General features: G+C 46.2%; 1 protein-coding gene across 1 annotated transcript; it reads right to left on the reverse strand.

Annotated features, from left to right (window-relative positions):
• Window positions 1-2,840: 2,840 nt before the first annotated feature.
• On the reverse strand, window positions 2,841-59,705 carry zc3h15 (zinc finger CCCH-type containing 15). Its single transcript, XM_038789215.1, has 10 exons — window positions 59,504-59,705; window positions 49,775-49,876; window positions 48,631-48,739; window positions 30,521-30,673; window positions 28,043-28,128; window positions 9,313-9,492; window positions 7,528-7,674; window positions 7,333-7,431; window positions 7,104-7,257; window positions 2,841-3,759 (listed from the first exon to the last, which is right to left on the reverse strand). Exons 1-10 carry the CDS (start codon window positions 59,573-59,575, stop codon window positions 3,584-3,586), a joined length of 1,278 nt encoding a protein of 425 aa, XP_038645143.1. The 5' UTR covers window positions 59,576-59,705; the 3' UTR covers window positions 2,841-3,583.
• Window positions 59,706-72,089: the final 12,384 nt, after the last annotated feature.

The following is a 72,089-nucleotide window of genomic DNA, read 5'->3' on the forward strand; positions in this document are numbered from 1 at the left end:
AATATTCAAGTATATTCAACATTTAGGCAGGATTGGCAAAGTATTAAAAAAAAATGAGGTAGTGATTATAATGAAGAATCAGATTAGTATTATCAGTGAGAGAGACCTTGGATTAGAAGATCAAAATGTAAAATCCGTTTCGATGGAGTGAAGAAACAGCAAACACTAGTTGTTTATACGTCACAACAATAATAGTGGAGTGCAGTATTAATTAGAAACTTAAGAGGTGTATGTAACAAGGGTCGTACACTAATCATGGCAGACTTGAATCTACATGTAGGCTGGGAAAACCTAATTAGCACTAATGCTGTGGAAGAATTCCTGGAACGTATACATCAGCAGCAGGAAAAATGCTTGTCTATTTATAAAGAATGTGATAATGGAACACTTGAGCAAAATAGATAAGGGAGCACTAATCAACGCAGTATTTGCAGAAGGCTGGTCCACACAAGAGGCTAGTAAGCACAATTGGGGCACATGGGATTGCAGGTAATATACTGACATGGATGGAGGACTGGTGAACGCACAGAAAGTAATAGAAATAAAGTAATTCGCAGGTTGGTGGTCTGTGACTAATAAGGTTCTGCAAGGGTAAGCACATGGGCCTCAACGTTTTGCAAACTACATCAAGGATTTGGGTGTGCTCCTGGCACAAAATCTGGTGGCAATGTGAGTTGCGAGGAGGATGCAAAGAAGCTTTGTAGCCATCTAAGATGGACACCAGTAACACAAAATGGAAGACTGCAAAGAATACAGGGAAAAACGGACATAGTAAAGAGCAAACAGCTTGCAGAAGCAGTCAGCATTGAGACACTTGCAAAAACCGGTTTCCCGACAGCTGCAGAGTTCAGGCAGCGCTGTAAATGGGAAAATAGTTTACATACTAATGAGGTGATACCGGGACAACCCCGGGCACAATAGATACACGCAAGTATCAATCGATACTTTCAAAAGCGAAGCAGACACGATGGAGCCAGCGAAACCAGGACAATGAGTCCTAAGAACCGCCCCAGCCACCAAAGAACGATCCTAGGATAGGGGGGTTCAAATCATATCGATTGGGAAAAGGCCCAATCGATCCCCAGCAGGTGAGGAAGCCCGCCCCCAAGGGGCACGGACCTCCTGGGACCTATAAAAGGTCCCGCACATGGTTCGGTCTCCTGTCTCCGGCCTCCGACTCCAGCCTACTGTCTTTTACACCAGCCGTCGATAAGTAAGTGCCAAACGACGATCGCTACCTTGACCCAGGCATTACTTATACCCGTGCCAACCAGTAGTAACAAGAAGTTGCAGACCAGAACGAAGGCCTTGCTTCCTGACCTTGCCTGTTCCTTCTTAGATAAGTATTAGTCGTTTAATGGTATAAGTAAGTTAGTCTTTAGCGTGTGCATGAGTATTTATTATAATTGTTATAATAAACTCTAACTGTTTGGACTTACTAATTGGTGTATAGCTTTATTGCTTTGAACTTGACCTTGATACTTGTGACGGTGTCTCTTACAGCACCTGGCGACTCCAGAGCATAGAAACGAGAAACAGAGCCAAGCGAGTGTTAAGCATACTTCCTCTGCTGGAGGAGTGTTAAACACACTTACTCAGAACGAGCAACAGCTTCGAGGGGATTTTGGCAGTGTAAGTGAATGGGCAGGAATATGGCATATGGAATAAAATATGGAAAATGTGAAATTATCCACTTTGGTAGGAAAAACAAATGTCGAGTATTTCTTAAATGGAGAGATTAGAGGTATTAATATCCAAAGGACCTGGTTGTCCTTGTTCACAAGTCACTGAAACGAACATGCAGGTGCAACAAGCAATTAGAAAGGCAAATGTTGCTTCAAGAGGATTTGAGTACAGGAGTAAAGAAGTGATGTTGCTGTTGTAGAGCCCGAATAAGACTGTACCTGCAGTAGTATGTGCAATTTTGATCTGCTTATCTAAGGAAGGATATACTTTCCAGAGGTTTACCAACAAAAGTTTACCAGATTGTCTTATGAGAAATTGAGGCTGGGGCCTGTATTCTCTAGATTTTAGAAGAATGAGGGGAGATTTAATTGAGAGGACTCAACAGCGTTGATGCAGGAGTTATGTTTCCCCTGGGTGGTTTAGAATCAGAGGTAGGTCATTTAGGCATGGGATGAGGAGGGATTTTTTTTCACTCAGAGCTGGGAACATTTGGAATTCTCAGAGGGCTGTGGAGTTTCATGCATTTGATATGTTCAACAGAAAGAGGAATAGATTTCTAGTCATTGAAGACAAGAGTTTTGGGGATAGTGTGGGAAAATGACATTGAGTTCGAAGATCAGCCATGATCTAATTGAATAAAATTGAAGAAATTACTGTGGATGCTGGAATCTGAAACCAAAGAGAAAATGCTGGAAAATCTCAGCAGGTCTGGCAGCATCTGTTGGGAGAGAAAGGAGCCAACGTTTCGAGTCCAGCTTTGACAAAGGGTCATCTGACTTGAAACATTAGCTCTTTTCTTCCCTACAGATGCTGCCAGACCTGCTGAGATTTTCCAGCATTTTCTCTTTGGTTTCATGATCTAATTGAATATCGGAACATGGTGAAGGGGCCGAAACGCCCCTCCTGCTCCTATTTCCCAAGTAATGAACTACATTTTGTTGCCGAGTTTCACAAAAAATGTATTGTTTTTATTGATTAGTACCAGAAACCCTATACTTGGCGTATTGCTAATTAAACTATGATAATGAATTTAAAAAGTTGTGGAACACAACCATTTTCAAGAGTTAAATATTCGTACTTCTAAACGTTTCTACTGTGTAAAATAAAAAGCATTATGAAGCAAAGCAAACGATTTGTACAAAACAAGCTACTAGTTTTTTTTCAAATACACTTTATTTACAACCGGCACAGACATAAATGGTAATGAAAATTTCAAATATTGAATAATTGCATCATTCATTTCGAGCAGTTCAATACGTAACACTGCCAATTCGTACTCTTCATCTTGATGAGCTCAAACTAGGGATTCAGCAGTGGTGCTTGATGTACTGCTTAATGTGGCATTAGGCATTGCAATACCTATATCAACACTGTAGAAATGTTCTGTATAGAAATGATCTTCAGAATAATTAGGTTAGAATGGTTAACATTGTTTCACTCTCCTTTAAGTATGCAATTTCATATCCTATGTTCTGGTGGCTCTACATCTTTCTTGTCCAAAATAGAGTTCAAGCGTTATTTCTTAAAACGAACATTGCTACTGTCTTTCAAAATAAAAATTTACATTTGAGCCATTTTAAATATTTGCAACCCCACAGAATAAATAAGTGTTTTTAACATTGGATTCCACTGCTAGAATTGGCAATGCTCGCGAATACTTGTTCACTCACATTTGAACTATTTTGAAAGGTGGATCTCAACTATTGGTGGTTCACAAGGCAACAAGTGACCATGGCAAGGGTCAATGTATGCCATATTTCTGCATATTTTAAAAACAGCACAGGAAAGGTTGATGGGGTCAAACATTAAATAAATCAGTCAGATATTTATTTAATTTGAAGTCTTTTGAATTTGAATTTCCAAGTTTCCATTAAACATGCTTTCCTTTCCAGGTCCCTTAATCCTCCAGATCCAAGTCATCTAACTCTTCATCTAGCTCATCCAGATCTTCTCCAGTGAAGAGATTTACGTCTACAGGGATACCATCGACATGACCATCTTCTAATTCTCCATCCAGTTTACCATCTTCACTGTCATTAGCAATTCCTCCAGAAGCCTCATCCAATTTATTTTCTGTAACAAAACAACAACCTGTCACACGATCTACATGTACGGCAGCGGTTCACCATCACCTTCTCAAAAGCAATTAGGGATGGGAATAAAAGCTAGCCTAACCAGCAATACCAATATTCCAAAAAAATTCTATTTGTATATTTTCTACTAATGCTGGTTAAATTTAATAATCCTTTGCGATTTGCAGAAATGAACCATATCTAATATGATTTCAGACATTTCCAGTTTTGTGGCTTACTTCTCAATAAAACAAAATTGTTTGACTGTTGAGACTTGCTTCCATAACAGATTAAAATGTATCAAGGAAACAAAAAATTAAGTTAATTCAATCCAATTAGCCCACATTTTCTTTTACAGCAAGGGGATACAAATTCGCCATTCATTTTCTTCCTGCTCCTCAGTTTGAAAATGAGCATTGCTGCAATCATAGTAAGAATTGCAAAACTGTTTCAGGTGACAAAAGGAGGTGGGGAAGGATGGTTTTTAAAACCATGGGTTAAATTAGTGTCCTCTTTAATTCAGGACCCAACTATGTTCTCAATATAAACAGATTTCAGTGCTCCTTAAAGCCGGCTCAAAGGCAGAAATGAGTTTCCGCAGACACTCCAATTTCAAGTTGGCACACCATCAAATTGTCCACAAATCAGCTCAAATTTGGCAGTTTTTTTTCAATAGCGGACTACAATTTATTTAGTTTATGCTGCCAGTCTTTTAAATTAAGACATATTCATTATACTGTAAAACCACAAAACTTTATCAGCTGAGTTTACAAAATATCTGAGGTGCTGATGTGGCAAGAGAAAACTTTGCTCAGATAACTAGGATCAGCAAGAAAAGGCAACGTTAAGTTCGCTTCTAGCCATTTTTATACAACTTCTATTTTGTTACAATTTCACTAGACTTGCAATGGTGGTCAAGACCAAAACAAATACACTACTGAACTACCTGCAGTGCTTGGTGCAGTTGACTACTGCAGTTCCTCTCTATCTACAACTGCATTTCCCCTCCAGCAGCCATCATTTCTGTGCATCTATCATGTTGTGTTTCCCCTTCCTCACCACTATTTGCATTACTGTTATAGCCTTTTTGACCATACACACAAACTTAGTTTAATATTCTCCCTACTTTTATAAACCTTTTAAACTTCTTATTCAGTTAACTCTCCCCCCCCCCCCCATGGTACAATCAAACTGCTTATTGTGCACTGGTTTGTGTGACGGCAATTTGTTTGCTCTGTGAGGAGGCGAGTAACCAGAAGGCTGAGAATCTGGCGATGACGGGCAACACAGCAAGCGACTGTGCTATTGTCATATTCTTCACCAATTCAAATTTGTTTGAAATAATCCACGAAGCACACTTGGTGGTTCCGTTCTATCTGTTCTCATACACATTTAATCAGAATCGAATATACAGAGCACACCCTGGCTAATGACTCACTCTGATTTTGTTACTAAAGTTTTCATGGAGTTTGCTGATTTAGCATCTGCTAATTCCTTTATAGGGAGTTCAATTGTCATCTTAACCCATTGGTGGACAAACCCCTTGTGACCAGAAACCACCCTCCACCCAACAGGCAAGGGCACGAGCATCAATTTGAGAGGTGGTGGTGTACTGGACGTTTGGAGAACATTACATGCCAGGATAAAGAATTCACTCTTTTTTCTACTTCTAAAATGTCATAATAGTCGATTATTTCCTCATGCCAAGAGCAATGCTGCTTGGTGGCCTCCTGCTCTACAGGCAGTACAGTGATCTCCGACTATCTGTTTCTCTAGAGTTTTCCTTAAGATGAAATTTGATCTCTTCTACTCAGTCAATCCCCTCGCTGATGTCAGACCCTCTATCCTGTGGGAAACCTGTAAAGCTAATGGTAGTCATTCCATACAAGGCAAAAGGCATAACATGCTGAGCGTCAGTGCTGGTTGGAAGTAAAATTGGCCAAAGCAGAGAAGGAATTTGGCAGGAGTCCTAACCACTCGTTGAAAGGAATTAATGCAACTCGTGCAGCGCTGGACTCCTTGCTGACTCAGCAGACTGAGGAGTTTAAAGTTTACGAAACAAAAGTTACATGAATTTAGAAACAAACACGAGTAGACACCTAGCCTATTTTATAAGGAAGGCTGCCGGCTCTAGGGTTATTCCCTCTGTGCAAACAGAGGATACTAACAAAACATTTTAGGGGGTTTAACACTGATTTATACAAAACAGACCAGGCTCGGATGCTTTGACATTTATGGAGTACTTCTCTTCTTTTAAGCTTCCAACAATCTCAGAGGACCAAAGGTTGGTCCTGAATGCTCCTATTTCTAAAAGGGAAGTGCTCTTGCTTTGAAGGAGTTTCAATTTAGTAAGGTCCCAGGGCCTGATGGTTTTGTGCGTGAATTTTACAAAGAATTTAAAGACCTGCTAATGGATTCGCTGATTAGCATGGATAATTACTCATCTGAAGCAGGTCCGCTGCCCCAGATGCTCCAAGAAGCAAACATTTCCTCAGCTCCAAAGGCAGGCAAGAATTCCTAAGAGTGTGCTTCCTATAGGCCAATTTTGCTGCTGAATGTAGACTTGAATTTGCTGTCTAAGTGTTAGCACGGTTCCTTGAAGGAATTCGCTTTTTGATCATCCAGGGCGATCAGACTGGGTTCATAAAAAGCCGAATGTTATTCAAAAGACTGCTTTTGACCGGATGTATGGAATTATTCATTTTAAAAGTTGCAGATGTTTGTGTTGGGGAGTATGCTAAGCGGATACAGGTACTTTATAAAAGCTCTCTGGTGGCAGTGCTTACGGGCAGTTATTGGTCCGAGAACTTTTGTCTGCAAGGGACTTGACCGATGCCCATTATTGTTTGCAATCTGCTATACAAAAGCAAGTCTTAATTATGGGCAATGCAATTTGTGGTCCAACGTGAAATACTCAACTTGATATTCAATAACCAGCATGAGAAAACCAAAGTTTAAGCCACTTGGACACCGACAGTCATGCAATTTGATTCAAATTCTTACCTCATTTCAGAAGTTAGGCTAGTGCACCTTATGGACAGCACGGCTCCGGTTTCCTCCCACAGTCACAAAGATGTGCAGGTTAGGTGGATTGGCCATGATAAATTGCCCTTAGTGTCCAAAATTTTCCTTAGTGTTGGGTGGGGCTACAGGGTTATGGGGATAGGGTGGAGGTGTTGACCTTGGGTAGGGTGCTCTTTACAAGAGCCGGTGCAGACTCGATGGGCCGAATGGCCTCCTTCTGCACTGTAAATTCTATGAAATTCTATGACTAGATATTCTCCTCATTTTGGATTCTGTTGTGATTCAAAATATGCTAATAAAGTACTACTGAACGCCACTCACCATCTGCATCATTGGACATTTCTTTGGGTAAACTTGCAGAATGTGTTGCGCCCAACCGTTCAATTCCAGTAGAAACTGTAATGCCAGTACTATTTATCTCTATTGGTACAAACCGGGAAACATCAATGTCATTGATCTGTGCTGCTTCGTCAACCTAGAACAAAGAGACTCAGTCAAAAGATTATAATTACAGCAAGCAGCAGCAGCCATTTTATGCAGTTGGAGTTACCTCTTCGCCTTGTTCTTGAAGATACTGTATTTCATCTGCTTCTTCATCATCAGCATTAATCAACTCAGGTCTAAATTCAAAGACTTCACGACCACTCACCTAGATATGAAAATTAATTTCATAATCAAACACTTTTGAACAAAATATTAAAAAAGCACCATTTCAGTCAATGGTAGAAGGAACAAGTTTACATACACCAAAAGCTTTGCCAGCATCGAAATCTGCTTTCCTCTTTTCTAGTTCTTGCAGAGCCTTCTCTATTTTCTCATGTCTCGTCCTTTTCTTCCATTCCAAGAAGGTTTCTAGGGTGATTCTGGTTACATCTGGTCCTAGGGCTGCTCTCTTAAAAAATTATATACATCATTATAATGAATCCTTTTGTGAGTAACGAGTAACAAATGCAGTCTGGCTAAGATGTCTAAGAATTTAAGGTAATTCAAATCACTTAACTGTACAAGACTTTACATTACAAGGCTGAAGAAACGGCACTGGGTACATCCAGTAGATTTTTAAATATCTAGTGTCACCACGTGGTTAGAATGTGCATTGCAATATTGATTTGAACAGAAGTTAATTTAAAGATCAACTGGACAAAAAAATGTTTGATTTGTATTTTGTCTTAATATTTTACATTGCAACTAGTATTGAATTTAATTAAACCAAGAGAAACTTAGTCAGTTTGATTCAATTTAACTTCCACCATAATAAATACACGCCATTATAAATTGAAATCTTAGCACAAAGGCATTTTTGTTCATGGAATATTTATTACCCATCCTAGTTGCTTTGAGAATGTGATGTTGGGCTACTGCAATCTTTGCGCTGATGGTGCTCCTGGGATGGCCTCGGGCAGAAAATTTCAGAAATGTAATCTGGTGACAATGAACGAATGGCACCATATGTTCAAATCAGAATACTGTGTGACTGGAGGAGAACTTGAAGCTGTTTGTGCCCTATGATATTGCTGTTCCTAGTCCCAGTATTTCAGGTGAAAGTTGAGGGAGATGCTGTCAAAGTAACCCTGGATTGCTGCAGTGCATCCTGCAGGTGGCATATGTGCAGACCCAATGCTCCTGCAGGGATGCATAGAGTCTTCTGCTGGTGGCATCAAACTGTCCTGGATAGTGTCAGGCTTATTTAAAAATCAGGCTTGATGAGGGTTGTTCTGGCTGCACCAACACATGCAAGTGCCATCATACTCCTAACTTGATTTTGTAGATGGTGGGAAGCTCTGAGGGACCAGGTGAGCCACCCACTCATACCTCAGTAGACAGACTCTGTCCTATTTATGCAGACACTTGAGTAGTTAATGGAGACCCCCAAGAAGTGGAATACTCAACAATGATGGCATCACAGATAGTTCAGCAGTCTTTGGACTGTTTAAATTATGAGTTAGCCAATGTCAACCATTTGCTGTTGGCATGTATTGTTGCTGCACGGTAGCATGGTGGTTAGCATAAATGCTTCACAGCTCCAGGGTCCCAGGTTCGATTCCCAGCTTGGGTCACTATCAGTGCGGAGTCTGCATGTTCTCCCAGTGTCTGCGTGAGTTTCCTCCGGGTGCTCCGGTTTCCTCCCACAGTCCAAAGATGTGCAGTTTAGGTGGACTGGCCATGCCAAATTGCCCTTAGTGTCCAAAAAGGTTGGATTGGGTTAGGGGGATAGGGCATGGGGTGGGCTTAGGTAGGGTTCTCTTTCCAGGGGCCTGTGCAGACTCGATGGGCTGAATGGCCTTCTGTACTGTAAATTCTATGATTGTAAATTCTTGGTTCAAAATTTATATTTTTTTAAAAATCACAATATAAGCACTTAAAAAGGCCTTGATAAGTGAAGTAAAAGCGCCATTTTGATCAAATCACTCTCCAACAAAAGTTAAAAGCATCTTAACAAACAAGTGAAGTTTTCACAAACTAATTTTGGCCATTTATCTTAAGGAAAGTAATGATGAGAGAAGTAACAGAATTTTTTTTTTTTTCTTACCTCGTTTTCTATCAAATCTTCTAATGAAATTTCATCTTTTACTTCTTTCTTCTGGCTTTTCTTCAATACAAAGCCTGGTGGCAAAGCATGACGATACATACAACAGTCTCCTCCTCCAGGACAGACCCAAAACCAGCCATATTTGTTATTCTCTATGGCTTCAAGGAAATGTCTACATACCTAACAAGGGAATAAGGCAAAGATCATCCAATCGTACTGTTCCATACAAATTAACTCGTAGACTGGGTTCATTAAAAAAAAACACTATAACAAATAGACTATCTTTTTCTTTTTAAAATAATTTTTATTCAAATTTTCACGAAAAAGAAAACAGTAACAGAAAATTCAAAGAACAAAAAGAACAAACCCCCCCCCCCCCCCCATATATACAAAAGAGAAACAATAAATAAACGCCCGTCGTTAGTGAAGATTCAACCCAAAACAAAAACAAAGAGACCCCCCCCCCCCCCCCCCCCGCCCCGGGTTGCTGCCGCTGCTGACCTTTTGATTTTACCGTTCTGCCAGGAGATCTAGGAATGGTTGCCATCTCCTGAAAAGCCTCTGCACTGACCCCCTTAGGGCAAATTTCACCGTCTCCAATTTAATAAACCCCGCCATATCGTTGACCCAGGCCTCCACGCTTGGGGGCCTCGCATCCTTCCACTGAAAAAGAATCCTCCGCCGGGCTACTAGGGACGCAGAGGCCAGAACACCGGCCTCTTTCGCTTCCAGCACTCCCGGCTCCACTGCAACCCCAAATATTGCGAGTCCGCGACAGCGCTGGCCCCGCACCTGCGGGAGATGTTCACAGACTCGCTAGCTAGGGGCACACTGCCACCCACGTTAGCACAGGCCTCAATCTCGCTGATACCTAAGAAAGACAAAGACCCAACGGAATGTGGGTCATACAGACCCATATCTCTGCTGAACGCAGACGCCAAAATACTGGCCAAAATTCTAGCCAAAAGGCTAGAAGACTGTGTACCTGAGGTGGTCACAGAGGACCAGACGGGCTTCGTCAAAGGTAGACAGCTCACCTCGAACATCAGGCGCCTGCTGAACGTGATAATGACCCCCTCCGGGGAGAGAACACAAGAGGTGATCGTCTCCCTGGACGCAGAAAAGGCCTTCGACAGAGTCGAATGGAAATACCTCATAGAGGTACTGGAGCGGTTCGGGCTTGGAACAGGGTTCACCACTTGGGTAAAGCTCCTATACAACGCTCCCATGGCGAGTGTACGGACAAACAATACCAACTCCCAATACTTCCAGCTGCACAGGGGCACCAGACAAGGATGCCCACTGTCCCCGCTGCTGTTCGCACTAGCAATCGAACCGCTAGCAATCGCGCTCAGGGCAGCAAAAAACTGGAGGGGGATCCGAAGGGGAGGCAGAGAGCACAGAGTCTCACTCTATGCAGATGATCTGCTCCTCTACATCTCGGACCCACAAAGCAGCATGGACGGAATCATCGCGCTCCTGAAAGAGTTTGGAGCCTTCTCGGGCTACAAACTCAACATGAGCAAAAGCGAGATCTTCCCAGTACACCCGCAAGGGGGGGGGGGGGGGGGGGGGGGGGTTCCTCTTCCTGTTTAGATCCATTCCGATCTACATCCCCAAGGCCTTTTTCAAAGTGCTGGACAAACTTATCATGGCGTTCGTATGGGGGGGGGTAAAAATGCTAGGATCCCAAAGAAGGTCCTACAAAAAACAAAATCCAGGGGGGGGGGCTAGCCCTCCCGAATCTACAATTCTACCACTGGGCGGCAACAGCCGAGCGAGTAAGGGGATGGATCCAGGAGCTGAGTGGGTGCGTGTGGAGGAGGCCTCCTGCATGGGGACCTCCCTCCGGGCCCTCGCCACGGCAGCACTCCCATCCCCACCCAAAAAACACTCCAGCAGCCCAGTGGCGACAGCCACCCTCCAATCCTGGAACCAACTGCGGCAGCAATTTGGCCTGTACAAAATGTCGGACAAGGCTCCCATCTGCAACAACCATAGGTTCACACCAGCACTGACTGACGCCACCTTCAAAAGGTGGAGGCAGGACGGGGGGACACTGACAGTCAGGGACCTATACATGGACGACAGGATCGCAACACTGGACGAACTGACAAGAGAAATTTCAGCTAGCTGGGGGGAACGAGCTACGGTACCTGCAGCTCAAAAGCTTCCTACAAAAGGAGACAAGGACGTACCCACAACCGCCACGACAGACATTATTGGAAGACTTACTGGACGCAAGTATCCTAGAGAAAGGGAACTGTAGCGACATGTATGACCGACTGGTAAAAAAGGGACGACACCGTACTAGACGCAACAAGAATGAAATGGGAGGACGACCTGGGGATTGAGATAGGGTGGGGACTCTGGAGTGAAGCACTGCATAGGGTCAACTCCACCTCCACGTGCGCAAGGCTCAGCCTGACGCAACTAAAAGTGGTACATAGAGCCCACTTAACAAGAAACCGTATGAGTAGGTTCTTCCCGGAGGTGGAGGACAGATGTGAACGGTGCCAAAGAGGCCCGGCCAACCACGCCCACATGTTCTGGTCTTGCCCCAGACTTGTGGAGTACTGGACAGCCTTCTTTGAGGCCATGTCCAAAGTGCTGGGGGTGAGGGTGGAGTCATGCCCGATAGTGGCGGTCTTCAGGGTTTCAGACCAGCCAGATCTATTCCTGGGGAGGAGGGCGGACGCCCTTGCCTTTGCCTCCCTGATCACCCGCCGTAGAATCCTATTTGGCTGGCCGTCAGCAGCACCGCCCAGAGCTGCAGACTGGCTGTCCGACCTCTCGGAATCTCTCCAAATGGAGAAAATCAAATTCGCCATCCGAGGGTCGGACGACGGCTTCCACAGAACGTGGGAGCCATTCATGCAATTGTTCCGGGACCTGTTTGTGGCCAACGTACAAGAGGAAGAATAGTCGGGTGGCCAAGAATCAGGGGGAAATGGACGGGAATCGGGGGAAGGTAGCCAAGGGGGGGGGGGGGGGGGGGGGGGGGGGGGGGGAAAGAGGGCTACGGGTTCGTTATGGGGGTTTGATGGCAAGCTAAGGCCCAAAACCAAACTGTAAATAAATGCCTATAAACATGTGCCTCGGCCATATTGGGGAATGTAAAATATGTATGCCGGCTAAAGGGGGCGGCCACAGTTGTTATTACGAAGATGCATACCTGTAAATATACATGTTAATTTTTTTTTTCTTCTCTCTAATAATTTGTTATTTGTTCAATATAAAATATGAAAACTCAATAAAAAACAGTAAAAAAAAAAATATTGCGAGTCCCCAGCCTGGATTGACCCTGGATCCTACCACCCTCGATACCGTCCTTGCTACACCCTTCCAAAACTCCGCCAGCGCTGGGCATGCCCAGAACATATGGACATGGTTTGCTGGGCCCCCAGAGCACCTAACACACCTGTCCTCACTCCCAAAAAACCGACTCATCCTTGTCCCGGTCATATGAGCCCTATGCAGCGCCTTAAACTGTATGAGGCTACGCCTCGCACAAGAAGAGGAGGAGTTCACCCTTTCCAGGGTATCTGCCCACGTCCCCTCCTCAATCTCCTCACCCAGCTCCTCCTCCCATTTACCTTTCAGCTCCTCCACCGAGGCCTCGTCTACCTCCTGCATCACCTGGTACGCTTCCGAGATCCTCCCCTCTCCAACCCACACCCCCGAGACCACCCTGTCCTGAACCCCACGCGGCGGCAGCAGAGGGAACCCCGCAACCTGCCGCCTGACAAACACGCTTACTTGCATGTACCTTCTCCGGGGGGAGCCCAAACTTCCCTTCCAGCTCACCCAGGCTCGCGAACTTCCCATCTATGAACAGGACCCCCAGCCTCTTGACACCTGCCCTGTGCCAACTCAGGAACCCACCATCAATTCTCCCCGGAACAAACCGGTGGTTTCCCCGTATCGGGGACCCCATCGAGGCCACCACCTCCATTGCCCCCAAATCTTGAGGGTAGCTGCCACCACCGGGCTTGTGGTATACCTCGTTGGAGAGAGCGGCAGCGGCGCCGTTACCAGCGCTCCCAGGCTCGTGCCCACACAGGATGCCATCTCCATCCTCTTCCATGCTGCCCCCTCCCCGTCCATTACCCACTTACGCACCATCGCTGCATTGGCAGCCCAATAATACCCACAGAGGTTGGGCAGCGCCAGCCCCCCCCCATCCCTGCCCCGCTCCAGAAACACCCTTCTCACCCTCGGGGTCCCATACGCCCACACAAATTCCGTAATGCGCCTGTTAACCCGCCTGAAAAAGGCCTTCGGGATAGGATGGCGGGGGGGCACTGGAACAGGAACAGAAACCTCGGGAGCATCGTCATCTTGACTGACTGCACCCTACCCGCCAGACAGCGGCAGCATGTCCCACCTCTTAAACTCCTCCTCCATTTGCTCCACCAGCCTTGTGAGGTTAAGCTTATGCAAGGCCCCCCAGCTCCTGGCCACCTGAAACCCCAAGTACCTGAAGCTCCTCTCCGCCTTTTTCAGTGGGAACCTCCCAATCCCCCCCCCTCCTGGTCCCCCGAGTGTATCAGAAACAGCTCGCTTTTCCCAAAGTTAAGCTTATATCCTGAGAAATCCCCAAATTCCCGGAGAATCCCCATCACCACCAGCATTCCCCCCACCTACAACAAGAGGTCGTCCGCGTAGAGCGACACTCGCTGCTCCTCACCACGCCGGACCAGCCCCCTCCAATCCCCCGACTGCCTCAGCGCCATAGCCAGGGGTTCAATTGCCAGCGCAAAAAGTAGGGGGGACAGGGGACACCCCTGCCTTGTCTCTCGATATAATCGAAAATACTCCGACCTCCTCTTATTCGTGGCTACACTCGCCATCGGGGCCTCATACAACAGCCTCACCCAACTGACAAACCCCTCCCCAAACCCGAACCTTTCCAGCACCTCCCACAAGTACCCCCACTCGACCCTATCAAAGGTCTTCTCTGCATCTAGCGCCACCACTATCTCCGCCTCCCCTTCCACTGCCAGAATCATTATAACATTCAAGAGCCTTCGTATATTAGTGTTCAGCTGCCTCCCCTTCACAAACCCCGTTTGATCCTCGTGTATAACCTGCGGCACACAGTCCTCAATCCTCGTGGCTAAGATTTTTGCCAACAACTTGGCGTCCACATTCAAGAGTGAAATCGGCCTGTATGACCCACACTGCAGGGGATCCCTGTCTCGCTTAAGAATCAAGGAGATCAGCGCCCGAGACATCATCGAGGGCAAAGCCCCCGCCTCCCTTGCCTCGTTAAAGGTCCTAACCAACAGGGGGCCCAGCAGGTCTGCATACACCTTGTAAAATTTAACCGGGAACCCATCCGGCCCCGGTGCCTTCCCCAACTGCATGCTCCCTATCCCTTTGACCAGCTCCTCAAGCTCAACTGGCACCCCCAGACCCTCCACCCCCGTCCCTCCTCCACCCTCGGAAATCTCAGCCGGTCTAAAAAGCACCCCATCCCCCCCTCCTCCGCCGGAGGTTCGGACCGATATAGTCTCTCATAAAGACTATCTTTTTCAATTAATTTTGAATTGCACATCAAACCTGTAAACACTTAGAACATAGAACAGTACAGCACAGAACAGGCCCTTCGGCCCTCGATGTTGTGCCGAGCCATGATCACCCTACTCAAACCCACGTATCCACCCTATACCCGTAACCCAACAACCCCCCCCCCCACCCTTAACCTTACTTTTTAGGACACTACGGGCAATTTAGCATGGCCAATCCACCTAACCCGCACATCTTTGGACTGTGGGAGGAAACCGGAGCACCCGGAGGAAACCCACGCACACACGGGGAGGACGTGCAGACTCCGCACAGACAGTGATCCAGCCGGGAATCGAACCTGGGACCCTGGAGCTGTGAAGCATTTATGCTAACCACCATGCTACCGTGCTGCACTTGAAATACATGTTAAAATACTAAAGTACAGATAACTATCTCCTTTAGAATCAACCTAACTCAACTTGAAGAGGTACTGGAGGGGGCAGGTTGAGAAAAACAAAATAATTCATGTTTGGTTGCAACACTCAAAGGAAGACAGTTTTCCCACTCCACAAGAGACCAATCAGTCCAAAGCTAAAGTGCGAATTAGTGCCTATGAAAGCTTTTGAGTGCCACAACTGAACTTGTACCTGAAACTGACCAGATAAGCCAGGTCTGTGTATTTCTATTTCCAAAGGGAGGGCCATTGTTTCTCACCGTAAGATGGAATATGGAGCCAACTATAACAATACCTACTACTGTCAGACAGATCAACCAACATCGATCAAGACTGAGAACTTGTGACAGTTTCTCCACTGCATGATCCACTACTCAACTGAAAATTAAGAAAACCCCAATCCAGATTTTAATAAACATTCACTACTTAGCTCCTGTTTTCTGACTGGAGTTTGATTTCTGGTGTGATAGTCTCTGTCCTGCCATGACATGGGTGCTCTGTCCTAAGGCAGGTCCTTTGTCTGCTAATGCTTCATCATGAGCCGTTTTCTTGGCAATTTTTGCCAGTAGAAAAACCTGGAATTGTTCTCAAAACTTTTCCACAAACTTTAATGTAGATTAGGGCCTATAATGACCTGTGCTAACATAGACCTTGAAATGCTGGAGAGCTATCAAAATGCCTAACATCTCTTTGTTTGTTGAGATTTAAGGAAAAATAGCCAATTGGGCTTTCAGTTCAAGAGTAATCTTCCCCGAGTAGAACTGCTATATCACTTGAAGTTCGGGGTGGCTTGCACGGGTCCATTTGCCAGGGTTGCTTTTGTTTTCTCAAAAACCTTTTGGCACACCTGTCAAAACTAGCTTGCCAGTTTTCTTTAGTGAATTGTTAAGTGGGATTTCCAAGTGCTAAAGTTTGGACAAACTTGCATATCACCTGCACATACCCAGAATCCCAGGGTTTCTCACTTCATTTTGGGAATGGAAAAATTGACTATGGTGCGTATTTTCATTTCCTGGGGTTGCATTTGATCTTGTCCCACCACAAGTTAATTTTGCCTCAGCAAACTTGCTTTCAGCCAAGTTCACTATAGGGTTATTCCTCTATAGACCCTCAAATATTGCCATCAGGTGGAGTAAATTATCCTTCCAAAAGGCAGATTACATTAACAGGTTGTCCAGGTATACTGCACAGTTGGTTCACCCAACCACTACCTGGCTGGTTAACCTCTGAAACGTTGCTGGATATTGAAGGGTATGAGGATGACAATGGCCAAGATTTCTCTCATTCTGGGAATCATGGGATTTGCCAGTGTTGTTTCAAAAGGTCGATTTTACTGGAATAGGCAGTGACCCGTTTTAAGGTTACAGTCCATGATGCAAAGGATTGGGCATGATTTGGTTCATTGCTACTTCAAAAAAAAAAATCCCAATTAAGCAGCAATTTAGCGTGGCCAATCCACCTACCTTGCACACCCTTGCGTTGTGGGGGTGAGACCTAAGCAGACATGAGGGGAATGTGCAAACTCCACACAGACAGCGACCAGGGTCGGACCTGGGTCCTCAACCCCTTTAGGCAGCAGCTCTAACCACTGTGCCACCACGATGGATAGTTATTTTGATCCATCTGATTTTAGGGTTAATACAATGGAGAAATTCCAACTGATCTGGTTGTGCTCAATTATATCATTGTCTGCATGCATTTTATTTCTTATCTGACAATTTGTCAGGGTTCAGTCAGTAGGGATTTTCCATTACTAATACTACTAATAATAATCGCTTATCATCACAAGTAGGCTTCAATGACGTTAGTGAAAAGCCCCTGGTCGCCACATTCCGGCACCTGTTCTGGGAGGCCGGTACGGGAATTGAACCCATGCTGCTGGCATTGTTCAGCATTACAAACCAGCTATTTAGCCCACTGTGCTAAACCAGCTCCATCACTGTTAGGGCAACCGTGTCAACATGGTGGTCCCTCAGTGGGGCACATACCGGTTGGTTCCTATGGATTCCTTTAAATTCCCTGAACAGTGTAGTTCAGGGGTGGGCAAACTACGGCCCGCGGGCCGCATGCGGCCCGCCAAAGGTATTTCTGCGGCCCACCAAGTCATTGAAAAAAAAAACAAATTTCTTTTGGAAATAAATTTTTTTTTTTTTTTTTTAATTTTTTTTTAAGGTTAATGTGGGGGGCTGTTGGGTTACTGGTATAGGGTGGATACGTTGACTTGAGTAGGGTGATCATTGCTCGGCACAACGTCGAGGGCCGAAGGGCCTGTTCTGTGCTGTACTGTTCTATGTTCTATATGAGGCGCCCAGAATCATAACCGGGTGAAGTAATTATTTTACTTAATATACTATGCGGCCCTTTGTGAATTGTGAATTTCTGAATGTGGCCCTTGCACGGAAAAGTTTGCCCGCCCCTGGTGTAGTTATACCCTCCTGTTGTTTTTGGTGGTTAATTGGGCACTTACAATTTCCAGAATTTCAATATTTGCCAGTCTAGCAGTTGGGGGTTTGATGTGGGAATCCTTTTCACCTGTATGACCCACCCTCCCTGATCGTCCTTCGCTCTCTCTACCCTCTGGTTGACTAGGCCCTAGTCTGTGATATTTCATCATAAGAACTAGGAGCAGGAGAAGGCCATCTGGCCCCTCGAGCCTGTTGCGCCACTCAATGAGATCATGGCAGATCTTTTGTGGACTCAGCTCCACTTTTCAGCCCAAACACCATAACCTTTAATCCCTTTATTCTTCAAAAAAAACTATCTTTATCTTAAAACATTTAATGAAGGAGCCTCTACTCCTCACTGGGCAAGGAATTCCATAGATTCACAACCCTTTGGGTGAAGACGTTCCTCCTAAACTCAGTCCTAAATCTACTTCCCCTTATTTTGAGGCTATGCCCTCTCGTTCTGCTTTCACCCGCCAGTGGAAACAACCTGCCCGCATCTATCCTATCTATTCCCTTCATAATTTTATACGTTTCTATAAGATCCCCCCCGCATCCTTCTAAATTCCAACGCATACAGTCCCAGTCTACTCAACCTCTCCTTGTAATGATGTGGAGATGCTGGCGTTGGACTGGGGTGAGCACAGTAAGAAGTCTTACAACACCAGGTTAAAGTCCAACAGGTTTGTTTCAAACACAAGCTTTCGGAGCACTGATCCTTCCTCAGGTGAATGGAGTGGTATGGAGATATCTCTCCAGCCACTTAAACTCCATCCCTCTAGCAATGAAGGACAAAACTCCATTTGCCTTCTTAATCACTTGTTGCAGCTGTAAACCAACTTTTTGCGACTCATGCACTAGCACACCCAGGTCTCTCTGCCCAGCAGCATGTTTTAATATTATCATTTAAATAATAATCCCTTTTGCTGTTATTCCTACCAAAATGGATAACCTCATATTTGTCAACACTGTATTCCATCTGCCAGACCCTAGCCCATTCACTTAACATATTAAGATGCTGAGCATCTTTCCCAGTCAGGAGCAAAAACGGATCCTCTTATCTTACTGATCCCTTTGGCCAGCTGGTATAGACTTCTGAATTTTCCCCTGAAAGAATCATTTGACAGTAGCAGCAGCACTAGGACTTGTCCGCCTGGTTGGGGAGTTTCGGTCTCAGCATGCCTGTCTGTCTGCTTTTTCATGATTTGCTGGGAGGATTTTAAATGCTCCTTGGCTACAGCACAGGCATTAAAAAATAGTTCCTGAAATGTGAATACATACTTCAGCATTGAGGGTGCCCTCCTTAGCCCCAGAAACTTTTCTTTATTAAGAGCTTCAGGAAGTCCCGTAGCTCATGAATTAATTCAAATGATCTGAACTCCCTTGGGTGATCAGGAAGCCCAAGCCCTTAACCTCGTCAAGGAGGAGAGCTGACGGCTACTCCTCAGATCAAACACTGTTATTCATTTTAATTTGGGATTTGTCTTCTGTGTCTTCATTAAAGAGGCTTGGCTGAGCACCTCTTCTTCAACAAGCTTTTAGAACAGGTCTCAGCGAGCCAGACCTCTGGTTCATCCAGCTGGGGTGCTGGCTCTTTGCTGTTTAACTATGCAATCAAGGAAGATTCTCAGAACTTTGTCCTGTCAGTTTCCCTTTTCTCACTTGGCTGGTCTATGTTTGTGGGACACATTTCCACTTTGTCAGCCAAATCATTCCTAAGCAAAAGTTCTATTCCTGCCACTGGCAGCTCAGGGACAACCCCTGTAGTGGCTGGACCCAAGTCAAAGTTGCTCTGTAGAATGATCTGATTGAAGGGAACAGGCTGGTTTAGCACAGGGCTAAATCGCTGGCTTTGAAAGCAGACCAAGGCAGGCCAGCAGCAGTTCAATTCCCGTACTAGCCTCCACGACTAGGGGCTTTTCACAGTAACTTCATTTGAAACCTACTTGTGACAATAAGCGATTTTCATTTCATTCATGTGCCCCCCCATCAACTCCCTTGATTAGCACCTTGACTTTCATGGAGGTCAAGGAAGAGCAAGGCTCTTCTCTAATATCAGAGATTCAGTGGCCCCTGTATCCAAATAGTACAGGAACACTTGAGAAAATTCATGAGTGTTCTGGAACTGTTTGTGGTATGCCTCCAGTAAGAGTTCATAGGCACTGAAAAAAAAAAGCACTTTCTCTGCTCATAACTGGCAGTATTTTCAGTGCGCAACAGGGAATAAACCTTGCAGGCTTTTCCTTAAGTGATCTTACACCAGGGGAGACCCGACTTCCCCTGGCCATTTTAATTGATCTGGCAGCTCCTCAAATGCGGTGAAGAAAGTTTCCACATTCCCTCCATTCCTCAAACTCGGGCAATAGTCAGGAGTATTTTGATTTCCTCAAGCTTGAGCTAGGGAGAGGGATTTGATATCCTCACGAGGCAAACTCATTCTCCCCAGCAGCTTCCATCCGTTTTAATTCCCAATCCTTCCGTGGCAGTCAGTAACTCTTTCCCTAGGTTTTCTAACTGGAAAGGTCACTCCTGCTCTTGCCCCTAGAATGCTCCCTGTCTCTATTACATGGAATTCTAAATCAAGCCTCCGTTCTTCTGGGCAAGGTAACCAGGTCCAACTCAGATTCCAGATCAATTTTAGTGGTTCAACAGTTAAGCATGTTAATTTAGCCCAAGTTAAGTCCTCCTGTTACACAAATGCTTTTACATTGAAATCAACCACGTTAATTTATATTGTGAGAATTCACAAACTTACTCCTGTAATGGCATTTGTTTGTTTTGGTTTCCACAATTAAAAAAAAATAACCTTTTCAGTTTATAAAATGCAAAAATAGAAACAACAAGAAAACAATACAAGAAAACAACCAGCCAAAGCACAACCATCATCGACAACAAAAAAGAGAAAGAAAAGAACCCCGTTTCCCCCCCCCCCCACCAGCGGCTAACAGTGACCAACTCTTTGTAATAGATGATAAATGGTCGCCATTTCTGGTAGAACCTTTCAATTGACTCCCTCAACGTTTATTTAACCTTTTCCAGGTGTAGAAACTCCATTAAGTCACCAAGTCATGCCGAGGCACTGGGCAGAATTGCCAACCTCCACAACAGCAGGATTTGCCTCTGCGCGATCAGCAAGGCGAAGGCAAGAACATCCACCCCCACACCCGTCCGCAGCTCCGGCAAGTCCGATACCCTGAATATGGCTATTAATTCACCCGAGGAAGGAGCAGTGCTCCGAAAGCTAGTGTTTGAAACAAACCTGTTGGGCTTTAACCTGGTGTTGCAAGACTTCTTACTATGGCTATTAAGGCACAGGGTTCAATCTCTCTGTTCAGAATTGCCTACATGGTATTGGAAAAGGTGACCCAAAAGCTCAGCAGTTTGGGATAATAATAATTTTTAATAATAATCTTTATCGTCAAAAGTAGGCTTGCATTACACTGCAATGAAGTTACTGTGAAAAACCCTTAGTCGCTACATTCCATCGCCTGTTCTGGTACACAGGGAGAATTCAGAATACCCAATTCATCCAACAGCACATCTTTCGGGACTTGTGGGAGGAAACCAGAGCACCTGGAGGAAACCCACGCAGACACGGGGAGAACGTGCAGATTCCACACAGTGACCCAAGCCGAGAATCGAACCTGGGACCCTGGAGCTGTGAAGCAACAGAGCTACCCACTGTATTGCCGTGCCGCTCCAAATAGGACCAAAATGTGTGCATATGTTTAGCTGGCCCCCCTCGAACAGCGTTCACACCAGTCCTCAACCTTCGCAAAAAAGCGACTCATTCTAGTTCTGGTCAAGTGTGACGTAAACACTGCCTCAGCTGGATCAAGTTCAGCTTCGCACACAAGGACACGGTGTTCACCCTACGGAAGGCCTCACCCCATATCTCATTCTCCAACATAGGCCCAAACTCCTCGTTCCACTTGGCTTTCGATCCCTCCACCAAAACAGAGTCTGCCGCCAGAATCTACCCATATATACCTGGCATACGACCCTCTTCTGACTCCGCACACAAAAGGATCCTTTCTATTAAGGAGGATGGTGGCACATCTGGGAATGTTCGTTTGACAAAATTTCAAACTTGAAGGTACGTAAACAAATCTGGGTCAAGAGACCAAACTCATCTTTCAATTTCTCCAGGCAGGCAAACCATCCCTCCAGGAATAGGTCACATAATCTCTTCACCCCTTCCCCACTCCAAATGTAGCATCCAACTTCGCTGGCTCGAACAAGTGGTGAGCACAAATGGGGGACAGCTTTGATATTGATCCTAGTTTGAAAGGTTACTGATTTGCCTCCCTGAATTGAGCTGAGTTCTATATAAGAGGCAGGCATCAAGCACACACTCAGTAAGCTGCACAAGTGAAGGAGACACATCCTGAGTGAGACACAGCCAGAGTGGGAATTGGAACTTGGTAATTTGGTGCAGTGAGGTAATCAGGAAAGGCGAGTGGTAAATCTAATTTTGCTGTTTTCAGTGAAAAGTGCAGTGTTTAGATTAGTGTCTAATTGGCTGAAGCTGCCCACACCCTCATTGCTGAGAGGCAGTTATCTGTCAGTCACCTGAAGCCTGCTTATTGGCACAAGGATGTTCATTGTATTCTTCTGTTTGAAGCTTAAGTAGTGAGAGTCACCCAGGTTTAGCCGAGTTCTATATAAGAGACAGGCATTAAGTGCACACTCAGTAAGCTGCGCACGTGAAGGAGACATATTCTGATTCGGTGCAGAGTGGGAGAAGGTGCTTTGTCCCTACCGTTTTGTTTTCTTTCTTCTGGCTTGTAACTATTAATCTGCAGGGAAAGAACCAGAGAACATCCTGGGAAGGCAAGTGATTTTTATTACTTTTTCAAATTGTGGTGGGGGGTGGGGTGGGGTAAAACTGAAGTGACATCACAATAAAGCTGTGACCTGATTGGCTGATTGGGAATCTGTTAAATTTGAAAAAAATAATAATATTGCAAAACAAATCTAATTGATTAACTGGGTAGTGGAGTAACTAAACCTGAGGGCAGAGATAGGTATGTAGCATTTAATCTTACAGTAAAAATCTAGCGTCAGGGCCATATAGTTTACTGTAACTCAATCTAACAATAATTCAAGTGTTTATTTTAAATTAATTAACTAGTGCTTAAGTGTCACTAAGTGGGGTGCAGTGTTCCAACTGTGAGATGTGCCAGATCTGTGACGCTTCCAGCGTTCCGGTCGACTACATCTGCAGCAAGTGTAACCAATGGCAGCTCCTCACAGACCGTGTGGTTCGGTTGGAGCAGCAATTGGATGCACTTAGGAGCATGCAGGTGGCGGAAAGCGTCATAGATAGGAGTTATAGAGATGTGGTCACAACCAAGCTGCAGGCAGAGAGATGGGTGACCACCAGAAGGGGCAGGCAGTCAGTGCAGGAATTCCCTGTGGCTGTCCCCCTTTCGAACTGGTATACTGCTTTGGATACTGTTGGGGGGGAACAGCCAATCAGGGGAAAACAGCAGCAGCCAGGGCAGTGGCACCACGGCAGGCTCTGATGTTCAGCAGGGAGGGTCAAAGGGCAGAAGAACAATAGTCAGGACGCTATAATCAGGGGCACAGATAGGCGCATCTGTGGACGTGAAAGACTCCAGGATGGTATGTTGCCTCCCTGGTGCCAGGGTCCAGCATGTCTCAGAAAGGGTAACGGGCATTCTGAAGGGGGAGGGCAAACAGGCAGAGGTCGTGGTACATATTGGTACTAACGACATAGGCATGAAGGGGGATGAGGTCCTGAAGCAGGAGTTCAGGGAGCTAGGCAGAAAGCTAAAAGACAGGACCTCTGGGGTTGTAATCTCGGGATTACTCCCTGTGCCATGTGACAGTGAAGCTAGAAATAGGAAGATAGAGTAGTTAAACACGTGGCTATACAGCTGGTGTAGGAGGGAGGGTTTCAGTTATCTGGACCACTGGGAGCTATTCCGGGGCAGGTGTGACCTGTATAAGGACGGGTTGCATCTAAATTGGAAAGGCTTAAACATCCTGGCCGCGAGGTTTGCTAGTGTCACACGGGAGGGTTTAAACTCGTATGGCAGGGGGGTGGGTACCAGAGCAATAGGTCAGAAGGTAAAAAATTGAGGGAGAACTAGGAAAAGGGCCACTATGGCTCTGAGGAAGAGCAGACAGGGAGATGTTGCAAAAAACAGCAGGACTGGTGGCCTGAAGTGCATATGTTATAATGCAAGAAGTATAACAGGTAAGGCAGATGAACTTAGCGCTTGGATTAGTACTTGATGCTGTTGCCATTACAGAGACCTGGTTGAGGGAAGGACAGGATTGGCAGCTAAACGTTCCAGGATTTAAATGTTTCAGGCGGGATAGAGGGGGATGTAAAAGGGGTGGAGGAGTTGTGCTACTGGTTAGGGAGAATATCACAGCTGCAATGCGGGAGGACACCTCAGAGGGCAGCGAGGCTATACGGGTAGAGATCAGGAATAAGGGGGCAGTCACAATGTTGGGGGTTTACTGCAGGCCACGCAACAGCCAGCGGGAGATAGAGGAGCAGATAGGTAGACAGATTTTGGAAAGGAGTAAAAGCAACAGGGTAGTTGTGATGGGAGACTTTAACTTCCTCAATATTGACTGGGACTCACTTAGTGCTAGGGGCTTGGACAGGGTAGAGTTTGTAAGGAGCATCCAGGAGGGCTTCTTAAAACAAAATGTAGATAGTCCAACTAGGGAAGGGGCTGTACTGGACCTGGTACTGGGGAATGAGCCCGGCCAGGTGGTAGAAGTTTCAGTAGGGAAGCATGTTGGGAACAGTGACCACAACTCAGTAAGTTTTAAAGTGCTGGTGGACAAGGATAAGAGTGGTCCTAGGGTGAATGTGCTAAATCGGGGGAAGGATAATTATAACAATATTAGGCGGGAACTGAAGAACCTAGATTGGGGTCGGATGGTAAATCAACATTTGACACGTGGGAGGCTTTCAAATGTCAGTTGAAAGGAATTCAGGACCGGCATGTTCCTGTGAGGAAGAAGGATAAATATGGCAAATTTCAGGAACCTTGGATCACGAGATATTGTAGGCCTCGTCAAAAAGAAAAAGGAGGCATTTGTCAGGGCTAGAAGGCTGGGAACAAACAAAGCCGGTGTGGAATATAAGGAAAGTAGGAAGGAACTTAAGCAAGGAGTCAGGAGGGCTAAAAGGGGTCACGAAAAGTCATTGGCAAATAGGGTTAAGGAAAATCCCAAGGCTTTTTACACATACATAAAAAGCAACACGGTAGTCAGGGAAAGGGTTGGCCAAGTGAAGGGCAGAGGAGGGAATCCATGTGTGGAGCCAGAGGAAATGGGTGAAGTACTAAATGAATACTTTGCATCAGTATTCACCAAAGAGAAGGAATTGGTGGATGTTTAGTCTGGAGAAGGGTGTATAGATAGCCTGGGTCACATTGAGATCCAAAAAGACGAGGTGCTGGGCATCGCATCTTGAAAAATATTAAGGTAGATAAGTCCCCAGGGCCTGATGGGATCTACCCCAGAATACTGAAGGAGGCAAGAGAGGAAATAGCTGAGGCCTTGACAGAAATCTTTGGATCCTCACTGCCTTCAGGTGATGTCCCGGAGGACTGGAGAATAGCCAATGTTGTTCCTTTGTTAAAGAAGGGTGGCAAGGATGATCCAGTGAACTACAGGTCGGTGAGCATTATGTTAGTGGTAGGAAAAGTACTGTAGAGAATTCTTCGAGACAGGATCTACTCCCATTTGGAAGCAAATGGACGTATTAGCAAGAGGCAGCACGGTTTTGTGAAGGGGAGGTTGTGTCTCACTAACTTGATAAGAGTTTTTCGAGGTCACAAAGATGATTGATGCAGGTAGGGCAGTGGATGTCGAAAAACTCTATATGGACTTCAGTAAGGCCTTTGACAAGGTCCCTCATGGCAGATCGGTACAAAAGGTGAAGTCACATGGGATCAGAGGTAAGCCGGCAAGATGGATACAGAACTGGCTAGGTCATAGAAGGCAGAGAGTAGCAATGGAAGGGTGCTTTTCTGATTGGAGGGCTGTGACGAGTGGTTTTCAGCAGGGATCAGTGCTGAGACCTTTGCTGTTCATAGTATATATAAATGATTTGGAGGAAAATGTAACTAGTCTGATTAGTAAGTTTGGGGACGACACAAAGGTTGGTGGAATTGCGGACAGCGATGAGGACTGTCAGAGGGTACAGCAGGATTTAGATTGTTTGGAGACTTGGGCAGAGAAATGGCAGATGGAATTTAATCTGGACAAATGTGAGGAAATGCATTTTGGAAGGTCTAATGCAGGTCAGAAATATACAGTGAATGGTAGAACCCGCAAGAGTATTGACAGTCAGAGAGATCTCGGTGTACAGGTCTGCGGGTCACTGAAAGGGGCAACACAGGTGGAAAAGGTAGTCAAAAAAGGCATACGGCATGCTTGCCTTCATTGGCCAGGGCATTGAGTATAAAAATTGGCAAGTCATGTTGAAGCTGTATAGAACCTTAGTTAGACCACACTTGGCGTATAGTGTTCAATTCTGGTTGCCACACTCCCAAGAAGGATGTGGAGGCTTTAGAGAGGGTGCAGAAGAGATTTACCAGGATGTTGCCTGGTATGGAGGGCATTAGCTAGGAGGTCGAATAAACTCAGTTTATTCTCACTGGAACAACGGAGGTTGAGGGGCGACTGAAAGAGGTCCACAAAATTATGAGGGGCATAGGTTTAAGTTGCGAGGGGCAAGGTTTAGAGATGTACGAGACAAGTTTTATACACAGAGAGTAGTGGGTGCCTGGAACTCACTGCCAGAGTGGGTGGTGGAAGCAGGGACGATAGTGACGTTTAAGGGGCATGTTGACAAATACATGAATAGGTTAGGAATAGAGGGATACGGACCCCAGAAGTGTAGAAGATTTCAGTTTAGACGGGCGGCATAGTTGGCACAGGCTTGGAGGGCAGAAGGGCCTGTTCCTGTGCTGTCCTTTTCTTTGTCCTTTGCCTCCATATTTTTAAAGTTGAGTCCAGCACCGGGTTTGACGAGTACTTTGCTGGTGAAAATGGAAGAGAAGTCATCACCTGCGCATCCAAACCGGACCCCCTGCATGACCCAGACTCCATCTGCACCCAGGTAGACCGCCGGCCCCCTCCACATTCCAATGCGCGAGCTGCCCAGTAATGGAATATCAAGTTTGGCAACACGAGACCTCCCGACTGTCTATCCCTCTGTAGAACCCTCCGAATCCTCGGAGATTTGCCCTCCCATATGGAGGCCAATATTAACCATTCCATCCACCTCAGAGAATGATTTGGGATGAAAGACCAGAAGACATTGAAACAGAAATCTTGGCCAAAGGTTCATGTTAATTGACTGAGCTCTACACGCCAGGGACAAAGGAAGGCTGCCCCACCTTTGCAGGTCAGATCTGACCTTGTTCATCAGGCAGGTACAATTTAGCTTGCGGAGTTGGGCCCAATCCCGAGCCTCAGATACCAAAAGGTGGACCTGGCCACGTGAAAAGGAAGTACCTCCAGACTGGCTCCGTTCCTTGGGGCGCTGACCATAAAATACTCGCTCTTCTCCAGATTTAATTTGTATTCAGAAAAGAACCCAAAGCTCTTCAGTATCCTCATTATGTCCCTCACAGTGGGCACCACGTCCTTCACATATAACAAAAGGTCATCTGGATACAAGGACACCCTATGTTCCACTCCATCGCCAACTATCCTTCTCCACTTGTCTGAGGCCCTCAGGGCAATGGCCAATGTTTCAATTGCTAATGTGAACAGTGGGGGAAGACAGGAAGCCCCTGCATCTTCCTCCTGCATAACTGAAAAAAACCCAACCTCATGGTATTCATACGAATGCTGGCCAAAGCAGCTTTGTACAGCAGACATGCCCATGACTCAAACTCGGGGCCCAACACAAACTTCTCTAAAACCGCAAAAAGGTTCCACCACTCCACCCTATCAAACACCTTTTCTACATCTAATGACACAATTACCTCCGACTCCAGCTCGGCCACCAGGGTAAGAACCACATTCAGCAGTTGCTGCACATTGGACGACAGTCTACATAGAGTCATTGAGGTACATGAATCACCCAATTTGGATCTTCAATCACAACAATCCGTTGGACTGTAAGACGTTAGGAGTGTAATGATTCAAAGTCTTCCAGCACACACAGGACTTGTAATGCTGAGCAGATTTTAAAAACAGTGGTAGATCGCTGCACCACCTCTAACTTCATACTTGTGACAATAAAAGATTATTGAGCGACACTACGTGAAAGACTTTATTAGCCCCTTGTGTATACATATTATTGTGTACTTACTATTACTGTTTTCTTCTGTTCTGCATCACCATGTTTTTTTTGCACTACTTCCTCCAGTTTTCTCACATCCCAATTTTCCATCGTGTCTAAGATGAGAAAGTAAATTTATTTAAACAAGGTCGAACATCAACAAAAAAACAATGTTGAAAGGATCAACTCAACAGTTAAATTCATTTATAAACTAGACATATTGAGAACTATAAACGTTTAACTGTATATTCCAATATTTGTTTACATTTGAAGATCAAGAAAAACAAAGGACTTTTGAAGTCTTAGTCAAAATATTAACATTGAAATCGAAGCAACTCATTAGTACACACTGCACTTCAAATGGTGACAAAACACCCACCAAAATTTGATTTCAATAAAATCTCTATCTCTTTCGAGATCCAATGAGCTCTGGATTGGTTTGCCCTGCCTTTCTCTTTCAAGAGAACATACCTTGATTGTGCAAAGAACAGATAGTCCAGGCACAGTCATGGTACAATCTCTTGAAAAAGAAAGGTAGGGCAAGCAGACCCTGAGATCCCTAGATGAGAAAAAGGAAAGAAATATCAGATAAAGAAGAAATGTAAGCTCACGATAGATGTGACATAGAAAATACAATTGCAAACCAGGCTGAATATAGAAGGTTCAGAAGGAAGGCAAAAAAGCTAAGAGAAAAATATGGAAGCTAATAGTATATAAATGGTAAAATGATGGATTAAGGACAACTAGGGCCAATTAGGGATCAAAAAAGGATTTACGCAGGCATTGCTGATGCATTAAATGAATACTTTGCACCTGCCTTTACAAAGGAAGAAAATGCTCCCCAGGCCATGGAGAAAAACATTCACACATATAAGGGTTTAGAATTGAAAAAGAGGACATGTTGGATAAGCTATAGGCACTTAAAGCTGGATAAGGCATAAGGAACATATGAGATACATCCAAAGATGCTGAAGTAAGTGAGAATGGCAATTGCAGAGGCACTGGACATAGGTTCAAAGGTGATGCCAGGGTACTGGAAAATTGCAAATGTTTATACCCCTGCTTTTTAAAAAAAGGGTGTGAAGATATGCCTAGCAGACACAGGCCAATCAATTTACCATCAGTCTTAGAAAAACTTCCGGAAACAATAATTAGAGACTAGTTCATTTCAGCTGGGTATTGCATCCAATGTTGGGCGTTGCAATTTGGGAAGTATAGAATCATAGAATCCCTACAATGCAGAAGGAAGCAATTCAGATCATCAAGGCTGTGCCGACTCTCTGTAACAGCACCCTACCTAGCCCACTCCCCCAACCTATCCCCAGATGGAAACTGATTTCTTCACCATGCAGAATGTGGGTCGGAGTTAGATGAAAGAAAACAAGTTCCTGAGGATTTAAATCAGGCGGGAAGAATAGTCTAGCTGAACCATGAACCAGCTGATTCATAACCTGAATATGAAAATCTGCTTGGGGTTTAGAAATTACCCATTTTAAAAAGGAAAAGGAAGCCAGCTATCGAGAGCAGAGGATAGCTTTGGACTGGTTCTTAGGGAATGGTGTGCACTTAATGGACAGAGTAAAGTATAACTAAAAGTCATATTCACATTATGCAATTATTGATGTGGGAAAGCGTCATTCCGACATGAAAAACCTTCCTCACTTCGTTTTAACATTTGTTACACATTCTGCTGAAATGGTGAAGTGTTTCACACCAACACTTGCACTTAATGAATGTGTGAAATACATTAGAAGTGTTATAATGGGGAAAAGAGAACTTACTCCAAAAAACAAAATGAAACATTAATCTGTTTGTTTAACTGAAAACCTATATGGAAGTTATTGCATATATTTTCATAAGGCAAAACATTTACAGTGCGGCAGATATAAACTGGAGTAGTAAACATGGTTCGACGGAAGATAGAACTATTCATAAAGGTCTAACAAGTAAATACAAATTACTCGGCATAATGTTTGGTACATTAAAAACATAGAACATAGAACAGTACAGCACAGAACAGGCCCTTCGGCCCTCAATGTTGTGCCGAGCCATGATCACCCTACTCAAACCCACGTATCCACCCTATACCCGTAACCCAACAACCCCCCCTTAACCTTACTTTTTGTAGGACACTACGGGCAATTTAGCATGGCCAATCCACCTAACCCGCACATCTTTGGACTGTGGGAGGAAACCGGAGCCCCCGGAGGAAACCCACGCACACAGGGGGAGGACGTGCAGACTCCACACAGTGACCCAGCCGGGAATCGAACCTGGGACCCTGGAGCTGTGAAGCATTTATGCTAACCACCATGCTACCCTGCTGCCCCATACTTAAATGTTTTATATGTAGTATGTTAGTAATAACATACTTTACTTATGTTTCACTAAATTACGACATGCATGCAAATGTCTCACTAACTTGTTTTTTTGTAAAAAGGGAACCAAATGGGACGTTTAAATGAAAAGTACTGTAATTAAATTAACATCTCTGCTTTGTCAACATACCTTTTTCAAGCTCTTCATCCCTGGCATCTACATACATACTGCGCTTTTCGCTCTTCCTTTCCAGGGTGAGGTCATGTGAAAACTTGCATTTGTCACCCTTGGTACATTGACCTTGCTTGAAAAACGCACAAACCACAGACTTGGGATCTGCTCCTGGAAGAAAAAAAAAACCAAAGAGAATTCATAATGTGTAGTAATAACTTCTACCCTTACTTGACCTTTTATTTTTAAATATAATTTTTCCTGAAGAGTAATTTAAGATACTTAAAAGTAACAGCTAAGACAGCTCTTTGACAGAGATCAGTGGTATCTTGGAATGTATACTGATCCTCTATAACGACTGAAACCTTAAAGTCCCTGGTCAAGATTAGCAAAAGTTAATTTCCGACAGTCAGAAATAAAATTCTATTGTCATCCTCATTTTGATGCCCTTTGTAATTATTTTTCTTTTTTTGAGTCTTTCCTGTAATAGCCTGCAGGGGGCCTACGAGTTGGGAATGATTACCTTCCATGTGGGCCTTGCTGAGTACGAGCTGCCCTGCTAGGGGCAGGGATCTCGATTAACCTCTGTACAAAAGGTTAGAACCGGGCAGAGTAAATATAGTGTGTACATAAACTTACGTTTCTTATTTTACTTGGTGTGGACTCCATGCCCTTATTAAATTTCCCTTGTTTAATTATGATATAAACATTGGGATTTGAGACCAAACACAAAGCAAGCATTGAAAATTCAACAAGTTCAATTACAGCTAAACATTTCATGCACTTTACATCAGAGTAAATGTACCAAGAAGTTAAAAGCGCCAAATTATGCAACAAACCAGAGCTTTGCTTTGTACAACTTAAAAGGGGAATAAAAGATTGTAGGTGGAAATGGCTACCTCAATTAGGAACACCCTCCCACCTGTGCTGTTATAATATGCCTGAATGACTCCACGCAAACAAGAGCTGGCAATGTGAACCAAACCAAGAGCTACTGGAGCTGTTCCATTGCTGACATTCAGGATTTTCCAAAAAGGAGCCCATGGCAGTGATACAACTTATGAAATGAAAATGAAAATGAAAATCGCTTATTGTCACGAGTAGGCTTCAATGAAGTTACTGTGAAAAGCCCCTAGTCGCCACATTCCGGCGCCTGTCCGGGGAGGCTGGTACGGGATTATTACTTTATTTGAATTTGTTCTAACCAAATTGTCCCATTAAGAATTGGATCAATTTCTACTCCTTTCATAAGGCAAACATATTTTATTCAACTACGTGATTTAAAAAATCGTGATTTAAATACAGAAGGCAAATGTAAGATAGCACCAAGAACAGCAACTTAAAACTGACAGTAACATCTAAGACGATACTCTTGGACAAGAGGTCAGTGCCATCTTGAAATGCATATTGAAACCTCAATGTTTCTGGCCTTGATTATCAACGTCGATCAGAAGATTAATTCTATTGTTACCCTCTGAGCTAATTTTTGATTCTCTTTGTAATACATACAGGTATTTGAAACTTTTCCTATGTTTAGTTATTTTCACTGTTATGGTCCCGGTTAATATTATAACTGGACAGGAAGATCCCAGAATGGACTCCTGGCTCAAAATACTGTACATAACGTTTATATTTTTAAAATAAAATGTGCAAGGGGGACTTCCGGTTGCGGCTATGCGGAGCTAAGCCGCACGTTCGGCAGCTCCCGCTATTTAGGGACTTTTGGGCCGTTTCGAGGGCCCCAAACGGAGCTGTTTCTACGCATCCCGGTGGGGGAAGGTGCCTGGAAGAACTTGCCCCACGCTATATGGTGCTCACCTGGAGTGGGAAGAAGAAAAAGGCTGCAGTAACTCCCCCAAAAAAAACGGGGGAAGAAAAACAAAATGGCGGCCGGCACTCCTGCTATTTAGGGACTTTTGGGCCGTTTTGAGGGCCCCAAACAGCGCTGTTTCTACGCATCCTAGTGGGGGAAGGTGCCTGGAAGAACTTGCCCCACATTATCTGGTGAAAAAGGCTGCAGTAACGCCCCCAAAAAAACGGGTGAAAAAAACAAAATGGCGGCCGGCGCTCCCGCTATTTAAGGACTTTTGGGCCGTTTTGAGGGCCCCAAACAGTGCTGTTGCTACATATCCCGGTGGGGGAAGGTGCCTGGAAGAACTTGCCCCACACTATATGGTGAAAAGGGCTGCAGAAACACCCCCAAAAAAACGGGGGAAGAAAAACAAAATGGCGGCCGGCGCAACACCCGAGGACTGGTGGAAGTGGGCGCAGGAGCAACAGGCCTCTCTCCTACATTGTTTTGCTGAGCTGAAGGCTGAGCTGCTGGACTCCATGAATGCAACTACGACCAAGCTGCTTGGGACCCAGGCGGCACAGGAGGAGTCTATTCGGGAGTTGCAGCGGCAGGCCGTTGAAAGAGAGGAGGAGGCCGTGGTCCTCGTTGGGAAAGTGGAGTTGCACGAGGCACTTCATAAAAAGTGGCAGGACCGCTTGGAGGAGCTGGACGTTCGCACGAGGCGAAAGAATCTGAGGATCCTGGGCCTGGCGGAGGGGCTGGAGGGGTCGGATCTCCCGGCGTATGTGACCACGTTGTTGAGCTCGTTGATGGGAGCAGGGTCCTTCCATTTGCCCCTGGAGCTCGAGGGAGCGCACAGAGTGATGGCCAGGAGGCCCAAGGCAGATGAGCCCCCGAGGGCGGTGCTGGTGCGGTTCCACCGATTCAGTGACCGGGAGTGTGTGCTGCGCTGGGCCAAGAAAGAGAGGAGCAGTAAATGGGAGAATTCGGTAGTGAGGATCTACCAGGACTGGAGTGCGGAAGTGGCTAAGCGGCGGGCCGGGTTCAACCGGACGAAGGCGGTGCTTCATGCTAAGCAGGGCAGGTTTGGAATGCTGCAGCCTGCGCGCCTGTGGGTGACATACAAGGACCGGCACCATTACTTCGAGTTCCCGGAGGAGGCGTGGGCCTTTGTACAGGCGGAGAAGCTGGACTTGAACTAGGGCCTGGGAACATACTTTGGCCGGCGTTGTTTCCGCCGTGGCTGTTTTGTTCCAACTGTTTCAACTTTTTCAACTTCGACATGTGTGTTATGTATGCTGGTTTTCTTTTTGCTCTATTTACGGGTGGGTTTTTCTGTTGGGTATGGTTGTGGGGTAGGTGGGGAGTGTTGGGGATTTGTGTTCTATATGTTCTCTTCTGTACGGGGCTGGGGATTGAGGGGAAACTGGATTTTGGGGAACTGCGTCAGAAGGGTGGGGTGTGGCAGTGTGAAAGCGCGGGCTTTCCTCTGGTCTCCCGGGCTGCGGGGCAGGGGGGTGGAGCTTGCGATGGGGGCAGGGCCGCTACGGGTCTTTTTTCCCACGCTGCAGTAATGCCAAGGAGGTGTGGCAAGAGGGGGATGACCCCAAGCCGGGAGGGGATAGGTTTTGGCGGGAGCTGCCGGGGTCAGCAGAAGTCAGCTGACTCACGGAAGTACCATGGAGGGTGCGTCGCGGCTAGGAGGGGTCCTAGCCTGGGGGGGGGGGGGGGGGATACCGGGTTGCTGCTGGATCGACTAGGAAGGAGCCGATGAGGGCCGGGGGGGGGGAAGAGGAGAGGCGCTATCGCCATGGGGAACGGGTCGAGCGGGGTGTGCTGGCCTGGGGCGAACATCTGCCAAGCTATGGCTAGTCGGCAGGGGAGGGGGGCGGGTTGCCCTCTGATCCAGCTGATTACCTGGAACGTGAGGGGGCTGAACGGGCCGGTTAAGAGAACCAGGGTGGTCTCCCATCTAAGGGGGTTGAAGGCCGACGTGGCTATGCTCCAGGAGACCCACCTGAAGGTGGCGGACCAGGTCCGTCTGAGGAAGGGGTGGGTGGGGCAGGTTTATCATTCAGGATTGGACACAAAGAACCGGGGGGTGGCGATTCTAGTGGGGAAGAGGGTGGCGTTTGAGGCGGCTGAGGTGGTGTCGGACAAGGAGGGCAGATATATCATGGTGAGGGGTAGGCTGCAGGGAGAGAAGGTGGTGCTGGTGAACGTATATGCCCCGAATTGGGATGATGCTGGCTTCATGAGGCGCTTGTTGGGCCGCATCCCGGACCTGGAGGCAGGGGGCCTGATCATGGGGGGAGATTTTAACACAGTGCTGGATCCCACACTGGACCGGTCCAGTTCAAGGACGGGTAGGAGACCGGCGGCGGCCAAAGTGCTGAGGGGATACATGGACCAGATGGGAGGGGTGGATCCCTGGAGGTTTGGGAGGCCGAGAGCGCGGGAGTATTCCTTTTTCTCTCACGTCCATAGGGTTTATTCCCGGATAGACTTTTTCGTCCTGAGCAGGGGGTTGATCCCGAGGGTGCAGGATGCCGAGTATTCGGCCATAGCGATTTCGGACCATGCCCCGCACTGGATTGATCTGGAGATGGGGGAGGCACGGGACCAGCGCCCACTCTGGCGCCTGGATGTGGGGATGCTGGCGGAGGAGGAGGTGTGTAAGAGGGTTCGGAGAAGCATTGAGGGGTATCTGGATACCAATGATACGGGGGAGGTCCAGGTGGGGATGGTCTGGGAGGCTCTGAAAGCAGTGATCCGGGGGGAGCTGATCTCCGTCCGGGCCCACAGGGAAAGGAGGGAGAGGAAGGAGAGGGAGAGACTGGTGGGAGAGCTTCTGGAGGTGGACAGGAGATATGCGGAGGCACAGGAGGAAGGGTTGCTGGGAGAACGGCGCAGGTTGCAGGCCAATTTTGACTTGTTGACCACCAGAAAGGCGGAGACACAGTGGAGGAGGGCGCAGGGCGCGGTATATGAGTATGGAGAGAAGGCGAGCAGGATGTTGGCGCATCAGCTCCGTAGGCGAGATGCGGCTAGGGAAATTAGGGGAGTGAAGGATGGGGGTGGAAATGTAGTGCAGAAGGGGACAGAAGTAAACGGGGTCTTTAGGGACTTTTACGAGGGATTGTACCGGTCGGAACCTCCGAGGGGGAGAGATGGGATGGAGAGCTTCATGAACAGGCTATGTTTCCCAAGGGTTCAAGAGAGGCTGGTTGAGGGGCTGGGGGCGCAGATAGAGTTGGAGGAGCTAGTCAGGGGGATCAGGCAAATGCAGTCAGGTAAGGCCCCGGATGGGTTCCCGGCAGAATTTTACAAAAAATATGCGGACCTGGTGGGTCCCCTGCTGGTGCGAACTTTCAATGAGGCGTGGGAGGGGGGGGGGGGGGCTTTGCCCCCGACGATGTCGCAGGCACTGATCTCTTTGATCCTAAAACGGGATAAGGACCCCTTGCAGTGCGGATCATATAGGCCTATCTCACTCCTTAACGTAGACGCTAAGTTGCTGGCGAAGATCCTGGCTACCAGGATAGAGGATTGTGTGCCAGAGGTAATTCATGAAGATCAGACAGGATTTGTCAAGGGGCGGCAGCTCAACACGAATGTGCGGAGACTGCTCAATGTTATCATGATGCCGGCAGTGGAGGGGGAGGCGGAGATAGTGGTGGCGCTGGATGCAGAGAAGGCGTTTGATAGAGTTGAGTGGGGGTACCTATGGGAGGTGCTGGAGAGGTTTGGATTTGGGGAGGGATTCATCAAATGGGCGAGGCTGCTCTACGCGGCTCCAATGGCGAGTGTAGTCACAAATGGAAGGAGATCGGAGTATTTTAGGCTTTATCGTGGGACCAGGCAGGGGTGTCCCCTGTCCCCCCTGCTCTTTGCACTGGCGATTGAACCGCTGGCCATGGCGTTGAGGGAGTCAGGGAAGTGGAGGGGTCTGGTGCGGGGGGGGGGGGGGGGGGGGGGAGGAGCACCGGGTATCGCTGTATGCGGACGACCTGCTGTTATATGTGGCGGACCCAGAGGGGGGAATGCCGGGGGTGATGGAACTGTTAGCGGAATTTGGGGGCTTCTCGGGCTATAAGCTGAACTTAGGAAAGAGCGAGGTATTTGTAGTGCACCCGGGAGATCAGGAGGAGGGAATTGGGAGGCTCCCCTTCAGGAGGGCAGTGAAGAGTTTCAGGTACCTGGGGGTTCAGGTGGCCAGGAGTTGGGGGGCTCTTCATAAGCTTAACTTCACCAGACTAGTGGAACAGATGGAGGAGGAATTTAAAAGGTGGGACATGGTGCCGCTATCGCTGGTGGGCAGAGTGCAATCCGTCAAAATGACGCTTCTCCCGAGGTTCTTGTTCCTCTTCCAGTGCTTGCCCATCTTTATCCCTAGGGCCTTTTTTAAAAGGGTGACCAGCAGCATCATGGGATTTGTTTGGGCGCATGGCACCCCGAGGGTGAAGAGGGTCTTCTTGGAGCGGAGTAGGGATGGGGGGGGGGGGGCTGGCGTTGCCCAACCTCTCGGGGTACTACTGGGCGGCCAACGTGTCGATGGTGCGTAAGTGGGTGATGGAGGGGGAGGGGGCAGCATGGAAACGGATGGAGAGAGCGTCCTGTGGGGATACAAGCCTGGGGGCCCTGGTAACGGCGCCGTGGCCGCTCCCTCCCACGAGGTATACCACGAGTCCGGTGGTGGCGGCTACCCTCAAGATTTGGGGGCAGTGGAGGCGACATAGGGGAGAAGTGGGGGGCTCGATGGAGGCTCCGTTAAGGGGGAACCATAGGTTCGTCCCGGGGAACATGGATGGGGGATTTCGGGGATGGTATAGAGCGGGCATTAGACAGCTGAAGGACCTGTTTATCGACGGAAGGTTTGCGAGCCTGGGGGAGTTGGAGGAGAAATTTGGGCTCCCGCCGGGAAACATGTTTACATATCTGCAGGTAAAGGCATTTGCTAGACGGCAGGTGGAGGGATTCCCTGCGCTCCCCGCGAAGGGGGTGAGTGACAGGGTGCTCTCGGGGGTCTGGGTCGGGGAGGGGAAGATATCCGATATCTACAAGCTTATGCAGGAGGTGGAAGAGGCGTCAGTAGAGGAGCTGAAAACGAAGTGGGAGGGGGAACTGGGGGAACAGATCGAAGACGGGACATGGGCTGATGCCCTGGAGAGGGTAAATTCTTCCTCCTCGTGTGCGCGGCTTAGCCTCATCCAATTCAAGGTGCTGCATAGGGCCCACATGACTGGGACGAGGATGAGTAGGTTCTTTGGGGGTGAAGATAGGTGTGCCAGGTGCTCGGGGAGTCCAGCGAACCATGCCCATATGTTCTGGGCATGCCCGGCATTGGAGGAGTTCTGGAAGGGGGTGGCGAGGACGGTGTCAAGGGTGGTGGGATCCAGGGTCAAGCCAGGATGGGGACTCGCGATCTTTGGGGTTGGGGTAGAGCCGGGAGTGCAGGAGGCGAAAGAGGCCGGTGTGCTGGCCTTTGCATCCCTAGTAGCCCGGCGAAGGATTTTGCTACAGTGGAAGGACGCGAGGCCCCCAAGCGTGGAGACCTGGATCAATGACATGGCGGGCTTCATTAAGCTTGAGAAGGTTAAATTCGCCCTGAGAGGATCGGTGCAAGGGTTCTTTAAACGGTGGCAACCTTTCCTCGACTTTCTGGCTCAACGATAGGGTACTGGGACAGTAGCAGCAGCAACCCGGGGGTGGGGGGGGGGGGGGGACGTTGATTATGTTGGCTTATTTTATTTAAATTTGATTTATCTAATTTTAATTTATGGTTAAGTTCTCTTGTTTGGGGGGGGGGGGGGGGGATGTGATACATGTGATGTTACGGTATGGGGGGAATTGTGGGTGTTATGGGGCTGTTAGTTGCATATTACTGCTTTTTGCTATACTTGTTGTTATATTTTATGTAAAAAATTCCAATAAAAATTATTTAAAAAAAAAATAAAATAAAATGTGCAAGAACAAGTCGCAGGACCGCTAATTAGTTTTAACAAATATAATACTCCTTTACTCCCCCTTTCACTTAACAATTACCCATGGGTTTTAGGATTAACAAAGATTACGAGGTACATCTTAAGGTACAATGGTCTCATTAACACAAAGTCACTTTTAAGCTCACAAGATGACTGCGAGCAATTACACTCGGCACTCTGAACTCCAAGTGAATATTTCTGGATGTATCCTAAGCAAATCTGCCCCCCCCCCCCCCCCCCCCCCCAACCAGAGGATTTTCATGCGAGTGTCTCCAAATGTCACTCCCCAAAACATGTTAAAACCTTCTCATAATGATGGTTTCCCTTAGTGGTTTACATTCTGAATTCCAGTCAATATTTTACAAATTACTCTTTTAACTCTAGCTTCTCTCCACTTTTAATAGCGAATCTAGTGCAGGATTTTACACCAACCCCTGTAGGATTTATTTGTCTTGATTGCTGTGTGAACTGCTCACAATTGCTTTAATGCTTAGCACAGTGGGTTAAATAGCTGACTTGTAAAGCAGACCAAGGCCAGCAGCGCGGGTTCAATTCCCGTATCAGCCTCCCCGAACAGACGCCGGAATATGGTGACATGGGGCTTTTTACAGTAACTTCATTGAAGCCTACTTGTGACAATAAGCGATTTTCATTCATTTCATTAACGCTCAATTTCCATACTGTTGGGCAGCACGGTGGCCTAGTGGTTAGCACAACCGCCTCACGGCGCTGAGGTCCCAGGTTTGATCCCGGCTCTGGGTCACTGTCCATGTGGAGTTTGCACGTTCTCCCCGTGTCTGCGTGGGTTTCGCCCCCACAACCCAAAAATGTGCAGAGTAGGTGGATTGGCCACGCTAAATTGCCCCTTAATTGGAAAAAATAATTGGCTAATCTAAATTAAAAAAAAAAAAAATTTCCATACTGTTTTAGAATATCAAAATGTTCCAGTCACCTCTGAAGTCTGCTGTCCCAATTTAAATCTAGTTACTGATTTGTCGATATAACTCAACTCTCTTACTCTTCCTTTAATTCTTCTAAACAATATCTTTGTCTCTCTTCACTTGTCATCTTAAAACATTCTTTCTGTCTCAATTCCCTAGTTACCTGATTGTATCTTGTTCTGTGGGAAGCTTGCATCTTTGCAACTCCCTTGTCCTGTCCAGTTTCTCCTGGCAGAATTGAAAGTTGTTTACTCCCATCTCCAACTGCAATCAAATTAGCTAAACTAAAACTTAAAAGCGTCTCTTCCTTTACAGGGCCCCATTTGCTAATCAACACACACATGCTTATGCCTTTTTATATTTCATGTCATAGCCCTCTCCAAGCGCAACATAAACAGCTGGAATTTAACCAACATGCAAACACTTTTGTCCAGCATGAACCAAACTACAGGTTTTACCTTTCCAGGCACAGAAGCATTCAATTAATCATCCTTAAAACGACTGTATTTCTCATGTTTACCAATACAAATCCAATTCCCCTAAAACTACCTTTATTTTCCTAATGTCAGAATGGTTCATGTGTGGCAATGACTGCTGGAGTTCCTGATCTAGATCACTGTATGGCAGGGCAATTCCTACACTGCAATATTATAGTCATGAAAACTACTGCCGTTTTCTGCCTCTGCCCAGAAACGTTAATGAACTATAGATTTGCACAGGCAATAATCGTATCATGCACAGGAAGACAAAGACCAATGTAAGATACACATACAGGGATTACAATGTAGCTAGTGGCAAAGATTCAATATTGGAACAACTTCTTACCAAGAAACTGAAAAGAATGTTTGTTATGGTTAAAATTATGGGCTTTCATTTTGTTATTATGTGTTGGAATTTCCAGAATTCTCAACATTATCACAAACATATGTTTTCCTTTAGAGGTGGGACTCGAGTTTGGGGGCAGAGGATTTTGGATGTTAATACATCCTTTGTATTAATGTAGTTAATGTCACCAGCTGATTTCTGAAACACATTTCTCTCCCTACCAAGTCTGTGCAGGTCTATGAAGAACTGAAGAATCAGAAACACTGATATGGTGCACTATTCCTGCTGGCCCAATGTCCTGCGATGCTGCACTGCAGTTGCTGCTGAAATAGGAGAAAAAAAAAACAATGTGGGAAACAGACATGAAAGATAGTGTAATAATTGGGAAAGGTATAGGGCAAGTAAGAGAGAATGGGCCTGAGAAAACACAGTGCCAGATCAGAGGCCAACAGGTAAATGTGGAGGCTGGGAGTCAGCAGAGGAAATCAAAGTCAGCAGGAAATGTGAGCTGTTTGGAGAGCCTGGAAGGAAGGTGTACATGAAGGATTTGGGGGTGGAGCAGCAGTGTGAAGTGAGCGCAAGTGTTAGGGAGCATGATGACAAAAGCTAAAAGTGATGTCAGTACAAGGGAAGGTGCTGATTAGCAAGCATCCAGTGAGATTCTTAAAAAAATATAAATCTTTAATATTTCATACCTAATTGGGACCTCAAAAACCAATGTTCCTTGTAAGAATTCCAGGATGCTTCTCGTATCCTGGAGAACCATATATGCAGAGTGTGTCATCAGCTGGAATGACTCGAGCACTGGGTTTCAGAGCACAAGTGGCAGCTGGAGACACTGTGCTACATCCACAACAGTTTTACGAAGTGCATCTTTTGGATGTGGTTACCCTGCAGCTTAAGGGGGTGCGGGCAGAGTAACGGTGTGACTGCCAGGCAGTCAAAGAGGACCAGGCAAATAGTGCATGAGTCTCTTCAGTGTATTGCGCTCTGCAACTAGTATCCAGTTCTAAATAGATGTATCATCACAATCACAATTAGAGAGTTCAGCTAGAATCAAGTACACAGCATCATAGGACTCGAAAAGGCATTTGAAAAGTGCCACAAAACAGACATGCTAGCAAATAAGAACATAAGAACACAAGAACTAGGAGCAGGAGTAGGCCATCTGGCCCCTCGAGCCTGCTCCGCCATTCAATTAGATCATGGCTGATTTTTGTGGACTCAGGTCCACTTTCCCACCCGGACACCATAACCCTTAATCCCTTTATTCTTCAAAAAACTATCTTTATCTTAAAAACATTTAATGAAGGAGCCTCAACTGCTTCACTGGGCAAGGAATTCCAGATTCACAACCCTTTGGGTGAAGAAGTTCCTCCTAAACTCAGTCCTAAATCTACTTCCCCTTATTTTGAGGCTATGCCCCCTAGTTCTGCTTTCACCCGCCAGTGGAAACAACTGCCCGCATCTATCCTATCTATTCCCTTCATAATTTTATATGTTTCTATAAAATCCCCCTCATCCTTCTAAATTCCAACGAGTACAGTCCCAGTCTACTCAACCTCTTCAACTCTGGGATTAACCTAGTGAATCTCCTATGCACACTCTCCAGCGCCAGTATGTCCTTTCTCGGGTTAGGAGACCAAAACCGAACACAATACTCCAGATATGGCCTCACTAACATCTTGGACAATTGCAGCATACCTTCCCTAGTCTTAAACTCCATCCCTCTAGCAATGAAGGACAAAACTCCATTTGCCTTCTTAATCACCTGTTGCACTTGTAAACCAACTTTTTGTGACTCCTGCACGAGCACACCCAAGTCTCTCTGCACAGCAGCATGTTTTAATATTTTATCATTTAAACAATAATTCCTTTTGCTGTTATTCCTACCAAAATGGATAACCTCACATTTGTCAACATTGTAATCCATTTGCCAGACCCTAGCCCATTCACGTAACCTATCCAAATCCCTCTGCAGACATCCGGTTTCCTCTGCACTTTTTTATTTACCACTCATCTTAGTGTCGTCTGCAAACTTGGACACATTGCCCTTGGTCCCCAACTCCAAATCATCTATGTAAATTGTGAACAATTGTGGGCCCAACACTGATCCCTGAGGGGCACCACTATCTACTGATCGCCAACCAGAGAAACACCCATTAATCCCCACTCTTTGCTTTCTATTAATTAACCAATCCTCTATCCATGCTACTACTTTACCCTTAATGCCATGCATCTTTATTTTATGCAGCAACCTTTTATGTGGCACCTTGTCAAAGGCTTTCTGGAAATCCAGATATACCACATCTATTGCCTCCCCATTATCTACCGCTCTGGTAATGTCCTCAAAAAATTCCACTAAATTAGTGAGGCACGACCTGCCCTTTATGAAACCATGCTACGTCTGCCCAATGGGACAATTTCCATCCAGATACCTCGCTATTTCTTCCTTGATGATAGATTCCAGCATCTTCCCTACTACCGAAGTTAAGCTCACTGGCCTATAATTACCCGCTTTCTGCCTACCTCCTTTTTTTAAACAGTGGTGTCACGTTTGCTAATTTTGAATCCGCCGGGACCACCCCAGAGTCTAGTGAATTTTGGTAAATTATCACTAGTGCATTTGCAATTTCCCTAGCCATCTCTTTTAGCACTCTGGGATGCATTCCATCAGGGCCAGGAGACTTGTCCACCTTTAGCTTGCCCATCTCTACCTCCTTAGTGATAACAATCCTCTCAAGGTCCTCACCTGTCATAGCCTCATTTCTATCAGTCACTGGCATGTTATTTGTGTCTTCCACTGTGAAGACTGACCCAAAAACCCTGTTCAGTTCCTCAGCCGTTTCCTCATCTCCCATTATTAAATCTCCCTTCTCACCCTCTAAAGGACCAATATTTACCTTAGCCACTCTTTTTTGTTTTATATATTTGTAGAAATTTTTACTATCTGTTTTTATATTCTGAGCAAGTTTACTGTCATAATCTATCTTTATAGCTTTTTTAGTAGCTTTCTGTTGCCCCCTAAAGATTTCCCAGTCCTCTAGTCTCCCACTAATCTTTGCCACTTTGTATGCTTTTTCCTGCAGTTTGATACTCTCCCTTATTTCCTTAGATATCCACGGTCGATTTTCCCTCTTTCTACCGTCCTTCCTTTCTGAAGGTGAAGCTTACAAAATAAAAGGAAAAATGGATGTGAAGCTGGCTGAATGACAGAAATCAGAGGGGAGCAGAGCCGTTTTTCAGACTAAGGAAGTTACACAATGAGGTTTTCCAGGAGTTGGTGGGTGACAGGACTGTCTTCCTTGATATTTATTATTGAACTAGTCTTAGCTATGCAGGGACAAATTCAAAATTTTCAGATGTTACAAAACTTGGAAGTATTGTGAATCATTGAGCAGAATGTTAGGCTTCAAGAGGACATCAACAGGCTGGTGAGTGAGTGGGCACAGGGACAGATTAAAATTTTGTGCAGAGTGTGAAGTGGTACATTTTGGTAGGAAGAATGAATGAAGAGGAGGCAATATGAAATAAAGGGTACAATTCTAAAGAGGGTTCAAGAGCAGAGACCGGGGCTATACGTGTACAAATCATTGAAGCTGATAGGACCACTTGAGAATCTAGTTAAAAAGGCAGATGGGATCAAGCATATGCATAGAGTGATCAAGTACAAAAGCAAGGACGTTATGATGAATCTTTATGAAACTGGGTTTGGCCTCAATTGGAGTAGTATGTCCAATTTGGGGGATTGTACTTCAGGAAGGATGTGAAGGAATTAAGAGAGGTTGCAGAAGAAAATTATGGGACTGGTTCCATTGATGACAGCCTTCAGTTACGTGGATATATTGGAGATATTGGGGCGGAGCTATTCTCCAAGAGAAAGTTGAGAACAAACTTGATGGAAATGTTCAACATCATGATGGGTCTGGACAAAGTAGATAGGGAGAAGCTATTCTCCTTGGGAGAAGGGGCATGAAAGAGAGGACATTGACTTAAGGTGTTTAGCAAAATTATCAATGGTTATGAATAAACGTTTTTGTGCAGAGAGTGATTAGGAGCTGGAATACACTACCAGAGTGTGTTGGAGGAAGCTAGTCAAGGTTTTTACAAGGGAACTGGATAAGTACCCAAAGAGAAAGAATTTGCAGGACCAGGGAGAAAATGAGGCAGAGTGTGTGGAAGATAAAGGAGTGAGCGGAGAGAACCGTCACAGGACACAAATGCCTGTACGGTCTCCTGTATTGTTACTATTCCATATGCCCGTAATTCTAAGCTATAGACCATATCAAAGACAAAGGCAGTAGACAGGCAGAAGCTGATGAGTAGACAGTGACTAACTGATGTAAAGTGTTCATAAATGGTAACAATATCATTTATGGGGAGAAAGAAAACCCGGAGCACTTTTGCTCAGTGTGCTATTAAAGGAGAGTACGTATAAACTATAGTTTGTATGTTTTGAGATAATGTTTATAATTGCAGATTAAAACATCATTGATCTTGTGTATTTGTAACAAATGTAATTATACACTTGTCGTACAGAGGCAGTTGGATCAATGAATCATATCTACAGGTAAATTATTAACTCAGACAAAATGTCAAGCTGTACAGTTTTGACCACTGGCAAATCAATGTTTAATTATGACCATTTTGTGTCTCAAGTAGTTGGCATTAATGTTAGTGAAGAACTATTGTACATAGAAACATTGAAAATATAAGCAGAAGGAGGCCATTCGGCCCTTCGAGCCTGCTCCACCATTCATCATCAGAGCTGATCAAGTTCAAAACCTTGATCCTGCCTTCCCCCCATATCCCTCCATATTCCTTCTTGAAATTACATAATGTTTTGGCCTCAATTACTTTCTGTGGTAGCAAATTCTACAGATTCACCACTCTCAGGGTGAAGAAATGTCTTCTCACCTCAGTCCTAAGTTTACCTCTTCTCCTCAAACTATGACTCTTAGTTCTGGACTCCCCCACCATCGGGAACATTCTTTCTGAATCTATCCTGTCTAATCTTGTTAGAATTCTCGAAGTTTTAAAAATATGATTTCAAGGTGCCAAATTCTTTTTTCAATTAAGAGGCAATTTAGCGTGACCAATCCATCTACCTGCACATCTTTGGGCTGTGGGGGCGAGACCCACGCAGACACCGTGAATGTGCAAACTCCACACGGACAGTGACCCGGGGCCGGGATCAAACTCAGCTCCTCAGTGCTGTGGGGCAGCAGTGCTAACTACGCCACCTTGCCGCCCATAGAATTTTCTAAGATTCTAAGAGATCCCCTCACTTTTCTAAACTCCAATGAATATAATCTTAATCAATTTAGTCTCTCCTCATATAACAGTCCTGCCATCCCAGTAATCAGCCTGGTAAACATTCGCAACACTCCCTCCATCGCAAAAATATCCTTCTCAGAGAAGGACAATAAAACTGCACACAATACTCCAGATGCAGCCTCACCAATGCCCTATACAAAAAGATGTAAAACATCTTTATTCCTAAATTCAAATCCTCTCGCTATGAAGGCCAACATAACATTTACTGCCTGTTGTACCTGCGTTCTTACTTTCAGCAACTAATGCACGAGGACGTCAAAGTCCTGCTGAGTATTCACCTCTCTCAATTTACACCCATTCAATAATAATCTGTCTTCCTATTTTTGCTACTGAAGTGGATAACCTCACATGTATCCACATGATACTGCATCTGCCATGCATGTGCCCACTCACTCAGCTTCTCCAAATCCCAGTAAAGCATCTCTGCATCCACCCCACTGCTCACCCTCCCACCAAATAATATATAATGTGTAAAAAATAAAAGCAAATTACTGTGGATGCTGGAATCTGAAACGAAAGGGAAAATGCTGGAAAATCTCAGCAAGTCTGGCAGCATCTGTAGGGAGAGAAAAGAACTAACGTTTCGAGTCCGATGACTCTTTGTCCGATGACTCTTTGTCAAAGCTAACAGAGAGAGTGGGAAATATTTATACTGTGGAGTGAGAATGAAAGATGAGTCATAGCCACATGTGCCTAACCGGAAGATGAGATGTTGTTCCTCCAGTTTGCGTTGCGCTTCACTGGAACATTGCAGCAGGACAAGAACAGGCCCTATGATTTTCCTTCCCTTCACTCCCTCTGTCAGCATTCCGCAGAGACTGTTCCCTCCGAGACAATCTAGTCCACTTCTCCACCATACCCAGTACCTCTCCCATCACCTATGGCACCTTCCCATGCAATCGCAGAAGGTGTAACACCTGCTCCGTTACCTCTTCCATGCTTAACATTCCAGGCCCAAAACACTCATTCCAGGTTAAGCAGCGTTTCACTTGCACCTCTTTCAATCTGGTCTATTGCATTAGCTGCTCCCAATGTGGTCTCCTCTATATCGGAAAGACTACTTTGCTGAGCATCTTCGGTCTGTGCGCATTCAGGATCCTGACCTTCCTGTTGCTTGCCATTTTAACAAAAGACCCTTCTCCCATGCCCATATGTCTGTTCTTGGCCTGCTGCAATGTTCCAGTGAAGCGCAACGCAAACTGGAGGAACAACATCTCATCTTCCGGTTAGGCACACTACAGCCTTCCGGCCTGAACATTGAATTCAACAACTTCAGATGATCAGCCCACCTCGACCCATTTGTTTTCATTTCATTTTAACTGTCTTTTACCATTTCTTTCTTTCTCAATATACATTTAATTCCCCCCCCAAACTTATCCACCTTTCCTGCACCTTTCTCCTCTTTGCTTCCCCCTTCCCCTCCCCTACACCTACAGTTCATCCTCTGATGTTAGTGTTCCTGCTGTTTGACCTTTCACATCTTTTGTCCTCTCTGGGGACTGCCTCGTTCCCCTTGGTATATGTGGCCATTAGCACCCAGTTTCCCTGGGTTTCTGTGGCTACGACTCATCTTTCATTCTCACTCCACAGTATAAATATTTCCCACTCTCTCTGTCTGTCAGCTTTGACAAAGAGTCATCGGACTCGAAACGTTAGCTCTTTTCTCTCCTTACAGATGCTGCCAGACTTGCTGAGATTTTCCAGCATTTTCCCTTTCGTTTAATATATAATGTGAACAATTGCGGTCCTAGCACAAATCCCTGTGATACACCACTGCCTGCCAATCAGAATTCCCCCCCCCCCCCAACCTATTGCTTCCTGCCTGCTAACCAGCTTGCTATCCATCTCAAGACCCTACTCATAATCCCATGCGCTTTAACTTTACATACTAATCAGCTATGTGAGACCTTGTCGAAGGCCTTCAGAGTGTCTAAATAAGCCACATTCACCAGTTCTACCTGGTCAACTTTACTCGTTACACCTTCAAAGAAAGTCTACTAGATTTGTCAATTATGATTTTCCTTTCGTAAATCCATGCTGACTTTGTCTGATTACACCATTGCTTTCCAAATGCTGTGCTATGAAATCCTTGATAATGGACTCCAGCAATTCCCTTCTACCGACATTGTGGTAAAAGGAAGGGCATTGAACCAGTTGAGGGTAATTATAGTATTTTAATTATCTGACAGCATTTATGACTGCTGGACATCAAGATGGTTACGGTTAAAGCTCTCTTTTAATTCAAGGTAGAAAGTAGCATGTGACCGCATATGTTTGCTCGGAGACAAACCCATGTGACCTGGTTGCCATGGGTACAAAGGCCCAGGTCGAAACTTATTGAAAGTAAGGCGCATATCTTAACATCCTAAACAGGAAAGAGAAGACAGCTGTTTTTACTGTTTGCAAACTGGGGGGTGGGGGGTGGGGGGGGGGGGGGGGTGTAAAATCAGGCTAAGAGTTTTGGCAAAGCTGACTCATTACAGGTGCTGCAATGCCAAGTGTTGGAAGACTGCTTTTGGGTTAACTACCAAGAGGATCAATGGTGAGGACAGAACCTATATTCAAGGGACAAGGGCATGAAGAATTATTAAATACTACAGAATCACCAGAGGATAACTTTTGGATGGGGAAGTCCATTCAACTAAGCTCAATTTGTTGAGTGAAGAGAACTTTGTTTAAAAGGACACTGGAAGATTCATCCTGTTGAAGCAGGAAGAAGAGATCCTGTTAGAGCAGGGAGGAGTTTTGAACTTTAACTACAAGGTGAGAATTCTGGGGAGAATAGTGTAATGTAGAACCTAGGCATGGGTTTTTCAGTTGTGTTGTTACTAGGAATACCTTTTCTATAATTTAGTGCATTAGCTACCTACTAAAATTAACACAGACTAAACTTCACTTAATGAAATGAAAATGAAAATCGCTTATTGTCACGAGTAGGCTTCAATGAAAAGCCCCTAGTCGCCACATTCCGGCGCCTGTCCGGGGAGGCTGGTACGGGAATCGAACCATGCTGCTGGCCTGCTTTAAAAGCCAGCGATTTAGCCAAGTGAGCTAAACCAGCTCCTGATGTGTTATCGTTATAGTCTTAAAACATAGAATGCCAATATGTAATCCTTTGAATCAGTCACTGGTAAATTTATTTCTATTTCTAAAAATGAACAGTTTCTAAGGAGATTGTATCATTACTAATTCCATCATTCTGATTTAGTTTTTGAAGTGAGAGTTAACAAACAGTAAAAAAAATACCTTTGCTGATCTTTTGAGCAGTTACTACAGGTTTAAAAAGGTCATTCAGCTCTTGGAGTTCTTTCTTTTTATCATCTTTCTTGGACTTCTTTTCTTCACCATAAGGTATCTACAGAAGAAAACAAACAATCTTTCAAAAAGCAAAACAAGTGCACACTTAGAACATAGAACAGTACAGCACAGAACAGGCCCTTCGGCCCTCGATGTTGTGCCGAGCAATGATCACCCCACTTAAACCCACATACCCCTAACCCAACAATCCCCCTATTAACCTTTACACTACGGGCAATTTAGCATGGCCAATCCACCTAACCCGCACATCTTTGGACTGTGGGAGGAAACCGGAGCACCCGGAGGAAACCCACGCACACACGGGGAGGACGTGCAGACTCTACACAGACAGTGACCCAGCCGGGAATCGAACCTGGGACCCTGGAGCTGTGAAGCATTGATGCTAACCACCATGCTACCGTGAGGCATGCCTTAATTTGCTAAGGCACTATAGTTTATATCTATTTCCTCCAGCTCCAGATCAAATCCAAAAGAGAATTCACCTGTCTAATTCACAGTTCAATAAAACCTCTCCTTGTCTAACATATCTAGATTTTTAAAACTATTCGATCGTTTGAAGTTATCAATTCATTTCAAATAAGTTAACATGTTACTGATATTCAGGTTTCCCAGGACTACAAGAGCTGAAAGCATTCCCCGGCATAACCTTCTAAAGAAACTTGAAAGATAGAACATAGAACATAGAACAGTACAGCACAGAACAGGCCCTTCGGCCCTCAATGTTGTGCCGAGCAATGATCACCCTACTTAAACCCACGTAATCCGTATACCCGTAACCCAACAATCCCCCCATTAACCTTACACTAAGGGCAATTTAGAATGGCCAATCCACCTAACCCGCACATCTTTGGACTGTGGGAGGAAACCGGAGCACCCGGAGGAAACCCACGCACACACGGGGAGGACGTGCAGACTCCACACAGACAGTGACCCAGCCGGGAACCGAACCTGGGACCCTGGAGCTGTGAAGCATTGATGCTAACCACCATGCTACCGTGAGTTGTCCAAATTTTTCTATTAAAGGCAACCACATGCTCCACAACTTAGACCTTCAACATGTAATTAATTGTACCTGCTTTCCACCTGGCTGTCCATGCTTGACTTGATGTGTGACAGTTTTGATAAATTTCTGTTGTTTTGCTCCTTTTTTGTTCTTCAGACCAAAGGTCTTATCCTGGAACAAGAAGGCAACATATAAAGTTTAAGTGGGTGAACAGCATTCATAATGCAACCTGCCTCACCTTCACCTATGGTGGAAGTTATACTATGTTAGTGCCTCTCCATTCATTGCCTTGGTGACCAAGTTGGATCCAGTGCTATTTTCACCTTTTCTAGAGTTCAAGCAAATAAAGACAGTCATGGTAGCACAGCTTCCTTCCAGTAGGTGAAAAGACCCTATTAAAAGTAGCTCCAGATTCCATGTTTTTGTTAAGTAAATTCATCCTGAACAACAATGTATCCACTGGTTCATTAGGTAGTATTATTTGGGTTATTTAACTGGTGAGGAACTACATGCAGGGACACGTGCCCCATCACTTTAAATATACACAATGATGAAAATAAAAATTGTGAATAACTTATGAAATTGACATTGAGTGCTTAGTTATGCTTTTGGAAAATAAGCAACGAGCACTAACCATGATCGTCAATCCACACAAGATCAAAATTCTAAGAAGATCTAGATCATGGGATACTTGAGAGATGACAAGGATTTTTAAAAAATCATCATGGGTGACTGCGAGACTCGTGTCGAATCAGACCATAACACCTAATGGGCCATCTTTGGAAAACATGGCATCAGAAATTACAACAGTGGCCTCGTGCTCCAAATAAAATGTGCTGCACGCAGCCTTATCATTCTTAACACCAACTTCTGGTCATATGTTGCTCTCAAAATAGGAAAGCTTTTGGTTCTGATCTTATTCCAGCTGAGATATATAAAGCATAAAGTCAGTAGCACCTACTTTGTTAAACAAATTATTTCAACAATGTGGTATTCAGGAAAGGTGCTCCAGGAATTCAAAAATGTTTCAACTGCTTAAGGGAAATTGTTTTATCACTGCAGAATCTCTTTAGTTGTCAACGCTGGAAAGATCCTTCCAAGAGTAATGTTTCATAGCTTTATTTAGCACAATATGAAGTGGAACTTTTTCCAGAAAAATGGGTAACAGGCACAACTGACATGATGTTTGTGGCAAGACTGCTCCTGAAAAAACAGAGTGCAAAATGTAGATTTTTACTGTGTGCTTGTTGACATAGAAAAGACATTAAAAGCTGCTGCAAAGATTTTTTGGGGAGCTTCTTCCCATGAAAGCAACTTGTTAAGACTGTTGGAAGGTTGGGACAATGCCATGTACTTCCTGGTTACAAATGGTATTAGATACAAGTGCACCCTAATATTATTATACTACATTGCTTTCTGCTAGCTTTGAATGATCTCAAGGGCAGAGTCAAGATTAGATTCAGGAAAAACAGCAAGCTCTTCGGCCTCAGAAGATGACATGCTAAAATGAAGGTGCTGAAAGAACTGGTTTGTGAACTTACATTTTTTCCTTAATGTGTGCTACCTTACCTTACAGGATGATCTGGAAACCACTTTCATGAACCACTTTGCAATAGCTTGCCTGCAATTTGGCAAACTATCAGTTTAAGACAGAGGTATTCTTTCAATTAGCCCCAGGTAAGGATTACACTCACCTATCAAGGTAATGGACAGTCACGTCGTTCAGGCTGCTGACAAAATTCACCCACCTAGATAACACCCTGTCTGGAGATGTTTGGATCAATAATGAAGTATCTTGAAGAACCACCAAAACCATCTCAAGAACAAAGAACAATGCAGCACAGGAACAGGCCCTCCAAGCTTGTACCCGTCATGATACCAACCTTTGCCAATAGCCTCAGCACTTCCTTGTGCCGTATCCCTCTATATCTATCCTATCCATGTATTTGTCAAGATGCCCTTTGAACGCCGTTAATCTATTTGCATCCACAACCTCCCCAGGCAACGCGTTCCAGGCATTCACCACCCTCTGCGTAAAAAACCTGTCTCGCACATCTCCTCTAAACTTGGCCCCATGGACCTTAAACCTATGCCCCCTTGTGGCTGACCTCTCCAACCTGGGAAAGAGTGCCTGCCCCTCAACTCTATCCATGCCACTCATAATCTTGTAGACCTCTAACAGGTCACCCCTCAACCACTGTCTTTCTAATGAATGAAATGAAATGAAAATCGCTTATTGTCACGAGTAGGCTGGTACGGGAATCGAACCGTGCTGCTGGCCTGCTTTAAAAGCCAGCGATTTAGCTGAGTGAGCTAAACCAGCAAAACAGTCCGAGTCTATTTAGCCTCTCCACATTGCTAACACCCTTCCGACCAGGCAACATCCTGGTAAACCTCCTCTGCACCTTCTCCAAAGCCTCCATATCCTTCTGGTAGTTTGACGACCAAAATTGTGCGCAATATTCCAAGCGCGGCCGTACTAGGGTTCTATACAACTGTAGCAGGACTTGCCAGTTTTTATACTCGATGCCCCGTCCAATGAAGGCAAGCATTCCATATGCTTTCTTGACTACCTTGTCCACTTGTGTTGCCACCTTCAAAGATCTGTGGACCTGAATGCCCAAATCTCTCTGACTTTCGCACCCTACACCCTGTAAGGACTCCATCCCTTTCTCTCAACTCCTTTGCCTCCGTCGTATGTGTTCCGATGATGCCACTTTCCAAAATGGTGCTTCAAAAATGTGTTCCTTCTTCCTCAACCGTGATTTCCCAACTACAATTGTGGACAGGGCCCTCAACAGTTTGCGGTCCATCTCCCGCGCCACTATCCTCATACCCTCCACTCCCTCCCAGAACAAGGATAGAGTCCCCCTCGTTCTCACATTTCATCCCACCAGCCTCCGTACGCAAAGCATAATCCTCTGCCATTTTCGCCAACTCCAGCGTGATGCCACCACCAAACACATCTTCCCTTCATCCCTCTGTCAACATTCTGCAGAGACCGTTCCCTCCGAGATAATCTAGTCCACGCTTTCACCGTACCCAGTACCTCTCCCATCACCCATGGCACCTTCCCATGCATCGCAGAAGGTGTAACACCCTGCCCCTTTACCTCTTCCATGCTTAACATCCCAGGCCCAAAACACTCATTCCAGGTTAAGCAGCATTTCACTTGCATCTCTTCCAATTTGGTCTTTTGCATTCGCTGTTCCCAATGTGGTCTCCGCTATATCGGAGACACCAAACGCAAACTGGGTGATCGCTTTGCTGATCGTCTTCGGTCTATGCGCATTCAGGACCCTGACCTTCCTGTTGCTTGCCATTTTAACAAAAGACCCTGCTCTCATGCCCACATGTCTGTTCTTGGCCTGCTGCAATGTTCCAGTGAAGCTCAACGCAAACTGGAGGAACATCTCATCTTCCGGTTAGGCACGCTACAGCCTTCCGGCCCAAACATCGAATTCAACAACTTCAGAAGATTAGCTCTACCCCACCTCGACCCATTAATTTTCATCCCATTTCTTTTTAACTGTCTTTTACCATTTCTTTCTTACTTAATACATATTTAATTCCCCCCCCCCCCCAATCTTATCCACCTTTCCTTAACCTCTCTCCTCTTTGCTTCCCCCTTCCTCTCCCCCCACATCTACAGTTCATCCTCTGATGTTTGACCTTTCACATCCCTTGTTCTCTCTGGGGACTGCCATTAGCACTCTTTCCCCTGGGTTTCTGTGCCCATCAGCATCCGGTTTCCCTGGGTTTGTGTGGCTACGACTCATCTTTCATTCTCACTCCACAGTATAAATATTTCCCACTTTCTCTGTCTGTTAGCTTTGACAGAGTCACCAGATTCAAAACGTTAGCTCTTTTCTCTCCCTACAGGTGCTGCCAGACCTGCTGAGATTTTCCAGCACTTTCTCTTTCGTCCCACGAAATTAATATCCAGGATAAAATCCTTAGTTATCACAATTACCCCAAGGTGTTTGCTCCTTTTTAACTTCTGGTAAAAAGGGTAGACTTTGGGAGACTTGACTCAAGTATTTAAAAGAAAGATGTTTTAGATTAGTGGTCGGGTAAGCCACAGCCCAGAGCCACATGCAGCCCATCTGGGTTCTGAGTACCGCCCAGGAGATATTTTGTTGACCGTTGCCCAGGTAGAGTTGCCACATTCCATTGATTCCCATTTTCACCATTTTTTTCCCACTGGTATAACTAAGGCAATATGCACTTAAAGCAACGGCAAGTGAGGTGAGGTGCTTGCTGATTGCCCACAACACTGACCGAGAGCTGTGTGATCCCTATGTAGCCAAGTGTAAATATTTATTTTGGTTTTAACAATTTAAAGTTGATAGTCCTATTAATGATTAAGCATTTTCTAAGCCTCATTATGAAATATTCGGCATGTATTAAATGTACTTAATCTTATTCATGGGGTCATGGTTCGTGAACCAAGCTAGATTTCAACCTTGTGGCCCACTGAGATGAAGGAGGTCCACTCACTAGCCCAGGTTGTCCACCACTGCACTAGATTATGGTACATATGAACAGATTATTTGAAAAGTTAGACAAAACGTGAGGTTAGCAATACAAGTTCTCAAAGCACAGACCTAAGTGAGAGGCAAGGTTTTTCTTATCAGAGTTATTGGTCTCTGGAACAAATTGCTACCTTGAGCAACAGGTGCAGATTCCCTGCAAACATTGAAAATGGAGCCGGATGGGGTTCCCCTCATTGTGTACTAGATGTATATGGGAATATTAAGTGATATAGTTCATGGTCAATTATCTGCTGGAACCTTTTTGTTAAATCACCTTCAGAAGTCAAAAGGAATTTTCCCAGAATTCTTCAACCCACATCCTTCAGCAGGTATCTGGAACTCAAAAGTCACAGCACATAAGGAAGACATTCAGCCCATCTTGTCCAGCCCCAACTTGGGCAGAAAATTCCAGACTCCCACTACCCTTTGCATAAAAACGTTCTTCCCTTTGCCACCTCTACACCTTCTGCCACTTATCTTGAATCCATGTCTTCTGGTTAAAGAATTCTCCACCGAGGGACACAATTTTATTCTGTCCACTCTCACTGATAATTTTGTACACCTCAATTAAGTCACTCCTCAGCTTTCTTTGTTCCAAGGAAAATAACCTCAACCTATCCAATCTCTCTCATTACCACATTTTTCAGTCCTGACAACCTTATTGCTGTAAACCTAAAAACTGCAAGAATATCCCTCTCCCCACAATCCTCACCTAACCAGCTGAGTTTCAAAATCCTCATGCTATAACCTCATTGTATACGAACTTCACAAACTAGATGCACATCCTTGTTGTTGAAGACATGAGAGAGGGAAAGTCTTGCAGACATGGTTCACAGGGAAAGGGGAAATAATCTGTTGCACAAGAGGGCAGATTGAATGTCTTTGTGCGGTGGGGTCACCTTTAGTTGCACTGGAAGGAGAACTTTAATCGATCACTCTATCAGGCTCCTCGGATACGTGGTGTCCAATTATACACGAAAAGCACTGGTCAGGCTCCTCGGCTACATGGTGTACAATGATACATGAAAAGCACTGCAAGACGTCTTACAATACCAGGTTAAATTCCAACATGTTTGTTTCAAACACTAGCTTTCGTAGCACTGCTCCTTCCTCCAGCACCCGAGGAAGGAGCAGTGCTCCGAAAGCTAGTGTTTGAAACAAACATGTTGGACTTTAACCTGGTGTTGTAAGACTTCTTACTGTGCTCACCCCAGTCCAACGCTGGCATCTCCATATCATGAAAAGCACTGTTCAGGCTCCTCTCATAAATAGCGTACAACGATACATGAAAAGCACTGGTCAAACAAAAAGCTTGTTTTCTCAGAAATTGGTGTAAAACATCTGATATTGTCACTTAATAAAGCTCCCTTCCACATTAGTAATGTCATGGTCAAAAGTGACATCTAAGGGCAGCACGGTGGCCTAGTGGTTAGCACAACCGCCTCACGGCGCTGAGGTCCCAGGTTCGATCCCGGCTCTGGGTCACTGTCCGTGTGGAGTTTGCACATTCTCCCCGTGTCTGCGTGGGTTTCGCCCCCACAACCCAAAAATGTGCAGAATAGGTGGATTGGCCACGCTAAATTGCCCCTTAATTAGAAAAAATAATTGGCTAATCTAAATTTATAAAAAAAAAAGTGACATCTATAATATTCCTCTTCCGAGAGTATACCCTGGCAAACTACGGAGAAGAGGTCAAAGTCTTATCACAAAAGTCCTGACAGTATATAATGTGGGTTGGACACTTAAGAATATATCATATAATTTTCTCTCTCCGCTAGTTTTATGACCATATCATGCCTAATTTCAGTCATCTCTACGTAACCAAAATTCTCTGCCCATTTACAGGTATATAGTGCTGCTGAAGCCACTATGTCCCCTCATTTTCCAACTCTAATGAGCCCTTCTCCCTTGACCATTCTTCTCATGTCACACAATTGTGCTTCCTTCCCCTACCACCACAATTTCCACCTCAATCCATTACTACACCTTTCCTACTTTATTCTGTCAGCAAAGGCTCGACTCCCCAGTGAATAAATCCTTCACACTTCTCTAGTCAGCTTTGGCCCAGTGGGCAGCATTCTCACCTCAAAGTTAGATTGTGGACTCAAGACACTTACGCACAAACATCTCAGTGTAGCACTGAGGGGCTGCTGCACTGTCAAGATGTGCCATCTTTCAAATAGGCAGTTAAACTAAGGCCCCATTTGCCATCTAAGGTGCATGTAAGAGCCAATTAAATAATTGTAAATAGCGAGGAAGTTACCGTGAGCCAATATTTAGCCTTGAATCAACATTACCATAAAAACAGATTATCTGGATATATTATATTTGTGGGAGCTTGTTCTGTACAAATTGATTGACATGTTTCCAACATCACACCAGTGACTGCATTTCAAAAATATAATTGGCAGTGAAGCACTTTGGGATGTGTTGTGGTTGTAATAAATGCAAGTCTTCCTTCTGTCTCAAGGAGTTCTCTCTAGAGCACTCATCACTGCTCCAATGGTTATCCTTTTTCACCAGCTAACTGCTTTATCCAGCACACCTGATGGGGCCGAACCAAATCACCCTACATGCTGCTAAATACAACCCATTGTCAAATCAACAATTACTACCCCTGTCCATAATTTTCTCCAGATTAGCAGCTCACTCAAACATGCAAGACTTTGCACTGGATGATTGCATAGATACTTTAGCCTTGACTGAACACCTCATCTGAGCAAAGGCTCCCAACCTAGTTAAACTTTTAATCATCCACTCAGATCAAATGACGACTGCTGCACTTTCCCCTCAAATTCGCTGTACCTTTCTCCCTGCTCTTCCAGCACTTTCTAATTCTTCAAGAAGCAAAATCTTTGCTGCATTCTGCCAAATCCAACATGCAAATATCCTGTCAGCCTCTGCAATTAATGAATTATTGTAGGTAATCAGGGGCAGCAGGGTAGCATGGTGGTTAGCATAAATGCTTCACAGCTCCAGGGTCCCAGGTTCGATTCCCGGCTGGGTCACTGTCTGTGTGGAATCTGCACGTCCTCCCCCTGTGTGCGTGGGTTTCCTCCGGGTGCTCCGGTTTCCTCCCACAGTCCAAAGATGTGCAGGTTAGGTGGATTGGCCATGCTAAATTGCCCGTAGTGTCCTAATAAAAGTAAGGTTAAGGGGGGGGTTGTTGGGTTACGGGTATAGGGTGGATACGTGGGTTTGAGTAGGGTGATCATGGCTCGGCACAACATTGAGGGCCGAAGGGCCTGTTCTGTGCTGTACTGTTCTATGTAACTTCATCTCTTTCTCCGTTCTCCTTACCCGCTCTCCTTTCCCACTGCCTTCCCTAAAAGCTGACCATACGAACATCCCCAACTTCTTTATCATCTTGGTCATTGACAAGGTCATCTTTGACTACTTCCTTGTACTATATCTCTCTGCAACCATTACCCCTTCTTCCACCAATCCACGTTCACCCCATAAAACACTCTTCACACATCACTTACAAGGACAACTTAAAATTTCTATTTTTTGGGTGCTCCTGTAACTTGTTGCTCAACCTTAGTACCAATTATATCTTTGTCCCAGCCAAAACTATTCCAGCTGTTTGCTGGCCCCAACATTTCTCCATCAAACCCAAAAGGAGACGACTTGAATCAATCCCAAAATGACCTTAATCAACTTCCCAACTGCCCCTGCTTGTCTGACACTGTCTCAGATCAGCTGTAATTTTCTCCAAATAAACTTTGGGAAAATCAAAGCCATTTACCCGTTTTGGCAGTCTTAATGAATGGTGATGTGGGCGCCAAAGCTCAAGACGGGCAAGATTCTTGGTTTCTGATTCTCCGCGCACCCCTCCACTCATAACACAGGAAAGGCAGGAGAGGAAAGGCAAGATCCTAATTTTTCATTTGAGGGTTTATAAAAGCAAATTACTGTGAATCTGGAACAAAAAAGGAAATGCTGGGCAATCACAGGTCTGACAGCATCTGTGGCGAGAGAAGGAGCTAACATTGTGAGTCTGGATGACTCTTTGTCAAATTAAAAGGTTCCTATATGATGGGGGTCAGGGAAAAGAGGGGATTGCTCTTCTGCATGTTGTGGGGGAGATATATTTTATCATCTAAATCTAGCACCGGAATGTGGTGACTAGCGGCTTTTCACAGTAACTTCATTTGAAGTCTACTTGTGACAATAAGCGGTTTTCATTTCGTCTCGGCCATCCCTGCTCTCTTACGCTGGTTTAGCTTCCCCTTAAATGTATCTATGGTATTCCTTTCAACAATTCCCCATAGCGAGTTCCACATTGTCACCATTCATTGCGTAAAGAAATTTCTTCCAAATTCTTTACTGGGTTTCTTGGTGACTATTTAATATTGAAGACCTCTATGCTGTTCCCCACTAGAGGAAACATTTTCTCTCAACCTACTCTATAAACAATTCAAAACTCAAATACTCGCCTCAATCAGTCATTTTCACCCCTTCTCACCTTCCATCTGAAAGCCTGCCTATGAATTTTGTGCTGTACTGATTCTACACTCAACTAGCCAAATAAAGGTAGAAACAGCATTTCAGGTTGATGACCTTTCATTATACTTCCGAAGAGTAAGCAACATGAAACATTCGCCACCTTGCCACCCACAAGAGCTGCCAAATCGGCTGAGAATTTCTGTCACTTACACGTTTCAATCAGCCCCAGCATTTTGCTTTCGAAATAAAAATAGATAGGCGCCGTCATCTTCCAAGTAATCAGGCTGAGGGTTTTGATTTATTAGAGACGGAAGTGACAAGCAGCCAACCGCATGCTGGAGGTAAACTCGGGCAAAAAAAAGGGGAGGGTATTCGAATAACAGGCCCGCGGCAAAAGTTGTCTCAGAAACACCAAAAGCTGGATTTAAAAAAAAAGTCCATAGCGCTGTCGCGGAGAGAGAAAACAGGAGGCAACCTTTTTCTGTGACCATTCATCAGAACTGGAAGCTGACAGTTGCCTCGCTGCTGGCAGAGCTGCGGACAGTGGTGTGAGGATCAACCCCTCCACCTCCCTCCCCGCCAGGCCTCACTGCTTAACCAGGTGACTCAACCCAGCACAGGGCAGCCGGGCCGGGGTGCAGGTTGAAAAAGGAAGTTCCCTCCCGCCGGGCTCTGCCCGTCTCCTCTCCCACCCCTGGGCCGAGGCCAGGCCCTCCAAACTCTCTCTCTTGCAGCCGGAGGGGCGCCCTGGGCCTACCGGCACTGCCGCACAGCAGAAGGCCGGAACACTCTCTCTCTAATGCCGGCGGCTCACCTCGATGACCTTCTCTTTCTTCTTCTGGTCAGCCTTTTTGTTGGGCTGGCTGGTGGGTTTCTTAGGGGGCATTTCCGAGTCAGTCAATCGGTGAGAGAATGAAGCACCCGCCTCGCCACCGGGATTCAAGGATCCGCTCGCGCGGAGGAAGTGGTGGGGTGGCGATGGATTGTGGGTAGTCCCGACTCGCGCATGCGCGCGCCGAAACCTCGGCAACCACAATGGGAGGGGGCGGGACCTCATGAGACAGGCGCAATCTCAGCGAATCGTGTGCGGTCGACGCGGCAAGGCGGCGGGGGGCATTGACGGAGGCCCTGGCGGATATTCTCCAAGTGTAACTGGCCGAGTGGCGAGTTCCCCACGGAGTGGTTTTCTCATGGTCCCAGTGTGGTGGCTGCTGACTCAGTCCTGGGCCGGCTTGGTGGGGGGGCGAGGGTGGCCTCACAGACTGCCAGATCTCCGGGGGGGGAGGTCTGCCTTATCTTTTTGGTGCTGGTCCGCCATGCCATGCGGGCCGGCTGATGCAGGCTGCGCCGTGCGCATGCATGGACCCCTGATTGGAAATACAGGGCCCGTATTGGCAGCCAGAGCTGCAAGGACTACTCCGAGGCCCTGCTAGCCCCTTCCAGGTAGGAGAATCACTCTGGACATCCTTCAGGAAAGTCCAGAGTGATTCGCTCGCATTTCCACGCTGGAGTGGCAACATAGCCCCATTATTGGAGAATCCCACCCGTGCTGTTAGGTAAATTGGACATTCTGAATTCTCCCTTGGTGTACCTGAACAGGTGCCGGAGTGTGGCGACTGTGTCGTATTCAGTGCCAGGGCTGGTTTCATGGCATGGTTCCTGCCGTCATACCCGTGTGCCCTATTTGAAAGGTGCTCAGAGTCCTCACTGCCTGTAGCTATCAGAGGAAATGTCATGAAGGGGAGGTGAAGGTTCTGTGCCTAAATTTAGTAATGTCTCTGCGTGTCCTCCTCGACCGTGTCAAGGTCAGGAGGGATGCACTCTGTTCAGCTGATGGGAGGATGAGTTCCAGCAGGGAGATCAACACGGCAGGGGGCGCAGGCGACTGATCCCATCAGTGGACAGGGGGTGTACCAGATGTCAGCAACTCTGTGCTACAAGTGGATGAACTACCTTATTTGCTCTCCAGTGTTAAGTCTCATCCATGGTCGCACAATTCACAAAGAATCCAAAATGTCAGGGTCCAAGGACCAATGGCAACAACATGTCCTGCCTAATAGCTTCACTTCAGTCTATCCACGCTGTGATGGAGTGACTACTGTGCCTCTTTCACCCTTCACTCATGTGGCACTGCATCGAGCAGGGCTGCGAGGTGGCAGGGGGGGGGGGGGGGGTTGTGTGGCTGTGGTGTTGCTCGTTTTACTGGAGTGTATTAACACGCCTCCGTTTAAAGGCCGTGTGCTTAACACTGCTATGGCTCTGTGTATGTAATTATGCTCAGGAGTCGCCAGGTGCCGTATTTAGACACCACAAGTATATCAAGGTCAGGTTCAAAGTAATAAATCTGTACACCGATTAGTAAGTCCAAACGATTGATATTTATTATGACAAATATAATAAATACACATGCATACGCTAAAGAGACTAACTTACTTCTAATACTAAACAACTAAAATACTTATCTAGACAGGAACAGTCAAGGTCAGGGAGCAAGGCCTTCGTCCCGTCCTTGGTCTGCAACTCTCAGGTACTTAAAGTTGTCAGGGTCTAGCAAAGTCTGGATCACGTAGCGATCGTTGTAGTGGCACTTACAGTTCGATGGCTGATGCTCAACGGCCGGTGCTAAAACTGGAGTCAGGATGCGATGTAACAAGTCTGGGCCGGAGTCTGGAAGCAACAGACTTGAGCCGGAGCAAAGCAGCAGTCAGAGCCGGAGCAAAACAGACCGAACCATGTGCGGGGTCTATTCTTATAGTCCCTAGAAGTCCGTGCCCCTTCGGGGCGGGTCTTTTACCTGCCATGTATCGATTGGGCCTTTCCCAATCGATATCTTCCATACCCCCCAATCTGAGGGTCGTTTCTCGATGGGTGGGGCGGTACCTATGGTTCTTTGTGTTGGATACAGTGGTGCCGTTCTGACTGGGCGTCTACTCAAAAGTATCCATTCATACTTAAATGTTTCTATTGTGTGGGGTCTGGATCTGGATCACCTCATTACTATGTAGATCTTGTTGCCATTTACACCTTTGGCTGAGACTCTGCACCTGGCCACAAACTGGTTTCTGTACGTGCAGAATGCTAATTAGTCTTCTGCAAACTGCTTGTCCTTGCTAAGACTGTTTTTCCCTGCAGCCTTAGCAGTTCTCCATTTTGTAGCCCAGTGTCCATCTTAGGTGGCTACATTCCCTCCTTGTGATCCTCACAAGAAATTGTGAAGGATCACCTATGCACGATTCTTCGAGTGCCTTTGGGTGCCCTCTTTGTGTTCCCTGACCTTAGCAAGTTCCTGGGCGTCTACGCTTTCTTTTAACTATGGCAAAAATTTTATCTGGCATTTCTACTTGGCGCTATGTCAAAGGGGACATGCATTACCAATAACCGGGAACCTCTACCTATCACAAGTACTATCCTTATCTTACTTTAAACATTTTATTATAGCCTAAAAACCTTATCCATTCACACCACATTACATATCACTTTCTGACTCGGCAGTCGAGTTCAGAACAATATAATACATTGGTATCCTTTATTAACATAGTGCTTTATTCATTTCCTAGGCATCAAGGGGTTGGGGGGATTGGTGAAAACCGAAAATAGGGGATTGAACTCAGTAGATGGTTGAGGGGCAGGAACGGGAGGCTCTCCTTTTCCACTTCCTCAACCTGAGGGTCTACAATTACGCAGAGGATTGCAATCACCAACAGTGATTCAATCACGTACGACATTGAATACCATGTCATAAATTCTGTGCACCAGGTCTGAACTTTGCTGATCAGAGCTGAGCACGGGGAAGTTGGTGTGAGGGAAACATTGACGGCGGGGGTTGTGGGGGAAACGTGACTTGCTTCCACATATACAAATACAACATTTAACAGTAATAGGTAGGCTTCCATCATGGTCTTCTCTTCGTTCTCTTTGTTCTCTTCCTCCTGTATGGCCGATCCTTGCCGTGAACCCTCTTTCGACTCTTTGAAAGCTATGGGATCAAGCACAGTATCTGTCAATACACAGTTTAATATCCGTACTTGTTAGTGTATCTGTCCTCTCATTCCAATTGACCCATTAAATGACTGGCCAAGTCACACCCTGTGACTCCCCTCATTTTTTTTTTCAAAAGCGAATTTTAGGAACAGAATACACCTAACAACTTTCCTCCTGTGAGCCGTCTCACAGGTCTTGCAAATTTACCATCCGAATGTTCCTGGATGTAAATAGCATGTGGGATGGCGGCCTAAGGGCTGCCTAACGAAAAATGAAAACAAATTTTGAAACAAAGGTCGAATGGGTTGCGTATGGGCCGCTACGGGTACGATTTGAATGGAATCCCCGGGTAAGGCGTGCTGTGCCGTACCCGAGCTTGGCTGACCAAAGTGGGTTCTCAGACAGGGCGGGTCCTCAGTGCCGTTTGTCCACTGCCTGAGTAACCTGGAATGAATGGGCAAGAATGTGTTTACCGTGGGTTTGCAGCCTCTATTCACCGAATAGAGGGGCACCTAAAAAACAAGGGAGGAGCAAAGATGCTCCAACATCTAAAAACAGTGAACAAGTCGTGAACCGTGTCGGTTCACCAGAGGATACAACTGAAGTTCTCAAAGGTATCTGCAGATAAACTAGTGTGCGTGTGAGGTGGTCACAATCAAACCATTGGATTGGGAACTGAAGTTCTCAAAGGTTTCAGCGGAGAAACTTAAAGTGCGTGCGAGGTGGTCACAATCTTTTCAGCTGAAAAGAAGGTGGCCAAACTCCAACTGAACCATTAACATTTAAACAAACAAACATAACTTACAAACAAAACATACGTGCAGGTTCCATCAGAAAGGATATCGCTTCCCTCAAGTGGTTCCTATTTTACATCATCTGGACACCTCACTTTTCCTCTGCCTCTGTGAACAGGGTCACAAAGGGGTTGCCGTATCGGGAGTCAGACACCGTGTCGTCCAGCTCTCCCGGATCCCACACCCTTGTGTGGATCAGGCATGCAATTTTGGAATTATGTGACCGGGGGTCACTTTCGTCATTACGGACAAGTCTGTATGAATTGTCCCTGTGCCATAGTGTTGGGTCTAAACTTGAATGGGCATAGTCGGGGTCGGGTGGTGGGTCTGGATATTTGATATAGGTGACTTCCATGGGGTCACTGGAGTCGGGGTCGTAGTCGCTGCAGTGTGGGCTGTAGGGTTGTGTGATGTGGCTGTCCTCAAAGTCAGTGTCAGTATCGCTGTCTCTGCTGTGGCAGCTTGTGGGCGTTTCGGGGCGTGGTCTGTTGTGGTCAGTGGGTGGAGTCGTGGGCGAGTCCGATGATGAACTGGTCTGTGAGGGGGATGGTGGAAACGTGTCTCTAGTGGGCGGGGCGAGGTGTTCTGCTGCGTCTAGCAGGACATGGTGTGCGTGGTTAGACTGTGTTCCATATGCCTTCAGCTGGTTAATATGGAACCACGCAGTCTTTCCATTGGGGTATTTTATCCTGTAAACTGAGGGGCTAATTTTGTCCGAAATTGAATACGGGCCTGAAAATTTTGGTGCCAAAGAACTGCTGGGGTTATACACAGATAGCATTACCTGTTGCCCAACCTGGAATTCTGTGGGGTGTACGTTCTTATTAAAGCAGGCTGTGCTTTGTCTGCGTCGTTTTCCTAGTTGAACTGCGGCTGCGATCTGTGCAGACCTCACAGTCTCAACTAGGTCTTTAACAGCTTTCTCATGGGTGAGGGCCGTCACTTCGGGGCTAGTCATGTCCAGTCCTAAAAGGAATTCTGTACCTTTCATAGGGCGTCCGGTCATGAGTGTTTGTGGGGTGAAACCTGTAGATGTGGAAACCATATTTCGGATAAACATTAGTGCAAATGGGAGTACTGAATCCCATGTAGAATTGTTCTCTTGAACCATTTTTCTAAGGGTCGATTTTAGGGTCCGATTCATGCGCTCTACAATCCCGCTGGATTGTGGGTGATACGCAATGTGAAAATTTTGTTTAATGCCGAATATGGTCAGGACGTTCTTCATGACACGTCCTGTGAAGTGAGATCCCTGGTCCATATCTATACTTCTAGGTAAACCCCATCTCGTGAAGATGTGGTGGGTCAGGATCTTTGCAGCTGTCTTAGCTGTATTCGTTCGTGAGGGGAATGCCTCTACCCATTTGGTAAAGATATCAATTACAACCAGCACATATTTATAGCCATTCCTACAAGGGGGCAATGGTCCTATAAAGTCGATCTGGAGGTTTGTCCAGGGGCCATTAACTGGTCGAGTATGCCGAAGCTGTGCCTTTTTGAAATACCTCTCTGGGTTATTCTGGGCGCAAATAAGGCAATTCTCAATGTAATGGGTTACATCGGTCCTTAGGTTAGGCCACCAACAGAGTTGCCTGAGGTGCCTCGTGGTCGTGTTGATCCCTTGATGTCCGTGTCCGTCATGGAACAAGGCAATCATTTAGTTTCTGTCCTGCTGCGGGACCACATAAAGCTGGTCCTTGATGATCACACCCTCATGTGTGGTCAGAGCGTGTCGGAACTTATCATACTGGGGCACAAAATTCCCTTTAAAAATCTCCCTGAGATCCTCATCCTTCTGTGCTTCTGCTAAATCCTTAATGTCTGTCTGTGAGACTTGAACTGCACTCACAGGGGTGCTAGCTGGTGCGCTAGCTGGGGGTGTCCAAAGGTGTCCTCGCCTGGAACCTGCTTTAGCCAGTGCGTCGGCTTTTACATTCCCAGGGGGGGATGACCTATGGTGGCTTCTAACGTTTATAATGCCAAAGGTCCTATCCTTCGCATTGTCTAGGATGTGGCGGAGTAAAGGGGCTGATGGAAGGGGTTTCCCGTCTGCGGAGACAAAACCTCGTGTCCTCCACAGGGGTAGAAAATCTGTTAAGCTGTTGCAGACATATAGACTGTCCGAATATATGTCCGCCGGGCTGGGGAAAGAATCGGGGTGGTCCACTATGTAAGCTATGGCCGCGAGCTCTGCTGCCTGCGCGCCTAAGTGACCTGGCAATTTTAAAGCTATTTCTTCGAGTGCGCGACCCTGCGCGTCCTCGACATAGATGCCGCATCCAGTGATACGCTCACCATCTAAAACCGTGGATGAACCGTCCACGTATATCCTCAGTGGGCCACACGTGTCTGTGTGTTGGGGGCTTTGTCTTGGGTTCCCTATCTTCCTGGGGGGTGTCTTCGCTATAAAGGGTCCTGTGTTGTGTAGGGGTGCTACAATTTCACATTCATGGGGCTGTCCTGGATATTGGAGGTTGTCGGCTAAAAATGTGTGTGTCCGGGTCCGTTTAACCGTAATGTTGCGTCCTTGTAAAAGGAGTGTCCACCTAGCTGCCCTAATCTGGCTAACTGAACCATCCTTCAGTCGACCGTCTAGGAGTAACTGTGTGGGGGTGTGCTCGGTCAAAATGGTGATGGGGTTGAGTCCGGTAATGTAGGAAAAGTATTGAACTGCCCAGAAAACTGCTAGGAAGTGCCTCTCGCAGGCTGAGAATCCTTGTTCTACTGGGTCTAAAAGTCGGGAGGCATAAGCCACGGGTCGTAGCTGCTCGTGCCGTTCCTGAAGTAACACGGCCGAGAGGGTCAGATCTGTGCTCGCTACCTCTATTGCATAGGGGGAGAGTTGGTCTGGGACTTGTAGCGCGGGTGCTGCGCTAAGGGCTCTCTTTAAATCTTCCACAGCCTTTGTATGCTGCGGAAGCCATTCCCAAGGGGCTCCTTTCTTAAGGAGGTCTGAGAGTGGGGCTGCCTTTGTCGCGAAGCCATCGATATGGTTCCGACAATAACCAACCAGTCCTAAGAACGACCGGAGGGCTGAAACATTCTGGGGAAGGGGCAATTTGACAATCGAATCAATTCTTTTGAATTCGATCTCGCGTTTGCCGTGCGTGATGACTGTACCCAAATACATCACTTTATTTTCCAATATCTGGGCCTTTCTGGGGTTAACTTTACATCCAATCGAGGTTAAAAGTTCCAGGAGCTCGGCCAGAAGCGTAATGTGCTCTGCCTTTGTGTCTGTCTGCAGTAATAGGTCGTCCACATACTGTACCAGACATTCGGGGCGGGAAAATTTTTCTAAACCATTCGCCAGCTGTCGGTGGAAAATGGAGGGGGAATTGTGGAATCCTTGTGGGAGGCATGTCCACGTATACTGCTGTGCTTTGAAAGTGAAGGCAAATTTGTACTGGCACGCCTTTGCCAATGGGATTGACCAGAAGCCATTGCTAATGTCGAATACCGTGAAGAATTTGGAGTTGAGTCCCTGTTTGAGCATGGTCTCGGGACTTGTTGCTACCGTGGGGGCTACTGCTGGGGTTACTTTGTTGAGCTCCCGATAATCAATGGTCAGACGCCATGATCCGTCGGGCTTTCTCACTGGCCAAATAGGGGCATTATTGGTTGAGGCTACTGTTCTAAGCACCCCTTGCTCCAATAAGCTACCTATTACTTTCTCTATTTCTCCCTCTGCTTCTAGGGGAAATCTGTACTGTTTCTGTGGTCGGGGGTCAGGTCCGGTAACGTGAATTTGTCCAGTCATTCTGCCGCAGTCGTGCCGGTGACTGGCAAATGCTGTCCTGTGTGTTTAAAACTGCTCTCACTTGTCTGTCCGTGTTTAGTGTAGTCAGGTCAAATGAGTAGTCGCCTACTGCGCTAATCCGATTAGCGTACTCTCCTACTGTGAGAGTAGCGGGTGCTCTGTCTGATCTTGCCATTCGCCAGACACACTGGTTAACTGGGTCGAACGACAGGCTATGGGCATTCATAAAATCTATTCCCAGTATGTGTTCTGCTGAACGGGGAAGATTTACTAAAACGACTGGGTGTCTGGTGGAAATGTTCCCTAGCTGGATTGCTACGGGGGCTGTAATGTGTCCCTGCTGTGAGTGACCTGTGAAACCGCTAAGTGTGATGGTGGAGGTGGTCGGCCACGTGTCTGCCTGTGCCGTGGTGGTGGAAGTAATTGTGGTGCAGGACCCTCCTGTGTCCCAAAGTAACTCTATGGGCTTCCCTCGAACCTTAGCTGTGACTACCGGTCTTCCGGATTGATCCCAAAGAGTGTCACAGACCCAAGTGGGGGAGCCCGAACACCGTCAGTCCGTCCCGTCCACATTGGTCTGTCCTGACTATCCCTATACTATGAATCGGCTTTGCTTTGTTTCTATTCAGAGTGCCTGTCTGCTGGCCTCTCTGCGATCTTTGGGGTGCATTGCATTCCTTAGCCCAATGTCCTAACTGGCCACAGTTGTAGCATTCAAGCGACTTCTGTGGAGGGCTGTTCTTTCCTTCATTTACCCATGCGGGGCTTTGGTGTGCTCTCACTGCCTGAATGTCCGCTGCAGCCTGAGCTTCCTCTGGGGACTTTACTTTGCCTTTGCCCTGAACTGATTGCTCCCAAGCGCGGACAATCTTTTCAGGACCCATTTCTCATTGTGGGCTTCTTCTGAGGGGTCATAACTGTTGCAAGCACTCTGTCCTGCATCTGTGGCATGGGAAATTATGGTGCGCGTCCATTTAACCATGTTTTCACGGTTCAAATGCGCTCTGTTTAAATCGCCGAAAACTGCGTTAAAATGGATCCACAGCCTTCCTGCAAATGCTGTGGGATGCTCTGTTTTCTTTTGTCGGCACTTGTTAAGTCCTTCGACTGGGTCACCTCGGTTATACCCTATGGCATCTAAAATGGAGGTGTGCATTTCCTCTAGGGTGCCTCCGCCAACGTTCTGTGGGTCGGGGAGGGCTGCTACAACAGATTGGTCTAAGCTCAGAACCGTGAGCTTAACCTGCTCTCTCTCGTCCAGGCCGTACATGGTTGCCTGTTGTTTCACTTTCGTGAAAAATTGGTGGGGGTCTGCGGTGGGGAGAAACGGAGTGATTTTGTCACACACGTCCCTGAGTTGGGTTACAGTTAAGGGGGTGGCGTAGGTAATATCGGGTGCGCCTTCTGTGGTCGCTTTCCTTTGGGTGGTGACTGGATTCATTGGTGCGATAACTATCTGATCTGTGGGGGTTGGGGTGCTTGTCTTTTCTGCTGCGCTGCTGGTGCACATGTTCCTTGAACATAACGCTGCGCTGTCTCACTTAATTCCTGCCAGTCTGGGGCATTCTCCTCATCTAGCCGTGTTCCAAAAGTACTTTGGAACCCATTCTGCACTGAAAGCAGAGATTGCAGTTCCGCAATCTGCTTTCTACACTTCGCATGATCCACTGTACTTTGTCTCTGTTCTGTGGTGGCAGCATGGAGTGCTCTTAACGCTGCCTTAAGGTCAGAGCATTGCCTCTGCAATGCCTCTACCTGCTTCTCTGATTCTTCTCTTATCAGGACGGCACGTTGCACGTCCTGATAGGCCTTTTCGTACTGGGTCTGGGAACTGCTGAGATGGGCTAGACATGACTGATGTGCCCTCTTGGCATCATCTACCTCGCTACCCTTCTCTGCCAGCTTCCCTCTAAGTTCCATATTCTCTTTCTCGATGTCCCTGACATCCACTTTGCTCATCCTATTTCGTTCTTCTAATTCTGCCCGGAGCGTCTGAACGACCTCCTCAGTGCCTCGCAACAGGACACGATTGCCATCGGCTTGCGTGATTTACTAAGATTTTTCTTATGAATTTGAGAGAGGTTCTCCCACCAAGTATGTCCTATACTTCCGGGACCTGTCTCCTCATTCATACAGAACTCTTTCCAAAGGGGCCATCCCTTTCCTTGCAGATACTTGTGGAGTTCCAGCTCCAAAACGGGACACTGACCTACTCGGCTACTGCTGGTCGCTGCGACCACAAACCGTTCTGGGTTCATGAGGCGTTCCATTGCCTGCATGGCCATTTTATCTTTCTTTCTTAAATTTGGAACAGGGGGTGTTGAGGTTATGTTTTACAAGACGGGTAAGGCTTACGCTATGTTCCGTTCACAAAACTCCCGAAAGTTTGTCGCAACAAAAGCTCTCAGGTTTTCCTTACAACCCTGTTAGTACGCATGCACAAAACATACTTCCGAATTATCTTTATTCGTTTGAACACCTTGATTACTTGTGATTTTTCCTTTTTCTTTACTCAGATTTCTAATTCAAATTTCTGGGTCCTCGACGGAGTGGGGGTGCCACTTGTAACCGCGTCCCGTCAGGATGTCGCCACTAAATGTTGCTCGTTTTACTGGAGTGTATTAACACGCCTCCGTTTAAAGGCCGTGTGCTTAACACTGCTATTGCTCTGTGTATGTAATTATGCTCAGGAGTCGCCAGGTGCCGTATTTAGACACCTCACAAGTATATCAAGATCAGGTTCAAAGTAATAAATCTGTACACCGATTAGTAAGTCCAAACGATTGATATTTATTATGACAAATATAATAAATACACATGCATACGCTAAAGAGACTAACTTACTTCTAATACTAAACAACTAAAATACTTATCTAGACAGGAACAGTCAAGGTCAGGGAGCAAGGTCTTCGTCCCGTTCTTGGTCTGCAACTCTCAGGTACTTAAAGTTGTCAGGGTCTAGCAAAGTCTGGATCACGTAGCGATCGTTGTAGTGGCACTTACAGTTCGATGGCTGATGCTCAACGGCCGGTGCTGAAACTGGAGTCAGGATGCGATGTAACAAGTCTGGGCCGGAGTCTGGAAGCAACAGACTTGAGCCGGAGCAAAGCAGCAGTCAGAGCCGGAGCAAAACAGACCGAACCATGTGCGCGGTCTATTCTTATAGTCCCTAGAAGTCCGTGCCCCTTCGGGGCGGGTCTTTTACCTGCCATGTATCGATTGGGCCTTTCCCAATCGATATCTTCCAAACCCCTCAATCTGAGGGTCGTTTCTCGATGGGTGGGGCGGTACCTATGGTTCTTTGTGTTGGATACAGTGGTGCCGTTCTGTCTGGGCGTCTACTCAAAAGTATCCATTCATACTTAAATGTTTCTATGTGTGGGGTCTGGATCTGGATCACCTCATTACTATGTTCCATGTTCCCCACCCCCCACCCACCCATTTGGTGTTCAGCTGCATGCCGCAGCAGCACCACAAGTGATTCTAGAGGGAGAAAGTATCTGTGACATGGCCTTTACACCATGTGCAAGCAGTCCCCACACACACGGATCCTTCAACCATCACACTTCTATGACTGTCCGAGTTTTCCAATGCTGCCTGCTGGGGTTCCCCTTCAGTTGTCCATCTGAACTGACCAGTCTCCACCCACCCTACGCCTCTGCAGCACTTGTGTTCACCTAATACTTGGCTGCGATTACTTTTGTTTATGGAAAGATGGTGATCATTAGGTTTTCAATCAGCTCCCTTTATTTCCCCTCCCCTGTCGCCCATGTACTCCCCCACCTCCATCCCCATTAGCCCTCCATTGCATCACCTGTATCCTCCCCTTCGTTACACTTCAGCCTGGACCTTTCTCCTTCAACAACATCGAGCTAAACATGCACGTTCCCCAACTCTCTGAACACCCTACTCCCATCCACATTAACCTCTACAACCTTCTCCTTCCCACTTCCAAGGTTGGTGTCTGCCTCTGAATCCCCATCATCCACCCTCGCGCCCTTTCTACTGCTACCTATACATCCTCGCCCTCCCACCCTATCGGCTCCCTCTGTCTCCTCTCATAAACACCATTCCTTCCTTTCCTGGCCTACCTCCAGTTCCATCCCCAGGAGGCAAAATGTGACTCTGCAAATCCCTCCGTTGCACGTTCACCTGGGCATTCTCCCTCCCCAATGCTCCTTCCTCTTTCTCTTCTTCTTAATCCTCCTTTAAGCCTTTCTGTGTCTCTACTCTTTCACCACTTCTTACATCTTCCCTTACATCTTGCTCAACCCCTAATCCTTCACCGCTCCTTACCCGTTCCTCCAACCAGACATCTTCACCTCTGCGACATCTCTCCCCCATCTCTTTTTCTCCCATGCCACCTATCTCCACCTTACTCCTTCACCCCTCCAAACTGTCTCCTTTATTCCTCCCTCCCCCTTGACACCTTCCTCCACAGTTGCATCCTTCTCCCCCCAGATAACTTTGCTCCTCCAAACTCCTTCCCCAACTCCTGCTTCCCCCATGACACCTACCTACACCCTTATTCCTTCACCCTTCTGAACAGTTATATAGTCCCAATTCAGAATGATGTGTGACTTGGAAGGGAACTTGCAGGTGGTGGTGTTCCACAGGAAGTTGATAGTGGGGGATTCAACAATGGTAATGTCATTGAATTTCATGAGGAGATGGTCAAATTATCTGTTGGAGATTATCATTTCATGGCATTTGCGTGGCCACTTATCAGTCCAAGTCTGAAGCTTGTCCTGATATTACTTCATATGGACACAGACTGCTTCAGTGTCTGAGCAGTTGCGAATGGTGCTATGACTCCAACCAGTATTCCACGCATTCCCTCCATCAATTCCCGTTGACTTCAATTT

Source organism: Scyliorhinus canicula, chromosome 2 (assembly GCF_902713615.1).
Source record: "Scyliorhinus canicula chromosome 2, sScyCan1.1, whole genome shotgun sequence".
Lineage (NCBI taxonomy): Eukaryota > Metazoa > Chordata > Chondrichthyes > Carcharhiniformes > Scyliorhinidae > Scyliorhinus > Scyliorhinus canicula.

Bases quoted from the DNA above. Each gene is read 5' to 3' on its own strand.
- zc3h15 (XM_038789215.1), bottom strand. From the start codon at position 59,575: ATGCCCCCTAAGAAACCCACCAGCCAGCCCAACAAAAAGGCTGACCAG. The intron at 30,674-48,630 runs GTATTTTTTTTA...TTTTTCTTCCAG, and splicing joins TGCTCAAAAGATCAGCAAAG to GAGCAGATCCCAAGTCTGTG. The intron at 28,129-30,520 runs GTATGTTGACAA...TTCTCATCTTAG, and splicing joins GGATGAAGAGCTTGAAAAAG to ACACGATGGAAAATTGGGAT.